At 33.4% G+C, this 72,089-nt stretch overlaps 2 protein-coding genes across 2 annotated transcripts; one reads left to right on the forward strand and one right to left on the reverse strand.

Moving 5' to 3' along the window:
* Positions 1-10,291: 10,291 nt before the first annotated feature.
* On the reverse strand, positions 10,292-15,637 carry LOC131850021 (uncharacterized). The gene is made up of 2 exons (XM_059200171.1): positions 11,861-15,637; positions 10,292-11,452 (listed from the first exon to the last, which is right to left on the reverse strand). The coding sequence occupies exons 1-2, from the start codon at positions 15,635-15,637 to the stop codon at positions 10,292-10,294; spliced, it is 4,938 nt and encodes a 1,645-aa protein (XP_059056154.1).
* Positions 15,638-21,208: 5,571 nt separating this feature from the next.
* Positions 21,209-58,778, forward strand: LOC131849912 (uncharacterized). Its single transcript, XM_059200045.1, is given in 13 exon segments — positions 21,209-21,916; positions 23,039-23,230; positions 37,209-37,355; positions 38,461-38,649; positions 41,447-41,597; positions 44,607-44,738; positions 46,081-46,248; positions 47,048-47,237; positions 50,090-50,241; positions 53,589-53,704; positions 55,336-55,494; positions 56,243-56,737; positions 56,740-58,778. Coding segments are annotated over 13 exon segments (4,416 nt in total). The 5' UTR covers positions 21,209-21,630.
* The last annotated feature ends 13,311 nt before the right edge of the window (positions 58,779-72,089 follow it).

Below are 72,089 nucleotides of genomic sequence, written 5' to 3' on the forward strand. Positions count from 1 at the left end.
TATCAACATAATCATATGTTGAAATGAATATGTTCATTTACAACACCTTATGGTATTTTTTGGCATTTTTATATTATTAAACACTCAAAAAAGCACACATAATTTTAGAAATGTTATAATTTATTTTAGAATAGATGGTGCTATCGCTTAAATAAGGATCACCATAAGCACCAATATTAAAAGAAAAAACAGCGCCTGGTTGGTGAAATTACTTAAGTGTAAATTGGTAATTATAATTATGAACCAACCTAAGTTTAAACGCAATTAACAAAATCCTATAACATTACACTAATTTATCGTTATGGTTGTTTTTAATTTGTTCACCCTACCATGAGAAGAAAAAGTTTTAAATTCTACGAACGAAATTAGAGAAGAGGTACTTTATATACCAGCTTTTTACCAGCTCCCAAAATACAGATCTGACTTAGGCGACTACAGACAATAGAAGTCAAAATTTTATTGTTGTAAATATATGTAAATGAATGTATATATATATAAATGTAAATGTTAATCTATATAAATAAAATAAATGTATATATAATATAAAATCTCCCTCTGGTACTTTATTATTTATGATGCCTTTATGGAGTGTCTATGCACTTATTTAATACTAGCTCTGCATGCGACATCATACGCCTTTTCTTTAATATATAAGTAGTTTAATATAACTTTTTTTTAATTGTTAATTAATTAAAATGCAACAAACACTATATATATAGTATTTACTTTATGCCAATGTGAAATTTTGATAGAGATATTGAGTGGATTACATATATAGTAGTAAATATAATTTACTTCGTTCCGATTGCAGTTGCACGTTACATACAAACTGTTACTTAGCAACAATACTTATTTTAAATGTGATGGATTATACTTTTTCTACTTCAATCAATGTGCCTAATAAATTTAGCCATTTTTGCATTTAGGTTAAGCCATTTCTGAGATACGCAGCCATAGACAGACAAACATTCTCAAAACTAATGTGAATAATAATGATTACAATTATTAAAAAAAAAGTAATATTATATATTTTATTACATTGTATAATTGTATAAACAATATTTACCATATATTGAAACATATACAATACATAAATATATTTTTTTCGTAAATACATACATATTGTACATAGAAAACACCCAGACTGATATAAACGAATATGATCGTTTATATGAATTATGAATGAATACAAATGTTTATACCGTGCGACGAATCGAACCCCCGACCATCGGAAGTAAAGCGGTGTACTAAACCACTAAACTACCGAGGCCGTCACATGTATATACCACTGTCCATCAATACAATAGTTATTAACTACTTCATCCGTTATATTCGTGAACTGGTGCTTCTTGTGGGGATTGATCTGTTCAGGTAACGATCAGTGATTAGACTTTTTTGTTTTTGCAATAGCATATGCTGTTGGTCGTGACCACTATTCTCCCAAATTTGAATTTAAAAAAGAATCTGTATTACTGTAAACATGTACAACATTTATTTCTTCTCATCTTGAAATCATTCCGACGGCAGACATTGACATATCATAAGAGTGTAATATACCTACATGATAAAAGATATTTTGAATTTAAATTAAAAATCTCATGAAAAAAATACCCTCTTTATAAAGTCGGTAATAGACCTACATGAATAAAGATATTTTGAATGAATGAATGATAACTATTATGAAACTTTTAATTTAAAAAACCACCCTCTTTATAAAGTCGGATAGAATATACAAAAGCTGACTAAAACATTTGTAAAGGCGTTAATATAATATGAAAGAAAACGCGAAGGAAAAAGTTAGGAAATACTTTCAGCTGCTCTGTAACCCGAACTGACGCCGCCTTTGTGTACACGCCGTTAACTTGTCTGTTTGTCTGTACTTTTTGCAATCGATATCCCTGGAACACAGCAGCTGTGCGACTCGTGCAGTTGTTCTCAACTCAGTTCCGAAACGCAATTAAAAAAAATCGTGTACCTTAAAATTTAATTAATAACGATATTAATGTATTTGTATAATAGATTATAATAATTATATTGAATTATATTGAATGAGCGAACAGCACCGCACCGACCGGCCCTCACTTCTGATCTCGTCACCAAATACGACACGCGGGCTCATTATTCCATTACAATTATCAGTATTTCTTATTTCAATTATTATACCAAGCTACAGTCCACAAAAGTATTTAATTTAAAAGTCCTCAATGTAGGACCCTACAAAATTCCTATATTCATCTCCCTCCTACCAGTCAAGTTTATAAGTTGCAAGAAAGTGACAAGATGCGAACACGATTTGTTTATCGCATGCGGCCGATAGTTGATCTCCCCTGCACTAACGCGATGCGCGGACAAACTCACTTTTTGCTCGTCGACTTCGTGGATATTTCAGGACTACTCGGCGAATATTGCTTGTCGTGTCTATTTTCTAAGTGCGTTTATATAAATAGGATTGATATGTTTGCGTGTTTCAAATTACAAAAGGGTTGAGAACCTTTCCCTGGGATGGTATCTATTACGGCATTTTAACCAACTTTGGGAAGGAGTGGTCTTGTCCACTTTTTTTAGAGAAAATTATCGATAAAATCGCTTTTATTATTGACCTGAATTCATTCTGATCCTATGTTCCTCCACTGGTTTTGCCAATGATTACCGTTAACGTAAGCAGCGGCAATAACATTATTAATTTGTCAAGTCGAGTTAATTGATGTATTATGACATATGAACTCATATCAGTTAGACCGATACGATATTGAAAGCGTGGGAAGGCCTCCAGCAAGGTGGACCGACGATCTGGTCAAGATCGCAGGAAGGCATTGGATGCGAGCAGCGCAGGACCGATCGTCGTGGAGATCTTTGGGGGAGGCCTATGTCCAGCAGTGGACGTCTTCCGGGCTGCGATGATTATGGTGATGATGATATTGAAACCTTCAAGAAAAGAGCTTATTCCTTTTTAAATGGCCGACAACGTACTTGTTATTCTCCTGGTGTTGCGGGTGCTCATGGGCGTCGGTAATCACTTACCAACAGGTGAGCCGCATGCTCGTTTGTCCCCTGTGTTATAAAAAACAGACTATCACGTAAACCTCCATACAAAGCAATAGCTATTTTCAATACCTTTTAGGACTTATTCCCTATTTTTTTATACCACGATGGTGGCAAAGAAGCATTATACTAATGGTAGACTTAAAAAAAACATCCGCGTGGGTACCTCAATCTCATCTACTTCAGTCGCCAAATAGTTTGCTTTATAAGCTGAGTTTTGGTCATAGACTGCAGATAACAACTTCGTCAAAACATAACAACTTGTTCATGTATCTAGGATACAGTTACCGTTTACCATCAAGTTGGCAATCAGCTTGTTTGCCGTTACATCAAGAAGTAAATAAAAACTCTCCTGGAAATACTAAAATACAGTACCTCTGGCAGACCTTTTTTTTTGTTATATTTATCCTTATAGGAAAGACAAAGAGTCTAAGCTCATACAGCCGTTGTCTTTGGTATCATTTTTGTATTTTAATTTCTCTTTTCCTCCTTTAGACATCTTCTACTGTAGAGATAATCTTAATAATATTAAAAACACGAAAGATTGTAAGTTTGTTTGTTTTGTTGTTTTTTACTCTTTCACGCAAAAACTACTGAATGGATTTTGATGAAACTTTACAGTAATGTAGCTTATGCATCAGAATGACACATAGGCTATATTTTTTATTGAAATTTACCGCGGGGGAAATCTCGGGCACTGCTAGTGTATTCATAAATATTTTATATATATTCTGTACTAAAAATTAAGAAGTATATAACTTCTTAACTTTTAGTACAGAATATACTCATGAATTCTATGAAACCCACTGACAACTCATCAACTGTCAGTGTCAAGGAATGTCAACCTCTTTTCTATGTCGTTAGTTTAATAAGGGGCGTCGTTTTTGGCAACGAGTCAGTGTTCCGCGGTTAGAAAGCGTTTAGATATAAATAAAACTGATATTCAGGTACTTTATATACTCTCAAAGCTGTGGAAAACTTTAGTTATTATTCTATATTTAACTAAACTTCATTTATTTATATATTTGTACGGCATCGGTGGTCCAGCGATCTAGTACACTCCTTTCCTACCGATGATTGCGAGTTCGATTCCTCGCACGGTGCAAATGTTTCAATTCAAGAGTATGATTGTTTGCATCGGTCTGGGCGAAAAATCTAAGTATTTATATCAGTTGTCTAGTACCCATAATACAAGCTCTGCTTACCGTGGGAGTAGATGGCTCTATATTAATTGTTCAGGGATATTTATTTATTTGTTAATAATTTATTTTCTTTGACTTTATTATAATGAAACTGTAAATTCATGACTGAGCGGAGACTTTTTAATTATCTGTTTCTGTGTTAGACGTATAGTAAAACTCCATCGGATAACTCATTACTTGTATTCCCTTTCCATTAGTTCAGTGACGATCTTCTTAGCATTCCATGAAACCATCATATGTGTTCCGGGTTCTTGGGTGGCAGGGAGAGAAACCCCAATTAGTGCCTAATGTTTAAAGGGCCATTTTAAAATGGATTAAGAAGAATAGAATAGAATAGAAAATCATTTATTCAAATAAACTTACATTGAAGCACTTTTGTATAGTCATCACATTTTTTTTAATCTACCGCTCATTCGGAATGCTGTCTCGTCTGAAGAGCACGAGCCTGAGCATGAGGTTTTCAAATAGACCCGTTGCGGTTTAGCATACTGCTTTACTTCTATATGTATTATTTATGTATTTACAAAAGTGTATCTATGGGTTTAAATTTTTTACTACCCATAACATAAATTTGGAATTACCCTTAAATAAATTCAAAAGATCTGTTAAATCATATTTACTGAGCAAGGCCTACTCACTAAACGATTACTTGAATGACGAGCGTGCATGGCAATAGTTTTCATGTTCGGGATTTTCATTTCATGTTAGACATAGACACCTATATAAATACCTATGCATTGTAAATAAACTGGATTTAAAAAAAAAGTTCAATTGAGTTTCTTGCCAGTTCTTCTCAATTGGATCTATATACCGACCTGGACGGTAGGGAAAAAAATTTAATGCAAAAACTTGACGTTCATGAGCGGCTAAAATGTCCTACATGAATAAATGATTTTTGAATTTGAATTTGAATAAGCTCTACTTAGCTTGTGACTAGATGCGAGTGACAAATGGTGAGTGTTAAATAATAAGTAAGTATAAGATTATTTAACACTCACCTTCAATACTGTTGCAGTTTTCCCTGACCCCCTAAAATTGGTATAAATTCGCCAATGCCTCTAATTACAATTATATTTACACACATACAATGTATTACATTAGCTGATATGACAAAGTTTAATCCGTCACATTTAAAACTAGTACTGTTTAATAGCAATAGAGTTACGGCCTCTGATTAGACCATTTCCTTCTGTATTTCTGTAATCATTAATATCATGGAAGATGTCAACAGACGTATGTCCATGGCAAGAAGTGATATGGATAAGTTGAAAAAAATATGGAGGAATCGAAAAATAACAAAGAATGCAAAAACGAGAGTAGTCCGTGTCCCATATTTCTGTACGGTGCGGAGACATGGACCCTGCGAGATATAGAAAGAAAAAAGATAGTTGCTGTAGAAATGTGGCGCTGGAGAATCCTGCTTGGGGGCTTGGGGGCTACCCTAAAGGGGACAAAATAGGGGATGAGAGTTTTTATGAAACTTCGTCAATTTTAAACCGATCGAGCTAAGACTTTGCATGCATAAAGCTACTATGACGTAGGCATCCCCTAAGAAAGGATTTAGATCAATTATACCCCTAAGAGGATAAAATAGGGGATAAAAGTTTGTATAAATCTTCTTAGATTTTCGACTGGTCGAACTGAAAGTAAAGATTGGAGCTGCTATCATAAAGACGTTCGCGTAAATAGGATTTTGATAAATTCAACCCCCATGGGGATAAAATTAGGGATGATGTAGGATGTAAATGTATTAGTTTCAACATATCAGTACCTAATAAAAAAAAAATTAATTTTTAGTTCTTTAGACTACTTTTATTTTAGAAAAATACAACGCGGACGAGGTCGCGGGAACAGCGAGTTTCAAATAAAACTGAACGTTCCCATGTATTTTTGAGCATGACGTTAGATCGATCAAACCTATTGTCTAGACAATGATTCATATATTATTGATATCATGTGTTTAACAATCATACACTGGATTCTATTTTGAGAATCACGCATTCATCTCCAATATAATGGTAAGTACAAACGATGCTGGTTATATTCCGTATCTTGAGGAAATAATAACATTTGAATCAGTAGAATTGAATATAATATTACTATTTCTAGAAAACGAATGGAAATTTTACTATATATAATGTGGTACATTGGGAGTGGTATTTTAAAACATTGTTTCACACATTTGGTCATTTCTGACACGCAATATTACAAACAACAAAATTAAGTAAGTTTTAAATGTAAGTTTTAAATGTTGTTAGATATGTTTTTTTTTGCGGACTACTCTAATGCTGTTGTCCGTAGCTGGCCTTTACAGCTTCACCGGACGTTATGGGGCGAGTGCAGATAGCACTCCAAACCCGCGGAAGGACTTATGGAGCGGCTGAAGGCCAACTCCTGCCTGACGGATACGACTTTAGTCTGAGGGCACCACTAGGGGTTCGAACCTCGGCTCAGGCCGTCGTAATTTCGATCCCCGTTTGAATTGGACGGGGGATCGATCGGAGGGGTTGTTAGATATGTTACTAAGGGCTGTATTTATAGTAAGTAAGTAAGTAAGTCATTTTATATTAGGCATTAATATATCACCCCGTGATGTAATACTGCTAACTATCATCTTCTGCCACTCCAGAGAACAAAGATGTCATGTCTCGTATCCTGTAATTTCACTGCCATATTAATTTATATAAAAGGTAACTGTCGCCTGTATACACAGACAGCATTAATATATCACCCCGTGATATGATACCGCTGACTATCATCTTCTGCCATTCCAGAGAACTAAGATGTCATGTCTCGTACCCTGTAATTTCATTGCCATATTAATTTATATAAAAGGTAACTGTCGCCTATATACACAAACAGCAATATTATATCACGCCGTGATTTGATACTACTAACTATCATCTTCTGCCACTCCAGAGGACTAAGATGTCATGACTCGTACCCTGTAATTTCACTGTCATATTAATTTATATAAGAGGTAACTGTCGCCTATATACACAGACAGCATTAATATGTATATCACCCCATGATGTAATACTGCTAACTATCATCTTCTGCCACTCCAGAGGACTAAGATGTCATGTCTCATACCCTGTAATTTCACTGCCATATTAATTTATATAAAAGGTAACTTCGCTTATATACACAAACAGCATTAATATATCACCTCATGATGTAATACTGCTAACTATCATCTTCTGCCACTCCAGAGGACTAAGATGTCATGTCTCGTACCCTGTAATTTCACTGCCATATTAATTTATTTGTCATAAAAGTGTCATACCTAATACTTCAACTGAAACACACTCCTTAACATTTCTTATCGTATTATTTTTTATTAGCACTGAAATGTCAAATAATATCACTCGAAACTACATATATATATATTCCGTACGTCTATACATATAAATAAAATTGGTATGTCTGTTTGTAATATTGAAAATACCGTTTTTTACTACATGCATATTATATAATTATAAATACGGTAATTGCACCAAATCAACATTTTTTACAATTTTTGTCTGTCTGTCTGTCTGTTTGTTTGTTCCGGCTAATCTCTGAAATGGCTGGACCGATTCTGACGGGACTTTTTATGGCAAGTAACTGATGTAATTAGGAGTAACTTAGAATACTTTTATTTTAGACAAATAAAGTTAAATTCCACGCGGACGAAGTCGCGAGAACAGCTAGTTCATTAATATCTAAAAGCCACGTTTGTTGGTGAAGCTTCTTATCACTACTCACGATCTTCCATCATTCTCTCTAAACGTTGATATGAAACGACTCCACTTTTCACTACGTATGATCATCCACCATTCTCTTTAAACGACTCCAATTTTGGCCTTAATTTTTTTATACTACGATGGTGACAAATAAGCATATGGCCAATCTGATGGTAAACAGTTATTGTAGCGTCTGACATACCAGGGATGTCACGTGCGCGTTGCCGACCCTTAATATACTGTTCGTGAAAAACCCCATGCATAGTCCCTAGAGAAACCTCGGCAGACATTTCATTCCACAATGTTTGATGTACCTAACTGTCTTAGCTTCCTTCACCTCTTTTTATTTTTTTTATTCACACATTCATTATTATATATAAAACTAGCTTTTTCCAACGGCTTCGCTCGCGTTAATTTATCCCCTTAGGGGTGGAATTTATCAAAATCCTTTCTTAGGGTATGCCTACGTCATAGTAGCTTTATGCATGCAAAGTCTCAGCCCGATCGGTTTAAAATTGACAAAGTTTCATACGAACTTTCATCCCCTCCGCGACTTCGTCCGCGTGGAATTTAGCTTTATTTTTCTAAAATAAAAAAAATCTAAAATAAGGATAGCCTAAGTTACTCCTTATTATATCAGCTATCTGCCAAAAAAGTCCCGTCAAAATCGGTCCAGCCATTTCTTAGTTTAGCCGGAACAAATAGACAAACAGACAGGCAGACAAAAATTGTAAAAAAAAATATTTTGGTGTATGTATCGTATTTATATGCATAGTAGCATGTAGTAAAAAACGGTTATTTCAATCTTACAAACAGACACTCAAAATTTATTTATATGTATAAATGGTCGAATTTCGACCACTGGTTGATCACTAGCACAATTTATTATACGAGTAGTACTCGCTCTAACTTCATCCGAATACTCCTAACTTTGTAAATTAATTCTAATTATACTATTCATCTAAAGAAATAGAATAGCAAATCAAATCTACATCGTCGCATGTACACATTTCTTAGAATCTCGTCGCATATGGTCAAAAATGGCAACAGATTTCATAGATTAAATAGTACAGATAGAGAGAACAGACATTCTTATGAGAAACGTAAACTTTAGTACCGACTGCATAGATTGTAGAAAATCTTACACTGAATGTAATAAGCGATGGGCCTTATGTTTTTACAGTTAAATATATATATATATATATATACAGTATAATATACTATATTATATTCGACTGCTGATGCTATGCGCTGCTGTGATGGTGCGACTTCGCACAGGTGGATCAGAAATATTTGAATTTCGATGTTTTTCTGTACTATATAATATTCATGTATTATATATACATATAAATATTGCTCTTGAATTACTCTACATATCTGTAGCAAAATTGCACCGAAAATTGCTTGATATGAAACATCTAAATGTACAGATAGCGGCTGTGACGTCATTTTACACTATATAAAGATTAATATATATATATTCTTTATTGAACTTTTAAATATTTAATTATATACGAAGTGAGCAAAGGTTATCATTAAAAGAGATCTCTACCAGTCAACCCAATAGTGAGGTATAGCTATTAGTGATACGATTATACTCCCATACAAAATGGTGGTGATGTAGGCAGTTAACTTTGATTTAACGGTTGCCCGTCTGTTCTAAATCGTGCTATATTCTTTGTTCTTGAGCTATATTCAAACGTTTAGCGGATTAATTAAACAGTCACAGAAGCCCGCGGAGGGGCTTCTGTGACATATTAAATTAAATTGAATTGCGGAGTCGCATAAAGATTACGTCCAATTATATGTAGGAATCGTAGGTTTTCGATGTACGATTTTTTTTTGTGAAATAACAACCTAATCAAGTAATAGTCTGGATGTGTATGGATAATTCGCACAGCGCCACTTAATCCCAAGCTAAGCTGAGCTTCTGTGATGAGTACTAGGCATCTGATAGATGATCCTAAGATATATTACATAGATACGTATACTTTTTTTTTACTGTCCTTCTACCTTTTTCACATCTTTCTGTTATTTCCCTATAGTTCTCTCTATATATTTTATTTCTTACTTTCAATTTCAGGCTGTACTTATAATTTAATTATCAGATCATTATGTATTTATATACACATATAATATATACAAATAATATTTATATAAATGTTCCGAGGTGGATATGAATAATAATCTGACTCCAATTTTAAATGATTATATTTGAAAAAGGTTACAAATAAATTTTATGCGCACGTCATATGTAGTGGACGTCGAAAAGGGTACAGGCGAGCCAACCTCAACCGGATTGGACCTACAGTGAGCCGATCGCTAGTGTTGTGCGCCGACATCCTCCGGGGCCTTGGAAGCATCGGCTTCCAATGAAGTCTCCTCTGATGGCTCCATCAATGGACAGATATACTTTACAGCACGTCGGAAATTGCCTGCTGCAGTTTTAATTTCAACAACGCGCACCACTCCATCTTGACCTGGAAACAGAGAGCAGATGCGACCCATTCTCCAGCACATGGGAGGGGAGTTATCTTCCTTTAACAGCACCAAATCATTTATTTGAAGCTGTCTATCTGGGATCCGCCATTTCTGCCTTTGCTGCAATTCGGACACATATTCTAACTGCCAGCGTTTCCAAAATTGCTGCCGTAAAAGCTCCAACCGTTGAAAACTGTTTAAACGGTTTATGTTTTTATCCTGCAAACTAGGTGTCGGTAACGACAAAAGTGGTCTTCCAATAAGGAAGTGCCCTGGGGTTAAGGGTTGAAGGTCATCGGGACAGGACGACAAGGGATATAGGGGTCTACTGTTAAGAATTGCCTCAATTTGACTAAACAACGTTGCCAATTCTTCAAATGTGAGATGAGAGTTACCTAAAATCCTCTTTAAATAATATTTTGCTGACTTCACGCCTGCTTCAAATAAACCCCCGAAATGCGGAGCATAAGCTGGTTGAAAATGAAATTTAATACCTTCTTTGGAAGAAAAATCAGAAATGTCATCAGTATTGGCCCTAATAAACTGTCTAATTTCTTTAGAAGCTGCTACAAAATTGCGACCATTATCACAAAATATATCCAAAGGCTTACCTCTGCGAGAGATAAAACGACGCAGTGATAATATGAACGCATCTTTAGAAAGTTCACTCACGGCTTCCAAGTGCAGACACTTGTATCTAAGACACACAAAAACGCATAGATAACATTTTGTTATTCGAGAACCTTTACCCTTTCTGTTGGTTATAAAGAATGGTCCAGCAAAATCGACACCAGTACTAATGAAAGGAAAATCTGGATTTACGCGTTGCTTGGGTAGTGCACCCATTAATGGTGTTGGTGTTCTACCGCTTGTTCTTCTACATACAGTGCACTGTCTAGCTACAGTACGCGCCAAATCTCTTCCAGCTATAGGCCAGACAGATTCTCTAACCGAGGACAGAAGTAGCTGAGGACCAGCATGAAGAAGACGTATATGTTCCCGCTGAAAAAACAACTTGGTAAGTCTATGCTTAGCATGAAGTAACATAGGATGACGTTTATCAAATGTGTAACAAGAATAATTCAAACGTCCGCCTACTCGCAGGATACCATTACTGTCTATAAAAGGACTCAGTGAACATAGATAATTTTTAGAACTAAGAAATTTATTGTTTCGTAATAATGTTTTTTCCTTAGGAAAACTTTGTTCCTGAGCTACTTTAACTAAAAATTCAAACGAGTAATTTAAGTGTTCAGGTTGTAAAATACCAATCTGCTTATTTAAAGGGTATCTACAATTATGTATGAATCGAAACAAATATGCGAAAGTACGTTGTAGACGATTAAAATTTGAAAATCGATCAAAATCTATTATTGATTCTGCACTTTCATTACACATGCTAACATTCACCTTTATTTCAGGCAAATTGTTAACCTGTATCCCTGTTGGTATAGAAGTGGGCCATAAAGAAACATGTTTACGCAAAAATGAAGGACCATGCCACCATAAATCAAAATTAAGAATTTCCTCCGCATTGGCACCACGTGAAGCTAAATCAGCTGGATTTAATGTTGTAGAAATATGACGCCAATCAGCGGTACTAGTTAAATCAAGAATGGCACTGACTCTGTTCGCCACGAAAGTTTTTAGTTTGTCGTATCTCGTACCTAGCCAAGCCAATACTATGGACGAATCAGTCCAAAATATCTTACGCGTAATTACACATCGTAAAGCATAACAAACAGCGCTTGTAAGTTGTGCACCTAACAGACATGCACTTAGTTCGAGACGCGGGACAGTTAACGGTTTTACCGGAGTTACCCTAGCCTTAGCACATAAGAGACGAACAGTTATATCACCTTGCTTATTTATAGACCGAAGATAAATGCAAGAAGCATATGCTGACTCTGACGCGTCACAGAAACAATGGAGTTCAACATCTACAGGGGATTCGCACAAAGCATGCCTTGGAATACGTATGTCTTGTATATATTTTATATTATAAATAAATTCTTGCCATGATTTAGCTATATCCTTTGGAGCGGGATCATCCCAGCCAATGTTATCCAACCATAATCGTTGGATTAAGATTTTTGGTTTAATAGTAATTGGACTCAACAAACCAAGAGGATCAAAAACTTTACATGAATCTGACAATATAGATCTCTTAGTTGGAATGTCCTTTGAATTTTGATAATTAGTTGGAAAATGTATATAATCTTTGTTAGGATTCCACCCTATACCTAATGTGTGAGATGATGAACTGATAATTAAATCCTTTTGGTCGTTCTGTGAATCGACCAAAATAGACGGTAAGTTCGAACGATATTTGCGTAAGCTAAAGCAACCAGAGGAAAGAGCGCTTTCTACCGACTTCTTAATATACACTAGATCATCTATATTATCACTACCAGTTAACAAATCATCAACCAAAAAATCATTTTGTATTATTAATTTTATATTTAGATTATCACATTCCTCGCCTAACTGCCACAAACAACGTGTACTTAAAAAGCTACTACTAGTGTAACCATAAGTTACAGTATTAAGTCTAAGAGATTTCAGTGGTTCATTTTCATTGAAACGCCATAATATCATTTGTAAATTTCGATCACTGTCCTGAATTTCTATTTGCCTGTACATTTTTGCAATATCGCCTGACAGTACATATGTGTATTGACGAAACCTAATTAAAATATTAAATAGAGAATCTTGAATGTAAGGTCCAGTCATTTGTATATCATTAATAGAATAACCAGATGTAGTTTTAGCGCTGCCGTTGAATACAACGCGTAGCTTAGTAGATTCACTAGATGGCTTAAATACTGCATGATGAGGAATAAAAAAGGATTGATTCGGAATAAAAACAGGTGATTCCGTCAAATGTCCTAAGTCTGCATACTCCTTAATAAATTCTGAATAAGATTGCTTGAGTATTGGATTTTTCACGAATCGTTTTTCTAAAGCTAAAAATTGTCTTTTGGCTGATCTGAATGAATCTCCCAAACAGTCTGGTGCAGTAATAAGGGGCAATTTAACACAAAATCTACCGTCCTTATTTCTATATGTATTTTTACAAAAATGTTGTTCACATAATATTTCCTCCTCAGTTCTTTTATTATTAGCTGTCGGAATCTGTTCCAACTCCCAAAACATCTTTACTGTTTCATTTAAACGATCATTACTAATATCTTTATGTTCAATAGCAAGATTACAAAATACTGAATTAGTGTTCCTGGTATACATTGGACCTGCTAATATCCAACCAAGTTTGGATTTTCGAATTATTGGTTTATTTGGACCAAGTTTAATTTGTTGAGACTCAATCAGGTCCCAAAAGATATCAGTGCCCAATAGCATGTCTATGGGTGCAGATCGATTAAAGTTAGGATCTGCAAATTGTATATTAGAAGGCAAGTGAAGTTGAGAAATGTCAAATGTTTTATTAGGTATATTGCTAGTTATTTGTGGAAGTACAAGACATGATAATTGTGTTTTAAAATTTTTATATTTAGATTTTACGTTAACTACACAACGTTCTAACGCATTAGAAGAAAATAAATTACCAACGCCTAATATATCAACCCGGATTGGCAGAGAAGTTAATTGCAATAAGTTTGTCATTCTTTTTGTAATAAGAGAAGACTGACTTCCGCTATCCAACAAGGCTCGAACTGTAATAGACTTATTCGTGGTTGGATTCTGTACTTCTATCAAAGCTGTAGATAGCAAGGCATTGTTACTACAAAAATGATTTGTTAAGCCACATATACTGCTTTCAGGATTATGTCCGACTGCAGATAAGGCAGTTTCAGTATTAGAAGTAACTGCATGTACCTGAGATGAGTTTGCAGGTTGAGAAGACTCCCTATGTAGTAAGGTATTATGACGTCTCTCACAAATAGAACAACGACTTAATCTGCATTGATGTGATGAGTGTCCCTTACGTAAACAATTAAGGCAAATCTTTAACCTTGATGCTTCAGAAATTCTGTCCTCTACTGGCTTGGATAGGAACGATGCACAATCATACAAACGATGGCTACCGCGGCAGAGGACACACGAAGGTGAAGAAGCAGAGGCTTGGGTCTTAGCTGAAACCACAAAAGATTTGGAGTGAGATCTTCTATTTTGATTAAAAGATGAATTATGATCTACCTTTACTTGATCTACACGATCAGGCTTGATGTGATTAAATGATTCTAAAACATCTGCTCGACGCTTAAGAAAATTAAAAAAATCATTTAAAGAAGGCGATTTCTCAAAACTATTTTTATGTTCCTCCCATTTAATACTAGTACTGCCGTCGAGTTTTGCTGAGACTAAATGGATGACAAGAGAATCCCAGGACTGAGTTGGTTCACCTAGATTATTAAGAGCGCGCAAATTCTTTGATACATGGTCAATTAAAAACCTTATTCCCTTGGCAGAGTCGCGAGTGATAGGCCGAATATTACACAAAGAATTTAAATGATTGTGTATTAACTGCTTCTCGTTGTTGTATCTCTCACATAGGAGATGCCAAGCTTCTTTGTAATTGACAGCACTAACTTCTAAATTACTAATGACACGAGAGGCTTCACCCTCTAGGTAAGAATTTAGATAATGAAATTTGTGGATAGGGTCAATATTATCATTGTTATGTATAAGTGAAGTATATGTGTCTCTGAACTCAATCCATTTAAAATAAGTCCCATCAAAGCTCCCAATTTTTAGAGTGGGAAGTTTAAAGTGAAAGCTCTTATTATGACCACATGACTTATTACAATCTGAACTCGATCCAGAGTGAATCGATTTATAATCATCTACAATCTGATTTTTCTCTAAAATTACTTGAGTCTTAGCAATAAGAGTAGAAAAATCAGTTTCGATTTCCTCTCTTGTATCAAGTTCCGATTCCAAACTATTTGAATTCACAAATTCAATTTGTGATTGACAATCATCAAAAATGGACATTAAGTCTTTAAATCTCTCAAATCTCTGTGTTAACATAAGCAAACTAGTCTTATCATATTTATCATATGAATCAATAAATTTAGTTAAAAAATTACTGTATTTTGTTATGCGACCTTTAATTGAACTTCGTTTGGTAATAAGATCCTTTATATTACAAGGATTCATAGTTGGAACATCTAATTTAATGTTCTCTAAAGGTGTTCTCACAGATCGATCTGAGGTGTGTGACATTATAAATATCACTTAAACAATTTACTAAATAAACTTAAAAATGATTGACTTTGATAAACTAAAAATATACGAAAAGAAAAAATAAAATAAATGATACGTAAATGTAACCAAGCCGGCCTATGACGATGACGTAATAGATCACTCGAGGCACGAAAACAATAGGGCCGGGCGATGCGAGCGCAGCAGCCAGGCAAGCGGTAGGTACTTATTGCAACTGCGCTGGCGCACTGGAATGTGTAAATATTGCAAATGTTATAAAAAATGTACCAAACATAAAATGTTAATGTTGCATTTATAATATTTATTATTACTTCATAGCGAATAGTAATAAAATTACAATGAAATAACTAACTACTTGAATGTGATATAATTATCTCACTAAAGTATTTGCGTAGCACTAATAATCAAATATGCAACAATCTATATTCTAACTAAATAATACCCAAATAGACAGATACAATAAAACAAGCTACTAAAATAATTTACTACTACTAAATTAATTTTCTACTTAGGGATTTAGATATCTTTTATATGTTTTACTTAATTATTATACCTATTATTGTTATATTATATACATTAGTATACAATTGTATCTATTCTATTCTATTATTATAGTGAATACTATAATAGTGTTACAATTATCTATTTTAATCGACTTCTACGTTTCTAAGTTGAGATCGTAGGTAGTTATGATAAAATAATATAAAGAATGTACGAACGTTTATACGATCAACTATTGAAATGTTTAGCTTACAATTAATAGATAAGCTTTTATATAATGTGCTAATAACTACAGGTATACTAAATAGTATTAAGTACCCCTAATTTAATAGACTCAAAAAAAAGAATAGAAATTAAATCTACGTAATCAACTTATATGGAAAAAAATCACTAATTAAGAAGTGGCAACTAAAAGCAAATTGAGGCAGAATGATTACAATAATATTAGGTAGGAAAGATAGGATAAGGCACTTCCCTTGCTAAGCTGTGGCTGCGGCACTGCTCGTAGTCTGCTGGTGGACCGGCTGGCTTTAAGCAATTGGTGGATAGCCTTCCGTAATTGTTGATGTATTTTATAGTCGTTGTAACTAGCTTCTCCAGAAACAGATAATACCAGATATATAAATTTCTTCAATATATTCCCATGTAATTCTGAGGTAGATATATATTCTTCTTGCTAAGCGTTAGCTGCGGTGCTTTATTAATACTGTTGACCGGCTGGCTTCAAGCAATATTACTTTATATTAATTGATATCTTGAAAATCACGTCGGGGTCACCATGTTCCGAGGTGGATATGAATAATAATCTGACTCCAATTTTAAATGATTATATTTGAAAAAGGTTACAAATAAATTTTATGCGCACGTCATATGTAGTGGACGTCGAAAAGGGTACAGGCGAGCCAACCTCAACCGGATTGGACCTACAGTGAGCCGATCGCTAGTGTTGTGCGCCGACATAAATGTTTATTATTATTTTTTATTGAAATTTATATTTAAAATATTTTGCTTTATATTTATACATCTTTTTTGACATTTCTCATTTATATTAGTGCACTGCCAACAATCTTTCTCTGCACCACTCATGATTGACTGGTAGACAACGCCGCATGGTGTTAAGTCCGCCATATATACACATTGTTTTTGTGCATTAAAGTGAAATAAATAAAAAAAAAATTATGCTCATGATTATTATTTATTTATATATATTAGTGTACAAACAATTTTTTTTTTAAATATACAATTATTCTAGGAACGCGCACAGAGCAATAGGCAAAAACTAGTATAGCTTCAATGGCATACTGAGAAATGATTTAATAATAATAATAATATCACTATTCAATAGTCATTTTTTTCTACCATTCATTCAAAACGCAGAGTGATCACAAGAAGAATGAGCAAGAACCTTATGTGTTGTTCTTTTGAATTAATGTTGTTTTAAATAAATATACATATATATATAACAAGACGAGAACGAAGCATGCGACAATCAACATATAAATCACTCATTCTGTGTGCAATCCGACAATACGTATTGGGGATGTTTGGGCTATTGCCTGGTCCAATGACCTGTAACACTTCGACCTGTATAGATCTATTGTGCTCGCCCTTTTTCAAAGTTCGCTACCTAGACCCGTAAGGGACAAGAATCGAAGGATCGATGGTTTTTATCTCCTCAGGATATAGTGAATATAATACGTATACATGAAGCTCATGGTAATGTCAGAACTATGAACTTCAAATACTAAGACTCTTGACTTTATCTCGTTGGATATTGTCCATTCGTACAATGTCACAAGTCATACTGAGATGCTGAAATACCCCTTTGTGAGACGGTAAAGAACGACACACGAAATGCCGGAATTTCAACAACGTCTATCAATTTAAACAGTGACTCATCTCTGTGATATGCGATTTCTATTTCGATATAGTACATTATTTACGAAAGTGGAAACTGTAAGGATATTAAATGGAGTTTTATATCCTACTAGCTACACACCCCGGCTTTTCACGGGTGTACATGTATTATACATATAAACAGTCTACTTTAATCACTTTATCATTAAAGACATGGTAGAAAGGAACCCTGAAATATGGTTACAAAATCTAAGAAGATTTATACAAACTTTCATCCCCTATTTTATCCCCTTGGTTTTAATAATAATAATAAAACTATTTATTGTGTACACATAAAATAATAAGAAAATACAGTAAATAGTAAAATAATAACAAAATGCGGTCTTATCGCTAAATGCAATCTCTTACTGACAACCTAGAAGAGAGGACTTATGTACATAGAATAGGGTAGGTGGCACACGTAATAAGACACTATTTATTATACTACTAGATATACGTACTTACATTAGGGATAAATATATAAATCTACATATATACTACATATTGGAAGAATGACAAAAAATTAAAATAAAATAAAAAAATGTACTATGAAGAGAGATAATGTGATCTTAGTCTATTTTTAAATGATGCATGTGTTTGAGCTGATCGAATGGAGAGTGGTAGAGAGTTCCAGAGGCGAATGGCTTGGACAGTGAAGGAGTTGGAATAATATGTGGAGGAGTGAGCAGGGATCGTCAAACATAGGCTTCTGGTACTACGCAAAACAAAACCGGGGGATTTAATATGAAATGGGAACTTGGTTTTTAGATATTCAGGGGTGGAGGGGTGGAAAAGAATAGAGTAAAGGAGGGATAATATATGAAAATTCCTGCGAAGACGAATGGGAAGTCACTTGAGTTGACTGCGAATTGTTTTAGTTAGTTTTTATTTAGTTTTTATCCCCTTACTTTAGAATTAATCAAAAAGCTTTCTTAGCCAATGCCTAAGATCTACCTGCATGCCAAATTTCAGTCCGATCCGTCCAGTGGTTTGGGCTGTGCGTTGATAGATCACTATGTCAGTCCTTTAAGTTATATATATTTAGATGTCCATATATAAAATGTTATACAAATCGTTAGAGCCATATGACATATATACAACATGTATGTATATATATACATATAGGATTTTGAGAAACTTGGCGGTATGAATGAATGGAAACGAAAGAGTATGAGCAATGGGTAGAGTGAATGAATGAGGAAAGGAATGATTGAGATAAGGCAATGGCCGTCGCTATCTTCTTCGTGGACTACCATATTGTAAGGTAGTATCTTCTTGTTGCAAATACTTTTTTTTTATTTAAATAAATTGAGATAAGGCAATGGCCATCGTCATCTCTTCTTCGTGGACTGCCATACTGTAAAGTTATATCTTCTTGTTGCAAATACTTTTTTTTTATTTAAATAAATTGAGATAAGGCAATGGCCATCGTCATCTCTTCTTCGTGGACTACCATATTGTAAGGTAGTATCTTCTTGTTGTAAATACTTTTTTTTTAATAAAAGGAGTTCTCGTGAATAACTTTATCCTATTATTTGATAATCCTCACTCCCATATACCTATATATATATAATGATATTTTCAGGGTTTCTTTATAAAATAAACTAAAAATTGTTTTACTGTAAACAAAGAAATGTTTTATTTAATTTTAAAACACAACAATTATTTAGCACGGAAATACTGAATCACATTTAACTCACCTGTAAACAAAGTAACGACATTTAAAGTTTATTACAATTATTATTCAACTATTACTGTCTTTTTATAATATATTTTATATAACCTTAATTACGCACAATTGTTTTTGCACAATCCATTTTTATTTTCTTCCTGCTGACAGCTCCCTCTAACACCTTGCAATCAAAAGCGCGGAGCGCTAGCTAGCGCCAAAATTTGAATTGTTGAAATCTTTAATTACATTATTATAAAGAATTTCTTTATATACATATATATATACTTATTCTTCCCACACAACTCATAATGCCCCATTCTTCCCATTGTATCCAATAAAATGACCAAGTATAAAAACACTTTGTTATTAGTGTTTAATTTATATCCATTCCTATTAATAGTTTATAGATATTTCCGGATCATTTCCTTTTTATCTCGGCATTGTCCGGATGTTTACCGAGACCACGTGGTGTGTTCGGACAGAAATATCCCGGGTTAGTCCGCGGCTTATAATGATGCGCGTGCGACGAGAAAACCCTCAGTGAGCGTGAGTTAAGAGATATAAACTTTCGATGTGCAATCTGAAGATATTTTTTATCGAATTATAAAATGATTCATTGAGGAAAGACAGTTAAAAGTTCGTAGACACATAAATGTGTATGAAAGTTGCAATTGTGTGTGATCCTGTATGAAATAAGTTTAGTATCTGCTATTTACTAATATTATAAACGTGAAAGTTTGGGAGTATGAATGGATAGATCGGTGGATGAATGTTACTCTTTCAAATAAAAATCACTGAACAGTTTTTAATTAAACTTTACAGTAATACAGCATAAACATCATTTCACATACTTGAAGATTTTTTTATAGCACAGGGGACAAGTAAGCTTGCAATGGTAAGTAATAACCGCCGCTCGTGAGCACGTGCAACTGCGTGAGAAATTGCAAGTGCGTTTGCCAGCTTTTTAAGAAGGAATAAGCTCTTTTCCTGAAAGTTTTAATACCATTGCTTTTCACACAGCGCCATCTACTCTCAAGCTAAGCAAACTATGTGTTATGGGTAATAAATAACTGATTATATAATACTTTTTTTTTTGACAATTTTTTTTTGTAAATACATAGAAAATACCTAAACCAATACGTCCAAAAGCGCTGGGACTGAGACCATTAAATGTATACTTTATCTCGAACTAATGACATTTGTGTAGTAATAAAAAAGTAATTAAATTGTTTAAATTAATGAGATAATTATATTTTATGTTTAGTTAGTTATATATATAAAAAAAACATCTATTCAAAAGTGCAACACACAAGTTTCTTGCTCATTCTTCTTGTGATGAATTTGCATTCCAAATGAGCGGTAAAATCAAAATATGACTATTCAAAAGTGCTTGTAATGAGTTTATTTGAATAAAGATTATTTCTATTTCTATTTCTATTTCTATTTCTATTTAGAAATATATCCCTGCAATGTTATACCGTGTGAGTAGCATTTGCTGTAGTATTTTGGTATTGGAGTCGTGTGGGGACAGTTTGGACTCGATCCAGTCGTTCCCTCAGCTTACGACGAGCGCACTATTGCCGTCGTTTGGCTTACTACTCCGTGAATAACTTTGCAATACCACTACCGTGCTACATTTTTATCAAACATACGTGCGTGAATTATGTGACAATGTGATCCGTGTTGTGCAAGTACCGTGTCTATAGTGAACCAATTAAGGACTAAATTACAAGTGAATGTTTAATGGTTTATGTGTAAAATTAAAAAATGATTTATTGATATTTATAATCGGTATATGAAAGAGATAGTTGATGCGAATGACTCATTATGTATACTGACCATAAAGTAAAGAGCAAACAAACAATAAAACATCGAGTATTTTCAGCTCCGCGGAGCATAAAACGAAGAAGCCGAACTCATAAACATGGCTGCTAACCGGCACGCGAGTTTGCATATAAATCACAATATGTTTATTTGTGTTGTTGTCTCCCTCTTACTACCGATGGTTGGTAGGAGTGCGGCGGGGATAGCCGGCTATTCCCGATTGAACGACGAGGGCAGAAGAACTGTGGAGTACCATTTGAGGCAAGGAGCTTTGAGGGGGCTGATTGTGAAGCCGAGTAGACAGTATGATCTGCAGTATGTGGAGATGTTCCTCGGTATACCGTATGCTGCTCCTCCGATTGGAAATATGAGGTTTATGCCTCCAGGTAGGAAACTATTTTTAGGGAACTAACCTATAAATGTTATAACGATATTGCGCCAAGAGGCAACAAAACAAAGATACTTTTTCTAAGAATTCACTATTTGTTTACGTTAATTTATTATCTGTTCCTATTACAACGCAAATATTAGATTTTATGTACTTAGCAAATATCATTGTAAAACTATTTTGGCAATTCAAAATAATTAAAATATGCTTTTTCTATTTAATTTTATGTTGTAAACTATTTAATAACATGTATTTTAATAAATGTAGTCAAAGTTCTGATAATTTTCTGTATGAGATTATAGGACAGGATACCCTGAACTGTTTACCCAAACATTAATACTTTCATGTTTTTAACACCATTCTCACATCGCTCCTTGGTCAGCATATTCCAAGAGGATAAAGTTATAAGTTTAGATTACCCAGGTTAGTTTATTTAAAGTACCAGAGTACCTCAGTCATACCTATCACAGCATCAAAGCGGCTTCTTTCGCAAGCTGTTTTAGGTAGTAGGGGGGATATGTCAGCAAAATTACAGGGTATGGAGGTTCGGCTGATTATTCTTTAGGAATGGCGGTCACTTTAGGACTTGATATCCTAGTGATGTTCAACTACAGATATGAACGAAGCTTTATTGCAATTCCAAATAATAAATAATGCTATATAATAATGATAATAATCTAGAATAATAAAAATCACATTAGCGCCATCGAGTCCCAAGCTAAGTAGATCTTATGTTAGACTTACTCCACAACTGATTAAATTTTAATTATTTTTATAAATACATACAATATATATATAGAAAACATCTAAACCAATATAATCAATCATACACATGATTCCTTCCAGCAATGGTATTTCCAATACGATATTGAAACCTTCAAAAAAAGAGCTTATTTCTACTTAAAAGACGGGCAACGCAATTGTAATTCCTCTGGTGTTGCGGGTGCTCATGGTTCGTAGTTCACTTTTTTCCAGTTAGCCGCAAGCTCGTTTATCTCCTATGATATAAAAAAGAAATACAAATGTTTGTATCGAGCGAGGAACCCAGTGTACTAAACAGCGCCCATCAAGACGTCGAATGGTATATTTTTTAATAATTGTATAATATGTTCTTTTACAGGTAGTGCTCTCCCATGGTCTGGTGTCAAAATGGCGACCCGCTTTGCACCAGTTTGCCCTCAATCACTACCACCAATAAAAAAGGGAAACCCTCCCTCATTGGGTCGTCAGAACTACATGAATAGATTGAAACCATTCCTCGCGACTGAGTCTGAAGATTGCCTGTATCTGAACATTTATGTTCCACATAGAGGTAAGTTTTATTTTTATACTATATATACACTTAGGTATATATACAATTAGGAAAAGATCACAAGATCTTACCGCGTCTTCAACTGCCATGATCACGGGAAAACTTACTTTACCTTTATCCTTGATCATACGGTTGAAACACTGCCGAAATATCGGGAACTCAATAAAAAATAAGTAACCAGTAGTAAGATTCCGTTATTTTTCCTAATTATACCTATAAATATTGACCACGCCAAATTTTATATTATAGTTACCTTGCAATACTTTTGTGTAATTGCCATTGCAAAATTGGAGACATCTAAACTCATTGCGAAAAACAGAAACATGGTAGAACTTATGCAGACTGATGATAAATCTGATGGCGAAATTCTGTAAGCATTCGACTTTGTTTAGAAGCTTTTCAGCCACATTGAAGAAACAAACGTCGGTATAGTTCAACATGGGGAGGTGAATATTCTGTGCGACCCTAATTTTGGTGTTGAAAGGAAGAATATACTGGGGTTATTTGAGCGAATGAAATGATAAGTACATGCATATACTGAATTCCTTGATATGATATATGATAAATACTGCTTCTTCATTAAGGCACAAAATATATATAATAATAAAATAATAATAGCCTTGGAAAATCCACACAGCGCCAACTAGTCCCAAGTTAAGCAGAGCTTACATTATGGATACCATAATACTGATATAAATATACAAATACTTTTATTTTTTATATACATAGAAAACACCCAGAGCGATATAAGGTCATGAATATAAATGTTTGTGCAGTGCGATGAATCGAACCCGCGACCATCGGAAGTAAAATGGTGTGCTATACCGCTAGACTACCGAGGCCGTCTTCTTATATATCCCTTCCTCCTACTACAAACAATTGCATGTAATTATCTCCCATTGACTCATAAAATCTACGAGAGCTACAAACATGTGCTGGCCTCAATCTTTAAAACTCCTTGGAAAATCACATTTCGGGGACTATTTTAAGAATGGCCAGCTCAGTGGCGTAGTTACGATTGATTGACATATTTGCTTTGGAAATTGGATTGATGGCGCCTGGTTCTAATTTCTGGTTGGTGTCTAATGTTATAATATAATTAGTGATCGACTGCCAAATGGCAATCAGTATACCTATTTACAAAAAATATATATTTGACGATTGAGCACGGGGTCGGAGATCTAACGACCTCTAAAGTTTCGCAGTAGAACATACCGCTTTACTTCCGATAGTCGCGGATTCGAACCCTAAAACCATGTCGTGAAGTGCCTTTCTATGGCTCCAATAAAATAGGGCGAGGCAGGCCACCAACTATCACGTTAACTACATAAAGTCCATAGGAACATGAAGGAGTTGGGACTGTCAAATGACGATGCTTACCAGCGAAATGCATAGCTCCTCAAGATTAGCAAAGCCGACCTCGCATAACAGGAAGAAGCGAGCATGAAGAAGTATTTAAAAAAAAAGTGTCTATGTATTTGTATCAGTTCTCTAGTACTCATAAAGCTCTGTTTAGTTCAGGATTTTATTGCGTTCTATGAATTATATTTTATCGAATCAGGTATTTTGGGGTAGTCCATTTAATGACTTAATTGTTATATAAAACAAAGTCGCTGTCGCTGTCGGTCCGTCCAATGTATGCTTAAATCTTTAAAACTACGCAACGGATTTTGAAGCGCTTTTTTAATAGATAGAGTGATTCAAGAGGAAGGTTTATATATATAATACATGAAGCCGAGGCGAGTAGCTAGTATTTTATATTTTGTTTAATTCCTACCTTCCTACCATTCGCATATATGAGAGCACAAATATTAGTGCGGAAACCTGACCAACGTTACTGGAAGTGTTACGACCTTCTCTATTAGTGATCAAATTCCGACCGTTATTGAATCTACACTCATTTCGCGACACGTGTTTTACCTCTAAATAAGGCATCATCAATCAATGAATAGAGCTCTGATATAGCGTAGAAGTCTGACTGTTCAGTCAACACTAGATCCATTAGTTTGCATCGTATGACAATCAACCCGCGACCAAAGAAAGTAAAGCGGTGTATTCAAATTATCGAGGCCATTAAAATACTCTGTCTTTGATTGTTTATTGTACAATATTTAATAGTATTATCGTTGTATTGGAGCGTGTAGACAGACCTTTATGACAGGTGACGTCAGAATAATTTGCGAGACTTACTCAATTTGCGAAACCGCCGACATCAGAGCTACCTAAGTGGCTGGTGTACATGATTGAAATTTAAACAGCGGTAAAATGTTTGACGAAAGCGGAACAATTAAGAAAGTTGTTTCGTGTCTCCTCATTTCGACAGTTAAATAGGCAATCCAACTTTTTAATGGCCACGCAATCCATTAGGGGAAATTTAAATTTTCTCAAACGACGAAATCTACGTCTTATTTTCAAGGTAGCAAAGTTTTAAATTGCATTGGTGAAGGTTCATGAGCTATCCTATTTTCAATAATATATCTTGTGATATCACATGAGATTGATATTTTGACACTGAGGTAATAAATACCTATTGTTAATTTGTCATAGTTTCATAATGTAATGAATGGATATGGCTATTAATAATATATATTCTAATTCACAATTTTTTTTAATTGAATATACTGGTTGTTATTTAAATTAAATAAAAAAAAAATGAAACATTATAAACAGAGCAATGAAAGAATATATTTACTTTTTACTTATTTATTTGGTACTGGCTGGTAATTCAATTTGAAACTCCTTATAGTAATTTTAAAGATGGAACGTATTAATTGAAATTATTTTAGAGAAGTTCTTTTAAGAAACTTTATTTATTCAATTTATGTTTGGTTAATAATTTCAAAAATGGAACACATTAATTTGAAATATTTCTTTGTTTTGAGCATTTGGCGGTAATTCGTTCGCAGTGACGTAGTACATAGTTTTTTATAATTATAATTTATCTCATATGAAGATTTTGTTTTAAATAGAAATTAATAGTTTTTTTTATTTATATTTGATACTAGCTGTACTCGCGACTTCGTCGAATTTAACTTTATTTTTGTAAAATAAAAGTAGCCTAAGTTACTCCTCATCACAAACCGGGTCCATCCATTTCAGAGATTAGCCGGAACACACAAACAATTGTAAAAAATGTTATTTTGGTGTACGTACCGTTTTTATATTCATATGCATGTATTAAAAAACGGTTATTTCAATATTACAAACAGCCACTTCAATTTTATTTATATGTATAGATGTATAGATATTTTATTTATTACATTAGATTTTATTTTACTAATACATAAAAGATCACCTAGTATGTAAAATACAAGAAGTATAATAAATAACTGGTGTAAAAGAAAAGTAATTAACTTACAGGAAATTTCGAAATTGAAATTTCGACGTCGATACTCGTTCATTAAAGAGCCTACAGGATGTCATTATCACGAGACCTTTTCATTGTATGAACGTTATCTATAGACATTTTTCATACTTATATCGTATTTATCTGATAATGAAGGGCAAAATTCGTTTTACAGTAAGCATGATTGGCAGGGATCAAGTTATAACAGTCTACTCTTAATACATGGATTATCCAATGAAGATTGGTCTTCGAGGTATATTGACTGATAAACGGTAGCTAAAATGAGCCATGTTTTATAACCGACTTCAAAAACAAGGAGTTTTCAATTCAACGACAATTTTTTTATGCCTACATGTATGTACATATATAATAAGATTATATTCTTTAAAGTATAATTAATTTGTCATTTATTAAGGAGTTTGTGTAATCTCATATTATTTTTTATATAGTTTCAAAGTTATAAATTTAAGAAAGACACGTCAAATCAAAATCAGTTCAGCCATTTCAAAGAAGAAAGAGAAGAACAAACAGACTGTCAGACAATTTTTTTATATATATATTTACTATATACATAAATATATGTATATGTCTATAATCATAATTCAACACAAACAATTACAAAAATTATATGTATATGTATATTTCATATAGACTTAATGAAAAGTTGTTAAATTGAAATTACAAACTACAATTTTATTTAAAAATCTCGTTATCATATGACACCCGTAGTACCACGTTTACTTATCCGGTAGATGGTGCTTCGATAAGGTTCCAGAAATATATATATATATATATTCTTAATTTAAATTCTTAATTTTTTTTTTTATATCTCAAACGGAATTCCAACGATTGAGTCTCTAGCGTCCAAACGGAAATCCAACAGTCGAGTCTTTCACATCCTTCTGATCTGTTAATTTTATATTAGGTGGGATTCCAGAAATATTTATTTTTTAATAATATCCCAAACGGAATTCCAACGATTGGGTCTCTAGGGTCCAAACGGCATTACAATTTTCGGGTCTTTCGGTCCTTCCGGTCTGTTAGTTTAAAATTAGACAAGATTCTAGAAATATATATTATTTAATAATACCCCAAAACGGAATTCCAATGATTGGGTCTCTGAAGTCCAAACGGAATTACAACATTTGGGTCTTTCGGTACTTCCGGTCTGTTAGTTTATGTTAGTGTTAATTAGACAGGGTTCTAGAAATATATATTTTTTAATAAAGCCCAAAATGGAATTATAACGTTTGTGTCTCTACGGTCTGCTAGTTTAAAATGTAAATTTTCTCCGAAATCGATGTAGCCGTTTTAATGTGAACTCACATTCAGGGTCACGCAAACGTCCGGTCTATTGTCCGAAATAGCTTTCCATCCGGTAGCTGATTCACCTTCCGCTTCATTTCGGTATTCAATTCCGATTCCGATTCTAATCTATTTGTGTGGAAGTTAATTAATATCACGAGGTTTACGTAGATTATTTGATACTAGCTGGTGACTGTGGCTTTGTTTAAGTTTTCATTTATTTTCTCCCACAGATTAGATACTACACACTAATTGAATAAGATTAAAATAATCCCTGACATAACTTGATTAGTCAAACCTGTATATCTAATATTTGTGTGGAAGTTAATTAATATCACGAGGTTTACGTAGATTATTTGATACTAGCTGGTGACTGTGGCTTTGTTTAAGTTTTCATTTATTTTCTCCCACAGATTAGATACTACACACTAATTGAATAAGATTAAAATAATCCCTGACATAACTTGATTAGTCAAACCTATATATTTAATATTAATAAGTACACAGGACAATTGATACAGCACTATTTAATCCTAAGTTTAACTGAGCTTTTGTTTTAGGTAGGTAGACCAAACTAATATATATAAATAAACTCTTTTTATACATACACAGAAGATACCATACCAATAAAAACAATTATATTCATGAATACAAATGTTTGTATCGTACGAGGTGTAGAAACCGCGACCATCAGAAATAAGGTGGTGGTGTTGGTGGTGGTGGTAATGGTGGTGGTGGTGGTGGTGGTGATGATGGTGGTGGTAAGGTGGTGTGCTAAACTGCTGAACTACTAAGGCTATCAAATCTAAAAAAATATCCTATAGGTGAGAATAATAAATAGTGTTTTTTTAATTAAATATAATCGAACGGTGCACCCGCCTGCAATAACGGTTTACGACTGAGAGGCACCAGTGGGGGATGATACGATGAGTATGAGGTCAGGTCTGTTATCCCCTAATGACAAATACACGCGTTTTCCTCTGGAAACTATCATAATTTGTCATGATTGTTTCCAGAGGAAAACACGTGTAGGTCAATCTGACATATATAGCCAGCAATGGGGTCATTGGTCGATATTACTAACAATCCCCTTCTGCATCGGATAAGTAGTGTTGCCACTCTGTATACATCATTATATCACTACATAATATATAAATAAAATGTATATTAATATTATTATGTATCTTTTCTTTTTTCTTCTTTTATCTTTTACTCGCGCAGGCCTTGGCTAAGTGTGGGAGAGGTTGCGCTATGTGAACATTTTCACTATTGAGGAATTTATTTTTTTTATTATTTATTTTTTTTATTATTGAGGAAGTCAAAAATTTACTAGTTACGCGACATATATTATTATTAATTTCTCTTTTTCACAGCGAAGCTGTTGATTAGTACCGAGGACGGGACATGCCAAGTCTCTCGTTTTTTTTTTGTGTGATGATTTTTTTTTTATGTTCTTGTAGCACTTAGGAAGCGACGGACTATTGTACATGTATATAAGACTAGCTGCTCTCGCGACATCGTTCGCGTGGAATTTAACTTTATTTTTCTAAAATAAAATAAGTTTTCTAAACTAAGATAAGAGTAGCCTAAATTACTCCTTATTATATCAGCTACCTGCCAATAAATGTCCCATCAAAATCAGTTCACCCATTTCAGAGATTAGCCGGAACAAACAGATAGACAGACAAAAATTATAAAAATTGTTATTTTGGTATATGTACCGTATTTATATTCATATGCAAGTAGTAAAAAACGGTTATTTCAATATTACAAACAGACACTCCAATGTAGGCTGTTATCCTAGCCTTTTATAGTGGAATGTAGATTAGTCTATTTAATTTCAGATCTTCTATTGCCTTATGTAGTGTTTTAGGAATAGTTCCTGTAGATCTTATTATTATTATTATTAATGGATACAGTGTGAACGGAAGAACAACTCTATTCTTAGTTTTCTTACTTATATTGTTTATTCTAACAACAGAACAATTAATCCATTCAGCATTATGAAAAAGACCGTAACACAACACATACAAATGAGCAAACGGCGCCAGTATCCAGTTCTAAGGGATCTATTTTAAGAACTTCCGCCCCGTTTCTGTGTCCAAATTCTTAAGATATATAAATAGAGCGCCCATTACTAAATCTAATGTAGCTATTGCGGATTTGTCTACAAGAATTTGGGACGCTACTGAATTGTTAGGTTCACCGCGCTGTACCTAATTTATGTAATTTAAAAAAAAGCTCGTAATGGTGATATATAAAAAAAGTGTATTTCTAAACAAATAAATAGGACAGAGCTAAAGTTTGAGAATATATTATGACACTAGCTGTACCCGCGACTTCGTCCGCGTAAAATAGTGACCTTGACCAAATAATGGAAAAAATATTTAATGACCTAACCCAATAGAAGCCAAATGAAAAGTTTTATCATTTTAGCTTCAAAAGCGACGGTACAGAAATCTACACAGTTCAATCAACAGCATAAAAAATAAGTTTCAGGCATCTAGGTTTGAACATGACGATACTTCAATACAACCTTTCATCCCTCCATTCAACCCTTTACAAACATTTTTCTTTATTTATATTTAATCAACACCCTAAAAATAAGTTTCATTGTTCTAGCTTCAAAAATTACGTATTTAGATAAAAACTCTCATCCCCTAATTTATTTTATACCCTTAAGGGTAAATTTTTTTACAAACTTTGTATGTCATATTTGTTTATATTTAAACAACAGTCTGGCCTATGTCCAGCAGTGGACGCCTTCCGAGCTGCGATGATGATGATGATGAATCAACAGCCTCAAAAATAAGTTTCAAGGTCCTAGCTTTAAAAATGACGATTCTTCCATACAACCTTTCAAGCCCCATTTCAACCTCTTACAACCCTTTTTTCGAAATAAAAAGTAACCTATATCCTTTCTCAAGGTCTAGACTATCTGTGTACCAAATTTAATTTAAATTGGTTCAGTAGTTTTGACGTGAAAGCGAGATAGATTGATAGATAGATAGACAGAGTTACTTTCGCATTTATAATATTAGTAAGGAGTAAGGATAAGGATTAGATATTTTTTTTTATTTCTTACAAAACAGTAGAAGGTAGTGTATCGGCGCTACCGTGGCAGATTGCCGTCCGCAATGACGTGATCACATACATAATTTAGATTTCTTTATATTACTACTAGCTGTGCCCGCGGTTTCTTAAAAAAATATAGCCCATATGTTAATAATAATAATAATAATCTCTAATAATCTCAGGACAATTCACACAGCGCCATCTAGACTCAAGTTAAGCTAGCTAAAGCTTGTGTTATGGGTACCAGATAACTTATACATATACATAGATATATAAAGTTTTTTTGTGTACACCAAAATATGATTAGTTGTCTATAAATAGGAGGTTGTAAACAAGAAATATTTGTCGCGGTACGGTTTATACATAGAAAACAACAATTATACTCATGAATACAAATGTTTGTGCCGTGGGAGGAATCGAACCCGCGACCATCGGTCGTAAAGCGGTGTGCTAGACCGCTAGACCACCGAGGTCGTCATATGTTATTCAGATGTATAAGCTATATTACTGTAAAGTTTCATCAAAATCCGTTCATTAGTTTTTGCGTGAAAGAGTAACAAACATCCATACTTACAAACTTTCACATTTATAACATTAATAATAATAAGATTAAGATTGCATATGCATGTTAGTCTATAAGATGTATATAAAAGAAATCAAATATATTATACTATACTTTTTTTTTTTACGTCTCATAATATTAATCTATAATATAAAAATGAATCGCTAAATGTGAACCGATTTCGATAATTCTTTTTTTAGAATATTCCTTGAGGTACGAGGATGGTTCTTACGGAGAGATAAATTTTAAAAATTGCCTAAAAATGCCTAAAAACAACGCTTTTCTCCCTTTTTGTTTTAATCCCATACAAATGATTCTTAATGATACTTAAAAGTCAATTTGAACATTAATACCATACCATAAAGTTCAAGTGTAAGTAGAGAGGTTCCGGAAATGTGTCAATATTAGTCAAAAACAGGTGGTCAGTGGTAAAATGTCACTTGAAATGTACATGTCTCATTGATGTGCATATATATAATATTACTACAAATCCCGGCGCCCTGAATAGCAGAATAAGTATTAAATAAACTAAAAAATTAAAGAATCGACTGTTAGGCGTTACGAAGTACGCCGCTATATGATGGTCCGCTAGTTTAAATATATGTTTATTTTGAATCTATTGATAAAACCGAATGAATGAAACTACAGACCTCAATTCAAGACATCTTACATTGTTTTTCCACCGCCATCATCAAAACCCTTTCATTTCACAGGAGAATAGCAAATTTTCACGTAATTTTCACATAAACAATAGCTTTGCTTGAACAAAGAAAGCCAAGAACGGTTGGACGCTTTCAAGGGTGCGCTATTGTTTGCTTCTTTTTTTTTATTGTCCACAACATTATCTAATTATCCATGAGACACTGTTTTTATCGAGATTTCCTCTTAAAAACTGAGTAAACACTTACATTCAAGACTTCCTATGCCACGCTGTATTGGGTTGACTGGAAGATATCTCTTTTATAGATAAGTCTTCCTTTGTTAAGGTTAATTCTAATTAATATATTAAAAAAATGTATTAAAGTGCAATAAAGAAAATAAAAGAAATCGAAAGTAGTTTCTACTCCGAGTTAAATTACAAAAAAATGAAAAATATTATCAACTGGGATAGTTGATTTGAAACTGAAGATAACCAAACTAATGAAATTGAATACCATTTAGGTAGATGCTTAGAAACACGATTCTGACAATTCCAAACGACTTAATAAAAAAAAAAATTTAAACATTCTGAGTTATGCTATGACATAAATACGTGACGATGACGACCTCGGTGGTCTAGCGGTAGCACACCGCTTTACGCCCGATGGTCGCTGGTTCGATTCCTCGCACGGCACAAACATTTGTATTCATGAGTATGATTGTTTGTATCGGTCTGGGTATTTTCTATGTATAATATGTATATATTTACGAAACAAAAATTATCAATGTATTTGTATCAGTTGTCTAGTACCCATAACACAAGCTTTAGCTAGCTTAACTTGGGTCTAGATGGTGCTGTGTGAATTGTCCTGAGATTATTATTATTATTATTGTTATTATTTATTTTTTCTCAGCTATTGCTGGTTTTCTCCACACTTACGGGCCGAAACCAAGTAAGTGCAGAGTGTGTGTATGTGTGTGTGCGCGTGTATGTATGTGTGAGTGTGTGTGTACTTATTGTGTGCCTGGTGTGACTGGTGTTATATCATTTTCATCGATTTCGAGAAATTTTCGGACAGTACGACAGGTATTTAAGATGGTAGCTTTTTGAAGGGTGATGTAAAGTGTTTTTTGTATATCTAATTGTTTCAGGCTATGATGTAGGTGTTTGGGTATGATACCTGTAGATGAGAGGACTATGGGTATTATATAAACTTTTTCCTGTTTCCAAATTATTATTATTATTAATTACAGATATAGATATTGTAGTACAAAGGTAACCAAAATAAAAAAAGGAGAAATGTTAGTACCATTATGTTATTAGTATATGCATAAAGTTACTTTTATGTACGTGTGTGATCACCTTCCTTGATGTTTATTACAATAATTCGGTAATCAGTAGTCGCTTTTAATATTTAAATATTATTTTGTGAATTCATAAGTTCGCATTTATTAAATATAACAAAACTTCAGTTTTCAATTTATATTCCTTACTGATTTTCAAGTGATGGAGTTTTTTGCACTCGTCTGAGCTACCGTACATGGTAGCGGGGCACCAGTAAAGGATGATAGGATAACCTAGAAGTCAGACTAGTTAGTCCATCGATTTTTAATCAGTATAAATTAAAAAGAAACAATAATAAAAATGCAAAAACAATCGATACCACACAACAGTGCTCCAGTATGGGGGAAAGGGGATTGTTAGTAATGTGGATTGATGATCTTATTGCTAGCAATGTACCATATCAGGTTGATCTACACGCAGTTCCTCCTGGAAACCATCGCGATAAATTCTTGGTGAATTTGTCACGATGGGCTAACTGACCTGACCTCATTCTCATCTTATCATCTTCCACTGGTGCACCGCCAGCGTATACCGTTAGCGCAGGCGGGTGCACCATTTGTACCATGTCAGGTTGACCTCCACGCGGTTCCCCCTGGAAACCATCGCGATAAATTCTTGGTGAATTTGTCACGATGGGCTAACTGACCTGACCTCATTCTCATCTTATCATCTTCCACTGGTGCCACGCCAGCGTAAACCGTTAGCGCAGGCGTGTGCACCATTTGTACCATGTCAGGTTGACCTCCACGCGGTTCCTCCTGGAAACCATCGCGACAAATCCTTGGTGAATTTGCTCGATGGGCTAACTGACCTGACCTCATTCTCATCTTATCATCTTCCACTGGTGCCCCGCCAGCGTAAACCGTTAGCGCAGGCGGTTTCACCATATCATTAACATTCATAAAAAAAATAGTGCTCCAGTTGTGTTATTCAGCATATGCCGTGACGAGGTACCATGACGGCTTTTGCGGTATTCTAGGATAGTATATATATCTATATATTTAACCAAAATCGTTTCCAAAGAGGACCACGAGGAGGTCATTCGAATACATAGCAATAGGAGCTCTGGTCCTCATTACTATCATATCTCTTTCTCTTCCGGTGATGGTTATGGTTAACAAACTAAGATAGAGAGAGACAGCGGGTAGTTTCCCAGTCACGTTGCCTTCCCAGAAAAAATAAATCAATTCATTTTTGCACCGCCAACAATTATTCTCCGCACCACCTATGGTTGCCTGGTAGAAAATACCGCATGGTGTTAAGTCCGCCAAATGTACTGTACTATATATTGTATTGTGTGCATTAAAGTTAAATAAATAAATGCATTTCCTTTAATATAACGCCTATTTAATTCACGTACATTAATAAATCTCATAATTAATAATCCCAAAAATGCAGAGATATTTTAAATAGTTAAAAGATTTATACGACCAAATTAAAAACGTAAAAAATAATATGAAAAGTCTGGCGTTGAAAATAACATTTCAATTTTATTACTTTTTCATGTGATCCTTAGAGCTTTAATTACCCAGAAGCCAACTTTAAAATGTGTAGTAAAATATTTATGACAGATAACATAATTTTTACTGCATATCATAATTTCTGAATATGCTTTTAGTTAGATGTAGTCTAGTAATATTATGTTATGAAAGAAACTGCGCAACCGAATTTCTTGTCAGTTTTTGTCTATTCAAACATTTCGAAACTGGTAAGAAAATTAAAAGAGGTAATAAATCTACGTAGATGTGACAAAACATTTTTTTTAACATATTTGTAACACTAGCTGTACCCGCGACATCGTCCGCCTTATTTCGCATTAAAAAGTAGCCTATGTCCTTCTTAGACTATCTGCCAAATTTCATTTACATCGGTTTAGTAGTTTTGGCGTGAAAGCGAGACAGACAGACAGAGTTACTTTCGCATTTATAATATTAGTAAAGAATGAATTGAAAAACTTGGCGTTTGGCGAGGGTGACCGCGTGGGGGTGAGATCTTCTCAATTTTTTTGTAACTAAGTTCCCCACGGTTACCGTAGCCTGGCTAGTGTCTGTAGACGCTGCAATACTAGGGGTCCCTCTACCCCTGGTATTTCCTCCTGGGAAGAGGATTGTTACTAATGTGGACTAATAACTCCATTACTAACAACGAAACCAACGTGATAAGCTAATAGTGAATTTAGCACGATGAGTTAACTGACCTGACCTCATGCTCATCTTATCATCCTCCACTGGTGCCCCGGCAGCGAAAACCGTTAGCGCAGGCAGGTGCACCATTCCATTATCATCCATAAAAAATACTAGCGACTTACGTAATTATTTTATAAACATTTGATATATGTAAAATTATTCTTTAACTAAATATGTCAAAAAATACAAATCTTTAATAATTTAATTATAAAATATAGAAAAGAATAGAAAATGATTTATTCAAATAAACTTACATTGAAGCACTTTTGTCACAATAGTCATTACATTTTTTTAATCTACCGCTTATATAAAAGTATAATATATATTTCATAATAATAAAAATAATGCGAATAAGTGTTTATATATAATTTATTCGCTATAAAAGTCGCATAAATATAAAAAAATAAAAAAAATACTGAAAACCTTGTGTGGTTTAATGTATAAATAATATTAGGTTATATTTATAAAAGATCAATAAAATATTTATTGTAGGTATACTTAAATGACATTATATATAGTAATATCTATATATATTAATTTAATACAGCAATAATTATTTCTTTTTTATAGTTACCTTTTTTTATTAGCCGGTTTTTTGTATTACGGTTTCAGTCGCGTGAAAGATTAATAAACATATCCATCCACAACTCGCAAACCTATTTGAACGTATATTATATGAGTAAGGTTCGTCGCTTTGTTACCTAATAATAATCAAATAATAAACTAACAACTTGAAAATATATTGATAATAATAATATTATAATCACCGCCATCTAGCGACTATAAATGAAAGCTTTAAGTACAGTTGCGAAGCTACGTAATCCACCCCTGAAATTTCAGTTTCAGGAACATGAATCTGAACATACACAGTTTACGTTATACGCGATAGATGTCGCTGCTTGTAGAAAATTGTACTGTTTGTATCTTTAATGAGCACCTAATTATAATGATAATAAAATTATTACTGACATTTCATCATTATGTAACATCCAATCTAATACATAAATGAGAGCCCACATTCAATTGTTAATGAGTTAGTATATGAAATTAAAAAAAAAATAACCGACTCCAAACATTCAAAATAAAAATGAGACCAGTTTGAAAGTATACTCTTTGAATTAAAAAAAAAAAAGTTTTTTTCAAATCGGTATAGAAATAAAGGAGTTATGAAGTAACAAACATTAAAAAAACCAGCCGAATTGAGAACCTCCTGTTCTTTTTTGGAGTCGACTAACATTTCTAATTTTATTATTTTTTATAGACTGAATTTTAAACAAATTTTCTTGGTTTGGACTAGCTGTAGAAAACTTTGTATATTTTTGATTAGTTAATTGTGTTTCGTAATTGATCAAAATAATATGTCTAATTGTTAGACATCTAAACCAAAAAAAAAAAAAAAATTACCTATAAATTATCATAAAGAAGAATAAAGAAACAAATAATAACATTATCCGCAATCCTAGTCATTCCCATTCCATTCGCACTAGACTAATTATTAAAAAAATATACATATATTACAGATACAAAGACCAAGAAATTCCCAGTGCTTGTCTTCATTCATGGCGACTCGTTTGAGTGGAGCTCCGGTAACCCGTACGATGGCAGAATACTGGCTGCCTATGGAAACATAATGGTGATTACTTTAAACTTCAGATTGGGAATACTTGGTAAGTTTTTTTACTGAGGTACACTTTATCAAAATGTACGCCTATGTTGGTACCTCTACTTCATCTATTTTTTTCTTTATAATTAATTTCAATAAATTTTACAGTAGTAGTAAAAAGTCACTTATATTGGTACCTCAGTTTCACCAATTTTTTTTAATAAATAATTTCAGAAACTAAAATCCAACTATTGATAATCAGTTTATTTTACTGAGGTAGACATTGTAAATAGTCACCTATGTTGGTACCTCAGTTCCAGCGATTATATTTTTTTTGTAAATAAGTTCAAAAACTAAAATCCGACTATTGATAATCAGTTTTTTTACTGAGGTAGACAATATAAATAGTCGCCTATGTTAGTACCTCAGTTCCAGCTAATACTGTTTTTTATAAATAAGTTTAAAAACTAAAATCCGACTATTGATAATCAGTTTTTTTACTGAGGTAGACAATATAAATAGTCGCCTATGTTAGTACCTCAGTTCCAGCTAATACTGTTTTTTATAAATAAGTTTAAAAACTAAAATCCGACTATTGATAATCAGTTTTTTTACTGAGGTAGACAATGTAAAAAGTCACCTATGTTGGTACCTCAGTTCCAGCGATTATATTTTTCTGTAAATAAGTTCAAAATCTAAAACCTAACTACTAAAAATCACGTACTAAAAGTAAATAACAAAGTGGCGGTACAAATTATTCACTGAAAGAATAAAGAATTTTTAAATAAGGAATAAATGTTACATATAGTAAATTGTTGTACTGTGCGAAGAATCGAGCTCGCGAGTATTGGAAGTAAGTACATATGCTAAACCATATCGGTAATCGGTAATAGTCGCGAGCTCGATTCTTCGCACAGTACAACAATTTATATTCATAAGTATGATTGTTAGCATCGGTCTAGATATTTTCTAATTATGTATTAATTTCGTGTTTCTTCTTCTTCTTTTGTTCTTTTACCAGAATTCACTTATCGATGTTAGTACTGATATCTTAAGAAATCAAATCTTACAAAAGAACGCAATCTACGAAAGTTTATCAATCTACGCCAGACAACGTGTTTCATAAACTAATATAATATATAAATAAATTTTTATAAACTTTTTTCTAGGTTTTATGAAGCCAAGCACAACAGAACATGAATACGGTAATAATGGACTGCTGGATCAGCTTGCAGCACTCACCTGGATCAAGGACAATATACAGGATCTAAACGGAGATCCTACATCTGTGACACTGATGGGTCACGGTACGGGTGCAGCCTGTGTCAACTTTTTGATCCTATCACCTATATCTAATGGTAAGAACTTTGTTTTTAATAGTTCAGAACGAACAAAGATGGATGTATGGTAAGAATATTGATTTTTAATAATTTTAGATCGACTGTGTTAAAACTCATTTGACTAATTCTGACGGTAAGGAACTTGCTTTGCAGATGTTGTATGCATTAGAACTAGAGGCGTTATTTCTTTCACACAACGCCAACTAGTTCTAAGTAAAAAATACGATATTTAAGTTTTTAGTACTCATAATACAAATTTTGTAGTTATATATATAAAAAAAGATAGAACTAAGGTTGTGTAAAATGTTATCTGCTTCTTACCTAATTCAGACGGCAAGCAGCTTTGCAAGTGCTATATGCATTACAACTAGAGGCACTATTTATTTCACACAGCGCCATCTAGTTCTATACAATATTTAGTTCTAATCTAAAAATACGATGTTTAAGTTTTTTAGTATCTATAATACAAATTTTGTAGATAAAAAAATATATAAATAAGGCGGTGTAAAATGTCATTTGCTTCTTATCTAATTCTGACGACCAGGAACCTGCTTTGTAAGCATTGTGTACATTAGAACTAGAGGCACTATTTATTTCACATCGCGCCATCTAGTTCTGAGCAAAAAATACGATATTTAAATTTTTTAGTACTCAGAACACAAATTTTGTAGTTATATAAAAAAATATAGGGTGTGTAAAATGACATCTGCTTCTTCCCCAATTCTGATGACAAACAGCTTGCTTTACAAGCGTTGTATGAATTAGAACTAGAGACGTTATTTCTTTCACACAACGCCATCTAGTTCTAAGCAAAGAATACGATATACGATATAGGGTATTTTTTGGTATTCATAATACAAATTTTGTAGTTATACAAAAAATAGAAATAAGGCTGTGTACAAATCCATAAATAAATATTATTTTTTCGTAATCGTAAATATATATGTATTGTACATAGAAAATACCCAGATTAATACAACAAATCATACTCACGAATACAAATATTTGTACCGTACGAGGAATCGAACCCGCAACCGTTGGAGGTACCACGGTGTGCTAAACTGGTATACTACCAATGCCGATAATGCAGGTATTATATAGAGCCATATTTTCAAAGCGTGCTTCTCAAATTACGTACACTCCATCAATGTTAATGCATCATTAAACTGAACCTTACACGTTGCATAATTAGAATTATGATGCCTATATTAGTTAGGTAATGATTTCAAAACACATTAATAAGTTTTCGTGTAGATTATTCATTACTAGCTACTCGCCCGGGCTTCGCATGGGTGTACATGTATCATATATATAAACCTTTGTTTGTTTTGTTTAAAAATAATAATAGTAATAATTACACACACACTCACACATACACACAAACGTGCTCACACGCACGCACATATGCGCGCGCGTACACACACGCGCACACACACATACACACACTCTGCACTTATTTGGTTTCGGCCCGTAAGTGTGGAGAAAACCAGCATAAGCTGAGAAAAAAAAAAAATTACAATAATCTCAGGACAATTCACACAGCACCATCTAGACCCAAGTTAAGCTAGCTAAAGCTTGTGTTATGGGTACTGGACAACTGATACATATACATAGATTTTTTTTTTGTAAATAAATACATATTATATATAGAAAACACCCAGACCGATACAAACAATCATACTCATGAATACAAATATTTGTGCCGTGCGAGGAATCGAACCCGCGACCATCGGTCGTAAAGCGATGTGCTTGATCGCTAGACCACCGAGGTCGTCATATGTTTTGCTGTCTATTTCCCTCGTTTCTCGATAAAAATTGTAGGCATCGTTTCGCTTGGTACACTATATATGTAATTAGTATTGATATATACTGCTAGTAATTAGATATACAGCGACATCTATAAACACGACGTTCACAAATACACTTCACTTACTTTCTCCGATATTTTCTGTATTCTATTTTGTTCGTAATATGTCTGACTATATTATGTTTGTTTTTGTTATTATACGTTATTTCCTTTGTTAAAATATTTCATTTGTTCTCTTTATTTGGCTGGAAATAATATACTTTCAATTGTAAATGTAAATGATATAAAACAAAGTCTTGTTCATCTGTTGGTAGTACATTTTTGTGTTTTTGGAAGGACGTTAAATCAAATTGAAATTCAAAACATTTATTCATGTGAGAGATTTTAGCCACTTATGAACATCTAATTTTTTATATTATAATATTTTCCCTACCGTCCAGTTCAGTATATAGAAGCCATTGAGAAGAACTGGCAAGAAACACAATTGAATATACTTTTTAAAACCAGTTTATTTACATAGGTGTCTATGTTTAACATTAAATGAAAATCCCGTGCTATTACCATGCACGATCGTACTAATCAGGGAAATGAATCAAAAATTGTTTGCATGATTTGAACTCACGACTTTTTCTGATGTAAGTTGAAGCCACTAGGACTATGCTCTCTTCATTATTACATAGTATAAAACAAAGTCGCTGTCGCTGTCTGTCCCTATGTATGCTTAAATCTTTAAAATTACGCAACGGATTTTGAAGCGGTTTTTTTTAATAGATAGAGTGATTCAAGATGAAGGTTTATATATACTAATACATGTATATCTGTGTGAAGCCGGGGCGAGTAGCTAGTATTGTATAAATGGTATAAGGGGGAGGGAAAGAGAGTCCTAGGTAGGCTGCATTGTTTAGTTATTGTCCCGCCTCGAAAAAATGAGGATACAGGACTGGGTTAATAGATAATAATAATAATCTCAAGACAATTCACGAAGCCATAAATTGTTTTTTTTTTAAGGTTTATTCCATCGAGCCATTTTGATGTCGGGCTCAGCATTATCGGATTGGGCTATGACAAAGAATCCATTGCAATACACACTACAAGTAGCCCAGAGTATAGGCTGTAATCCCAGTTCAAAGAATCTGATGAGTTGTCTACAAAATAAACCGTAAGTGTTTTTATATATATATATATATAAATATATATATATATATATATATATATATATATATATTAAGTATTTATTCCTTCATTTGCATTCCATAATATCACAATAAAGGTCTTATGCAAACATATGTATATGACATCTATATATCTATACATGTAAATAAAATTGGAGTGTCTGTTTGTAACATTGAAATAACGGTTTTTTACTACATGCATATTAATATAAATACGGTACATACACCAAAATAACATTTATTCCAATTTTTGTCTGTCTGTCTGTCTGTTTGTTCCGGCTAATCTCTGAAATGGCTGGACCGATTTTGACGAAACTTTTATTGGCAGGTAGCTGATGCAATAAAGAGTAACTTAGGGTACTTTTTTTTAGAAAAATAAACTTAAATTCCACGTAGACGAAGTCGCGGGTACAACTAGTTCATGAATGTAATTGTAATTGTGTACACCGCAATTTAGTAGTACTTGTTCTTATGGACCCTTCATCGACATATATTTAACTGGTTTGACCTTTGTAGAGCGCGGGTCAGTTTTATAATTTGTGGGAACCCGGGCCTTTTTCAATTTGATCCACTTTTCTTTGAGCCTATATATCAATACCCAAAGCACGTACCTTTTGGTATAATCAGGCTAATGTATTTGTGAGTACAGTCAAAGCGGAAAAGATTTTAAAACTCTGCTCAAAATTTTTAATATTCACTTTTGTTTAATTTAAAAAAAAGTTTAAGCTTTCAATTAGGTACAGCAAACAAATAAATAAGTATTAAAAATAACCTTGGCCTATTAAAACAGCGCCATCTAGTTCCAAACTAAGCAGAGTTTGTGTTATACCCATTACACAAGCTCTGCTTAGTCAGAAAACTAATGTAAATACTTAATTATAAATAAATAGAAAAACCCAGGACGATAAATGCAGTTATACTCATGAATACAAATGTTTGGTCCATGCGAGGATCGAACCCGCGACCCGCGAGTAATGATGTGTGCTAAACCGCTAGACCACCGAGTCCTCTCACGTTCATGTTTTTATTCATTAGTTTGTATCGGTTTAGTATGTTATGTATAGAATTATAAAAAATGTACCTGCATCATAATTTATTTAAGTAAGTGAAATATATAATATAGATACATATAAATATTTGAATTCATGAGTATAATGGTTTTTATCGTTGTGGGTGTTTTCTATAAATATTATCTTATGTATTGAGAAAAAAAATCTATCTATTTATATCAATGATCTAGTACCTACAATACAAGCTCTGCTTAGATTTTTATAACGGACTAGTTTGATGCTGTTGGCCGCAGCTGGCCTTTACAGCTTCACCAGACGATAGGGGCGTGTGCAGATGGCACTCCAAACCCGCGGAAGGACTTATGGAGTGGCTGAAGGCCAACCCGCCTAACGGACTTTACTGTCTGAGGGTAACCCATAGTGGTGTCCTCAGACTCAGACACCGAGGGTTGGAGTCAGGGCTCAGGCCGACGTCATTTCTATCCCCGTATGAACTAAACGAGGGATCGATCAGAAGGACTGGTTAGATGGAAGTTAGATGATACTGTGTGAATTGTCCAAGAGTAGTAATATTATATCATCGTTGGAAAAACACTTCTGCTGTTGATTATACAAATAAATAAATAAAAATTATGAGGCCTACGTTCCAACACAATTGTATTAAATATTAATGCCAATGAAAAATATTAGATTTTTCTTTACGTTATACTTTTTTGTAAATAACTAGCTTTTACACGCGATTTTGTCCGCGTAGTATTAAAATAAATAATAGAATAGAATAGAATAGAATAGAAAATCATTTATTCAAATAAAATTAATTTAAGCACTTTTGAATAGTCATAACAATTTGTTTTTTATCTACCACTCGTTCGGAAAGCTGTCTCATCACAAGAAGAACGAGCAAGAAACTTGTGTGTTGCTCTTTTAAATAATCCTTGTAATATTTGTCATAGGAAAGTATCCAGCGCTAAAGCGCTGTCGTTAAGCACAAAACCTGTGGTTTGATATTTAATGAAGCATCCTAAAAAGTGTGATTGTGTAGTACAATTACATCATTACATTACTCCACTTAAATGGATGCATCGCTTTGTGTGTTCTATCAAATATACAACGGACTGTATTCTGAAGATTTGTTGGACATACCTACGACTAGAGATGTGCTAACTCGTAATAAACATGACTCGAGTCAACTCGAGTTAACTCGAGTTGACTCGAGTTACCTGGAATATTTTTTTTTTATTTTTTCGAACAATTCTAATGTTTTTGGGCGCAGCTAGCCTTGAAAGCTTCACCGAACTTTAGGGGGCGAGTAGAAATGGCACTTTAAAGCCGCGGAAGGACTTATGGGACACATAACTATTTTATTGATAAGATAATCGGACGAATATGCGAAAATAAAATGATAACAACCTCAAATCAATATTGAAATATGGTATTTGTGACGAGTGAAAATTGTACGATATAAAAATTTCATGTCATTGTCAGTTCGATGACAGAATCATGCTCTCGCTCTTTAATTTGATTCATTTATTTACCAGTTGAATTCTTCCAACTCGAGTTGGTAGAATTCAACTCGAGTTAACTCGAATTATGCGCAACACGAGTTAACTCGAGTTAGTAACTCGAGTCGACACATCTCTACCTAGGACTACCTTTGAGCATTGCATCACTCGCCATCGACAGGGAATTCATCCCCACACTCTAGAACCAAAGTGGTTTCAGACTCTGTGGTTTCAGAGGAGCTTCCTCTACACACTTCGATTGTAGAATGAACTACCTGCCAAGGTTTTTGCGAATAACTACAGCATAGGGTTTTTCAAGAACGGTATATTATGGTTGTTTACGGATCGACAATGCGCACATGACACCCCTGGTGCCTCAGGTGTGTATAGGTTACGGTACCCCTTTACCATCAGATCCATACCAACGTATTCTAAATTAACTATTGCCATATCACAGTTTAAAAATTCAATTTTTCTTCTACAGTTTATCAGAGATCAAGAAGGTTCAGATATTGGCGAGAGAATTCGAAACGCCACTAGGTCCCACGGTAGCCGGTAATTTCATAACCAACGAGCCTAAGGAGACGATGGAGTCTTTCCCTAACTTGTTGAGCAGGTGAGAATATATCTTTAAACTTTTGCGTTTAATACACATCATCACTACATAGTATAAAACAAAGTTACTGTCGCTGTCTGTCTCTATGTATGCTTAAATCTTTAAAACTATGCAACGAGTTTTTTTAATAGATACAGTGATTCAAGAGGAAGGTTTATATCTATAATACATATACATCCGTGCAAACACGGGGCGAATATCGAGTATACTATATATACTATTATAATACTGAAGAGTTTGTTTGTTTGAACGTGCTAATCTCAGGAACTACTGGTTCGAATTAAAAAAATATTTTTGTGTCCAATAGTACATTTGTCGAGGAAGGCTTTAAGCTATATAACATTACGCTGCGATCAATAGGAGCGGAGCTGCAATGAAAATATTACAAAAGGTTGGGAAATGAAACACAGACGAAGTTGCACGGGTCAGCTAGTTATTAATATAGTTAAACCACAGATAACATAATATGTTAAACGTTGATGAGCAGTGAGCTCATGACCATTCATTTTAAAACACCACGGCTAGTGCAATCTAGTCGAAACGACGAGATGTAATTATATATACATATAAATACAATTGGAGTGTCTGTTTGTAATATTGAAGTAACTTATTTTACCTAAATGTCGTTTGGCTAAAGTTAGTAATTCGTTTTATGGCAATTGCGTAAGGTTTTACAATAAAATACCAGAGTCTGTTATAAATCTGCCAGAAAAAAGATTTAAATGTCAAATAAAACAGTTCCTTTGCAAAAAAGCCTACTATAAAATTGAAGAATTCGTTAACGATAATAATGTTTTTGTAGAAAAATTTTAAATACATAGCACTGACAATATTATCTGATTACACTAATAATGAGTGCGTAGCGATTTCTATGTTGATTGTCGCATGCCTCTTACTTGTTACACTGTAATTATTTATATAAAAAAAACATCTATCAAAAAGAGCAACACACAAGTTTCTTGCTCATTCTTCTTGTGATGAATCTGCATTCCGAATGAGTGGTAGAATCAAAATATGACTATTCAAAAGTGCTTGTAATGAGTTTATTTGAATAAAGATTATTTCTATTTCTATTTCTATTTCTACTGTTTTTTACTACATGCATATAAATATATATACGGTACATATACCAAAATAACATTTTTTATAATTTTTGTCTGTCTGTCTGTCTATTTATTCCGGCTAATCTCTGAAATGGCGGGTCTTTTTTTGTTAGGTAGCTGATGTAATAAGGAATAACTTAGGCTACTTTTTATTTTAGTAAAATAAAATTAAATTCCACGCGGACGAAGTCACGGGAACAGCTAGTAGAATATCAAATGCTTATTTTTTTCTTATTCAGATATCAACTTCTAAGCGGAGTGACAGAAATGGAGAGCTATCACGATTTCGGGGTCATTGAACTCGACCATGGTATTCTAGAAAATCAAAGGGATGATTTTATTGTCAAATATAATAAAATTATTTTCGAAGGGGCTGGTAGAGAGGCATTGAAGGATATATTGAAACAGTAAGTATGGATTTTATTTATTTTATCTAACTATACTCCATATTACGTATATAAGACGACAAGCTCAGTATTCTAGCGGTGCTACACCGCTTTGCTTCTAATGGTCGCGGGTTCGATTCCTCGAACGATGCAAACATTTCTTTCATAAGTATAATTGTTTGCATCGGTTTGTTTTCTATGTATATTATATATGTATTTACCAAAAAAAATCGAAGTATTTTTATCAATTATAGTACCTGTAACAAAAGATTTAGCTAGATTAACTTGGGTCTAGATAGCGCTGTGTGAATTGTCCTGAGATTATTATTAATATTGTTATATAATAATTAAAAATATGAATGTGGATGGATGTAAAGGGAGGGGACGCCCTAAGAAAAGATGGATGGATTGTGTGAAAGATGATATGAATAAAAGAAGAGTATGTTCAGATATGACGACCGATAGAGAGCAGTGGAAGAGAATGACATACTGCGCCTATCACAAATAATGGGATAAAGGCAAGGCAATGATGATGATATATATTCAAATTTATATCTGTAAATGTCGTATATGAATAAATTATTTTTACTTAGACATTTATTTTTTTAAAGTGTGATTTATTTTACCAATATAGCCAGACAGGAGACTGACATTTAGTTGAGTTGCACTCTACCTATATATTAGACACCACATCTGTTTATAGTCCAAGCGACACATTGCAACTTTTTTTTAAATTAAAAATGTTTATAGTCCAAGTGACTGATTGCAAGTTTTCTTTATAAATAAAAATTAAAAAAAAAACTTCGACAATTTTTTTAAGGTATTCACCATCGAAACTGGACCCTCAGCGTTGGAGCGTAGAAGCTAACAGGGATGTGATATTAAATATATTCAGCGACGCCAGAACTCTTTCTCCAGCCATCAATTTCGCGAACTACCAATCAAAAGCCAATAGACAATCGTATTTCTACGTATTTGGACACAATTCTGTCAGCACAGACTATGCACCGGTGAGTTTTATATGTATACCAGCTGACACGCGACTTCGTCCGCGTGGAATTTAACTTCATTTTTCTAAAATAGAAGTAGCCTAAGTTACTCCTTATTACAACAGCTACCTGACAAAAGAAGTCCCGTCAAAATCGGTCCAGCCTTTTCAGAGATTAGCCGGAACAAACAGACAGACAGACAAAAATTATAAAAAATGTTATTTCGGTGTATGTACCGTATTTATATTCATGTAGTAAAAAACGGTTATTTCAATTTTACAAACAGACACTTCAATTTTATTTACATGTATAGAAGTACACCCATGAGAAGCCGGGGCGAGTAGCTAGTAAAAAATAAATAATTTATAAATGTACTTGTAATTGTGTACACCGCAATTTAGTAGTACTCGTTCTTATGGATGCTTCATCGACATATTATTTAACTGTTTGACGCAGTGTGTAAAAAACGATTATTTCAATATTACAAACAGACGCTCCAATTTTATTTATATGTATAGATTAGCTGAAACAAACACCAATCCATGCTCAAAAAATTACAAGTCCATACCACGATACCACAATTTACCACTCTTGACATTTCGACTAATTTGCACTCACGTCACGCTTTGACTGGAGTAACAGCGACGTCAATGTAGATAGGTACCAGAAGGGTTTTTCTTCAACCGTTACTAGATTTTCCAACGAAAGATCGCGACACAGCAATCATAGTATCTGCATTGACATCGTCGGTACTCAAATCAGTTTCTCAAGCCGTGACCACGGCTAGTGCAACCTAGTCGAAACATCGAGAGAGGTAAATACCTTTATTTGCCATAAAATTATTCGTGTTAAGACCCGGTTAATAATATAAGAAATATAAATACAAACAATCTTTATTCAAATAAACTCAATACAAGCACTTTTGAATAGTCATATTTTTGATTCTACCACTCATTCGGAACGCAGATTCATCACAAGAAGAATGAACAAGAAACTTGTGTGTTGCTCTTTTGAATAGATGTTTTTTTTATGTAAATAATTACACAATAACAAGTAAGAGGCATGCGATAATCAATATAGAAACCGCTACGCACTCATTCTTAGTGCAATCAGATAATATTGTTAGCGCTATGAATAAAATATAATAGTAATCTCAGGACAATTCACACAGCACCATTTAGACCCAAGATAAGCTAGCTAAAGCTTGTGTCATGGGTACTAGATAACTGATACATATACATACATATATATATTTTTTGTAAATAAATACATATTATACATAGAAAACACCCAGGCCGATACAAACAATCATACTCATGAATACAACTGTTTGTGCCGTACGATGAATCGAACCCGCGACCATCGGTCGTAAAACAGTGTGCTAGACCGCTAGACCACCGAGGTCGTAATATATATGTTTAATGTACATTAAATACGAAAGTTTAAAAATAGACACAGTATTACATTGATGAACACCAAAATAATTTTCTCAAAGGAATCTTTATTTAAAATACAATAACAGAAAACCACTGAGTCGACTTAAAATAAACTTTCTATTCGACGCTATCAATATTTTTACTTATTTGGAATACACCGTCTGTTCATTTTCCTTTCGCTGAAGAAAGGCAGGTGTCATTCAAGTGTTAATAATAAATACGTCGAACTATTAAGTGGAGACAACCGATGAAAAAGTTTCACGAACAATACTCACTCAATCACAAAAGCAATGGCAAACGTATTTTTGAGCGCTCAATACCAACAGGTTACAGACATACAGACAACAGAGACTTCGCTTCGCTTTGTGTGTTCTACAGATTATACAACGGACTGTGTTCTGAGGAATTGTTCGACATGATGCCGACGGCCACCTTTTACCATCGCACCGCTCGCGGTTTATTTCAATATTACAAACAGATACTCCAATTTTATTTATATGTATAGATAAAACTTTAATTTTGCATTAAAGAGAATATATATAGTAGAGTAATCTTAATCTTAATCATTACATAGTATAAAACAAAGTCACTGTCGCTGTCTGTCCGTCCCTATGTATGCTTAAATCTTTAAAACTACGCAACGGATTTTGAAGCGGTTTTTATTAATAGATAGAGTGATTCAAGAGGAAGGTTTATATATATAATACATGCACACCTGTGTAGATATATATATATATATATATTATAAACGCTAATGTTTGTGAGTATGAATGTTTGTTACTCTTTCACGCAAAAACTACTAAACGGATTTTGATGAAACTTTACAATAATATAGCTTATGTATCAGTATAACATATAGACTATATTTTATATAAAATTTAACGCAGGTAGAACCGCGGGCACAGCTAGTAATATTAATATAAATATAAAAAAAATACACAACATTGATCAGTTAACAAAATAGAATATTCGACGACCTCGGTGGTCTAGCGGTTTAGTACACCGATTTACTTCCAATGATCGCGGTTTCGATTCCTCGATTAGCACTAACATTTTGTATTCATGACTATGATTGTTTGTGTCGGTCTGAGTGTTTTCTATATATAATAATTATGTATTTCCGAAAATTAAAAATATCTATATATTTGAATTAGTTATCTAGTAACCATAACACGAGCTTTAGCTAGCTTAGCTTGTTGACAAAGTTTCATACAAACTTTCATCCCCTATTTTATCCCCTTCGGGGTAGAATTAATCAAAATTCTTTCTTAGCGGATGCCTACGTCATAACGTCTACGTGCATGCCAAATTTCAGCCCCATCCATGCAGTTGGGCGGTGCGTTGATAGATCACTATGTCAGTCACCTTTGAGTTATATATATTTAGATAGAAATAATAGTAATGATTGATTTCTAATATGAATTCTTTGAATTTCAGTTAAACAAAAGCGTCCACGGCGAGGAATTGCCGTATGTATTGGGAGTACCTCTTGGCGGTGCGAATACGCACTTCCATACAGAATATACGCAGAAGGAGAAGCTGTTGAGTGAAGTAATGATGAGATTGTGGACGAACTTCGTAAAAATAGGGTAAAAAGCTTTTTTATTTTTTATATTACGTGACGTAGATCTGCATGTCCATCTGTCATAAATGGAGATGCAGATTCCTAATGTGGCAACCTAGGATGGCAGACCAATTGTCAGATAGTCTGACATCAACCAGCTATTAATATTTATTGATAAATTGATCAATATATATGATAAAATGGAGATCCCGCGCTCCATCCAGAATCTATTGATGAACCCAGAAACTTACAAACCCATTTCTGAGTACGTCATATCAACATTTCAAGATTTATAAGTTGTGATGACAATTATTAGAAAAAAATAATATAAGAAAGTAATACTGAAGACAATGGCTTTTAGGCTGAGTCCTTTTGCCTTTCCCTGAAAAGGGAAAAACAGAACAAAAAAAATGACAACTGGGCCTACCTAGATAAGTTGTGCCGAAAATTGAACAGAGTGAAAATTATGCAAGAGGCGTACGTCCGAGTGGACTGACAGATACTGAAAGAGAAGAGAAGAGAAGAGACAAATCTATATTATATAATAAATACGCTATACTCTACGATCAATACCAGCAGAGCAAGAATGAAAAATGTTTCAAAAACGGGAAAATCTTACTAATAAGGAATAAATAATGCAACAGGATATTGTAGGCGGCCGTTTGTGCGTCACGTAATAAATTTTCTTTTCTCAGATTTATAAATTAATAACGAATTGCTTTAGGAAATAAGTTAAATAACTCCAAAGAACCACTTATCATTCTTGAGATCACAGCAGGCGCCATGTTTTCGACTGTGTGATTAATGATTAAATGATGAATATTTTCAAGCGTTCAAAAGCGAATTTGTAAACGAAAACACATTTTTTTTTACTCTGTTTATATTTAATTCTTTTACTTTATACGGCTAAGATTTTTAACTCTCTATAGATGTTTAGATAAAATAAATTCATAACGAAATCTATACTAAGTAATGTATATTTGAAATATTCTAATAATCTATATATTCCATTCTAGAATAGAATAGAATAGAAAATCATTTATTCAAATAAACTATATCTTATATATACAATTCTCGTGTCACAGTTTTCGTTCCCATACTCCTCCGAAACGGCTTGACCGATTCTCATGAAATTTTGTGAGCGTATTGAGTAGGTATGCGAATCGGCCAACTTATATTTTTCATCCCCCTAAATGTTAGGGGTAGTCCACCCCTAATTTTTTTTTTATTTTAAGGCAAAACAACTTTTGCCGGGACAGCTAGTCATATATAAATATCTATATGTCACAGTAATCATTCTTTTAATCTACCGCTCATTTGGAAAGTTGTCTCATCACAAGAGCGAGCAAGAAACTTGCGTGTTGCTCTTTTAAATAATCATTGTAATTTTACATTTCCAATTCGAAACGTGCGAATACAAATCACTAACTAGTATTAATTTATTAACTTCAGATATTAAGTACACCATAAGATTAAGTACACAACAGTGATTCGAGCAGACCAGTTCCTATAAGCAGCATTCATTCACGAGTATGACGTATCAGCCAGTTTACCAATTCTCCGAAACGGCTTAGACGATTTTGATGACATTTTATATATATACTCGGTACGTCTAAGAATAGGTTGTTATCCCTGAAATAAGGGTGCCCTCTGAAATTTTCTATTTCTGCAAATAAATAAAATTGGAGTATCTGTCTGTTTGTTCCGGGTAATCTCTGAAATAGCTGGACCGATTTTGACGGGACTTTTTTTGGCAAGTAGCTGATGTAATAAGGAGCAACTTAGGCTACTTTTATTTTAGAAGAAAATATTTTAGTAAAATTCCACGTGGACGAAGTCGCGGGAACAGCTAGTATGTAATATATATACAAATCTCGCGTCACAGCGTTATTTCTCTGAAACGGCTTAACCGATTTTGATGAAGATTTATATATATACTCGGTAGGTCTAAGTAGAAGTTATTTATTTTTATATCGCTAATCGATAAGGGTAACATATTCACAATTTGTTTTACTTTTTTACAATATTTATACCTATGTATTTTTAATGCTACATCATAAAAAATAAATATATTTACCTAAATATCACCCTTCTACAACCAACCTCTTTTTTTAAATAGCAAAATATATCGGTCTGGTTGTTTTCTATGTATAATATTTACGAAAAAAAAATATCTATGTACTTGTATCAGTTATCTAGTATCTGTAACATAAGCTGTACCTAACTTAACTTGGGAACAGATGGCGCGACTAGATGTGAATTGTCCTGAAATTATAAAAAAAAAATACGAGTATACAATAAATTTCGAATAGAATAGAAAATCATTTATTCAAATAAACTTACATTGAAGCACTTTTGAATAGTCATAACATTTTTTTTTTAAACTACCGCTCATTCGGAACGCTGTCTCATCACAAGAAGAACAAGCAAGAAACTTGTGTGTTGCTCTGAATATTAAAGTAAATAAACGTCCAATGAATGTATTTTAATTATTGGCCTACTTTGTCCTTGTTTAAGCTTATTTTTTAATTTAGGAACGTCTTTGTGTAACTAGAATAATTGCGATTAAAATTTCACGAAGTACTTGCTGGAAGCAGCGAATAAACGGCTGTAATATATAAAATGTTTATAACATAGGTTGTAGTGTTTATTACATATATGTTATCACATTTGTTATCATTACATAGTATAAAACAAAGTCGCTCTCGCTATCCGTCCCTATGTATGCTTATATCTTTAAAACTACCTTACTAAAATTAACTAAGATTTTTAAAGATTTAAGCATATATAGGGATGGACAGACAGCGACAGCGACTTTGTTTTATACTATGTAATGAGTATAAACGCAAACTTTGTGGGTATGGATGGATGTTTGTTACTCTTTCACGCGAAAACTGCTGAACGGATTTTGATGAAACTTTACAATAATGTAGCTTATATATCAGAATAATATGGGATATAATTTAAAAATATATTATGTAAATTGGGCGAAATATAATGATAAATGTCAAGTAAATATGATGCAGACGAAGTGTGTCAGCTAGTTATTGATAAAAAAAGTCTGTAATAGACCTACATGAATAAAGATATTTTGTTTTGATTTGATATATCATTAATATAGTACATAATAATTAACCTCTGCATACAAAAATTCATTTATACTACAATAAGTTTTTTGCTAGACCTACAGTCACTGGCAGTTTTTATATTCGTTTATCCATATTTAAAATATGAGAGTTCTTTTTATACAATTGTTTTATTATTACTTCTGTTACTGCGCTTTCTTATAATAAACGTCTCTACAAGTATCTCTTCATTATATTTATATTCATTCATTTTTACTTTTTTTTTAATTTTGTTTTTTAATTTCAGTACGCCCAACACACAAAGCGTGAATAAGTACTTCACGTTAGACCACAAACACTGGGGTCAGTACAATGTGGAATGGCCGGAGTACGATGTCGAGCATCAGTCGTATTTGAAGTTGGGTAAGTCGTCACCTGAAATATATTCTGAAATTGTCTTTTATCTATACACTAGCTGTTGTTCTGTCTATGAATAATAATAATAATAACACCAGTTACACAATAAGTACACACACACTCACACATACACACACACACATACGCGCTTGGTTTTGGCCCGTAAGTGTGGAAAAAACCAGCAAAAGCTGAGAAAATGCAACAATAGCGTAAATAATAATAATAATAATCTTTATTTTAGTGCTCACAAGGAAATATTACAATATGAAAAGAAAAATTAATAAATTTCACCTTACAAGTTATTCCTTTTGAGAGTCTGGAGTCTGAACTAGAAAACCTGTACTACAGATCTCCAGGCTCTCTCCGGGGACTTACTGTGCTATTGTAATACATCTTAAAAATATTACATGTACATATTTGTGAGGTGAAGTTGTAGAATTTGTCGCTAGGTGTGGAGTATGTGATAGTTAGTGGCGTGTATGTGTGTGATTTCCCATTGGTATAATTAATAAAATATTGAGATATTCTTAATTTGTTCCCTTCGTAAGAACATTCTGTTGACAACAACAAACGCAACAAAAAAGAATAGGCGTAATCGGGTCAGTCGATCACTCGCGATGTCCTATGGAAATAGATAATAATTTCTATATATATAAAAAATACAATAAAAATTAACTGATCGCTGTCTGTACGGATGATATACGAGAATGACTATTATTGGATGACTTTATGAATGTAATAGAAATCAAAACAATGATTTTAAATAATGTAAATACTGATATCTGTAAGTAGTGAAGTAGTGGGTTGTCTAACGGTGTTGAATAGGATCCATTTTGGCAAATGTGTTTAAAAACTGCGAAACCTCATTCCTCCAGCACTGTTCCATCACCGTACAACAAGACGTAGAGAGCAGCTCCACACATACGCTGTTGATATCCCAGCTGCTCGAACTAACCGTTTTGCATCATCTTTCCTTATGCGAGCAGCTAAGGAGTGGAACTCTCTACCAGCATTTATTTTTCCTGCCTCTTACAACATTGGGTCTTTCAAGTTAAGAGTGAATAGGCACTGTTTAAGCTTGTGTGTAACAACTTAGACCGCATCATCACTTAACATCAGCTGAGATTGCGGCCAAACGCGCTCAAATTAAAATATAAATAAAGTAGTTGAAATGTCCTACACGAATAAATGCTTTTATAGTTGAGTAGACATTTTTTAATAAAATTTTAATATTCCACTGGTATGAAGATCTGAACCTAAGTTCAAGATGATTTAAGGTTCAAAATTCTAAAACTTAAGAATTCACAAAGGACCTTTCGGTCATTCGTGTACATCATATTTTTATCACTATTCCTATCGTCCGGTCCAGTTCCTCAAACAACTCCAGTTGTAGAAGAACTAGTATAAAACTCATGATACATTATTTTATGTCATTATTCTTTCATTACAGACAGTTACAATCTTCAATAACATTTTTCAAAATACCTTAGTAGGTATTTTGAAAAATGTTATTGAAGATGGATAGTTCCAGTTCGGCTAGCTTTTAACTTCGTTTGCGAAGAACTGGCAAGAGACTCGGCTGGTATATTCTTTTATGTTATTATTATTTTTTTTCAATCAGTTTCAACCTTTTTCAGATATACCACCCTACATCAGCAGTCTGTATCGTTCGAACTACACGAACTTCTGGCTTGAGACGTTACCTAAAAAGATGAGGAGGTTCCTTATTGATCCACTGCTCGAGTACACTCCTAGGCCGACCACACAGAAACCTAAGTCAACACACCGTGTCCCAGGTGAAGTAACTACAAAGCACTCATATTATTAGCAATATTCCTAATGAATTTCCTACCGTGATCATACTTGAACGAATATATTGATAATCGATCACGTACTTATTACGTACTTGTACGTGTTCTACGCACGGATGAAATTTATATAAATTATGTACAAAAATATTATCCTCTGGGAAAATTATGACATCAATATGTAATTCAGACCTATTTTGTATTGTTTATATTATACAAAATAGAGAATAAGTTTATTAAAAAAAATGAACAATTTATTTTATTCGATTACACATAATGAAGTAAATAAAGCAAGTTTTGAGGTTAACCATGAAATAATAGTATAATTTATAAATTTATATTACAATAACACTGTTAGCAATATAGTAGAGTTAGCAATCAAAAAGGAAGAAGTATACAGTTATATGTCTGTAATAGTTGATTGTATATTATAAGAACGGATTATTGATTATACAAAAAGTGAGTATAGAAAGGTACTAATTAAATAAGAAATCAAATAAAATATAGCAAAGCGTAGCCTCTACTTACTATGCTGTATAGTTTTGGATATAATTTAAACATAAATAGTTCATTAAACGGCTTAGATTTTTTTTTTATTACAAATGTTATTTACAGACGATATTAGAGTTATTGTAGTGATATATGAGTGAATGACATGAATACGACCACAGACTACAATATCTCTAATAATCTATGTGTCAAATAATTCAATAATAATTCTATGTATGCTCCACAGATCCAATCCAAAAAATATGGAAGCCTCAAGTGGCGGAGCCTCCTCGATATAGTGCTCCTACATATGGTAGGGTTCGATTGTACTCTCCTCCGGAGACGCGATCAGAGCCAGATATAATATATGGGCAGACACAGTCAATGAAACCCATTCCACGTACAGTACCACCGAATTTAATGGACAAAGCAGTTCAACCTACTGAGAAACCTCTAAATCCTAATTTGCCAGTAAAGATGTCTGGCGCTACTGTAACCCTTATTATATCACTCGGTATATTATTCTTAGCTGTAAATGTAGGTATATGTTCCATATTATACTTTAAGAAACGTAAGTTACGTATTCGAGAGCAAGCTTTTGAAATCCCTCGACAACCTCGTGCAGATGTCGGGGAAGTTGATGTAATAGGACAAAAAGGTTCCAAAGATGACAAAAGTGCTTTACAGACGTTTAAAAATGGTTGCAGCGTTATAAAGTCTATGAGTTTTAATAAATTACGTGATAAAAAAAGCACAAGAAAAAGTCGGAACCATGTAAAACACCTAAGTCTGATGATTCAGGAGGATTTAGAGAAAGATTTCAATTGAGAAGACATCTATCTACTAGCACATTGGATGCGCATACAAAGGTAAGAGACTGGATTGCTAACGAAGTTATGCATAGATGTTCTCCAGGCATTATGAGGAAATCAAACTCCGATTTAAACAACGACAAAAGGTTGACTGTAATTAAACCTTTTACTAGATCCGAAGAATTATTATCCGATGTAAAGCGTTCTAAAAAAGAAGTCAACAATGTTGAAGATGTGAATTCAACAAATAATGCTTACAGAAAATCTGGTAACAAAACAAGAACGTCTGAGAAAACCACTTCAACATCTGCCCTAGACTCACACTCTTCTATAGGAAGCAACAAAAATTCAACATTGAGTATAAAACAGACTAGAAAATCTAGTGATTCTCTCAGAAGCAAGGGAACAGAAAGTATTAAATCAAAGAAAGTATCTGTAGCAATCGACGCTACACCAGCTGCACGTACAAACTCTATACTAAAACAAGAGCCGATAGAAATTTATAAATCATTTGACTGTGGAGAAACAAGGCATTCCAATAATGAAAATATACTAGAAAAATCTAGAACTGAAGACGATATTAATTTGAATATAGTACAAAATAACCCTGTTGATGAAATTAATGAAACAAAAACATATACTAACGTAGTAATGTTGTCAGTTGACCAAGAAAAACCGTTAAGAATATCTCACAAACATTCCTCTTCAGATCCTGTAACTGATGTTAACTATGATAAACTTATGAAAGATAAAAGAGAGTGTGGTAATCAAATTATTAATATCCTTCCTCCTGTTACTTTTAGAAATGATATAAATGTAACATCATATGATGAACGTACCAAAGTTGAACCTTTGACTGCTGAAGAAGCTTTATTAACTATAAAAAGAAGAAACTTTCCGAAAGTACTTCCAGATTTACCTAAAACGCAAAAACGATTATCCTTACAACCTACTAGTTTACAAACATTTCGAAATTATATTGAAAATGCAGATAATCAATGTGATCGCCCTAAAGTCCCACCACAGCCTCCTCCTAGAACAACAACGTTAGATCGTCGCCTTGCTTACAGAAATACAAAACCTTTAAACTCTTTCGATTCCTTTAAATCCAGCAATATATCGGAAACATATAATTCTGATAATAATTATGAAAATATTGATTCTTTAACACCACATTACGACTCCAGTCAAACAAATATCAGACTACCTGATTCTATCACGCAAAAAAGTCCAACTGGTTCAGTAATAACAACACCAATAGAAAGAGACTATCCTAAAGTGATAATAGCATCAAGTAACATTCCATTATTACAAGATCCGAGGATAATTATAAAAGCCCCCTCAAGTCAAATAGAATTACCATCTAATATTCCCAGAATAAGATTACCTGATGATTTTCATTCTCAAGCAGGTTCCATAACATCTTTTTCTTAATTCTGTTCTGATGACCTAGAATAATAAGTTCTGGAAGAAGAAGAAGATTTCTTAGATGATCTCACAGAAGACAAACTTATAAAAGAATTGGTTGGTGGAATAGAATCGCCAACTAATATGAGTGAAACTTTGTTAGATACTAAAGGACCGGATACAATATTTGAAAAAAAATTAGAGATCGTACCAGTAAAAATAAATAAGAGAGAAGTTGCTCCTAAGAGCAATGAAGATTATATTTATATATCTGATTTGCACTTACCTGGTATAAGTGAATTAGATAAAACGGCCCAAATCAAACCAAATTTTAGTTTAAATAAACTTCAACATAGAACAGAAAGTATCCATAGGCCCCCAGAAAAGGCTGTAAAATTAAAACCAAAACGATCAATCAAGCCTGCTTCGATATTGTCTAAAAGTATTAAAGGTAAGAAGGGCAGTAATAAAAGCAAAAGCAGTTCTAGTACATTGGAGTATTCAAATTCCGGATCTTCTAATGACACAGAAACAAGTACTGGCACGGTAAAAAAATTGAAATAAAGAAACATTTAAAACCTTAGAGAATATATATGCGGTATATATACATATGTTCCAGCAAGATTATAAAGTATGTTAATTAAATTTATTTCTATCCACATGAATACCACGCCAAACATAATTGTAATGCATTTAAAATATACTATTATTCATACATTAATCTAATTATTATTTTATTTAAACCATAAAATAAAAGTGCTACACCCAATTCTTCATTCTCGTATGATCAATGCATAATTAGCGAGTTACTTTAATATTCCATTATATTTGTTTGAACGATAAGCTATTTGATACGTCTGCATAAATAAGGCATTCAAACTTTACACAGTTTAATGAAAACAGTTATAATAAAACCCGAGGAATTAAGTGATCTTTCGCAGCATCTCCGATCTTTGCCTTCAAATGCTGTGACTTTGGAAGCCCGCTTGATCCTTGACGTGGCCTAAGTTACAAACGTATTCATTCTGATATATTTGTAATATTTTTTGTTTAATTCAGTAAAATATTGGATTTAACAAACTAATTTTTGCGCGTATAATTAACATGTAAATATCATCAAATAAATTGCGTTAGGACCTAGGAATTACTTGAGCAGTAAAAAATATATAAATTTAAAGAATTGAACGACAATGGTGGTGTAGCGATTTAGCATACCTTGTTACTTTATAAACTTTTGAAAGTATATTATATCAGTCAGAATACTGAGTATATAAATAGTCAAGGGGATTTAAGACAAGCATAATATAATGAGAGCAAAGAAATAGCACTGATGATTGGCAAATATTTTACTCTGACTCACGTCATATATAAATAAATTAATAAATATAAGATAGCATATACAATTAAAAAGATATCTAGACGTCGTGCCGTGCTACTAATTTTGTAGATAATACTGTTGAAAAAAATTGTACAAGGGTAATATAACAAGTTGGAAATTTAAACTATTTATTGCGTCTGTTATTTCTATAGATAAACTCGAGTGAGTCTTAAAGAAAAACAGATATTCTAATAGAGTTGTAATATTACTTAACTATTTTTTTATATATTATAATTTCAAGTTATTTCGCTTGAATCTTACTTCAGGGACCATAGTTAAACAGTTAGCATTAAACTCCTTATCAACAACGGTAAGTTTGTAACTGGAGTCATGATTCCATTGAAGAAGCTTTACGTCACAACTCGCCCTCAATTAGGCCTCTGATCTCTCATGAATACAAAAACTTGGGCAATTAAAATCTTGCCGATTATAAGCCTCTTTATACGTCACATTCAGTATGTTATAGGCAAAAAATATACGTAGATAGGTGAAAAATCAAAGGGCAAAGATGTACTGCAAAGTCTGTCAAAAAATAATCGATCAGAAATGGGAAAGAATAAGACTTGAAGGCTTTACTTATTGTCTTCATACATGTAACCATCCCACCATTTTTTTCAGATGAAGAAATTTTTAATAAAGCTTACTTGTGCCGTCAAGGATTTCAGTCGAACATCGAGATATGGCAGTTTAATTCATAGGCGAGATATGTCAGTTTAAAATATAACATATTAGTTCTCAGCAAAAATCGTGATGCAGAAAAGCATCACGACCTCCTCACGTAGTTGCTTTTTATAACATAGGGGACAAACGAGCTCACCTGATGCTAAGTAATTATCATCGCCCATAATCACCAGCAGCACTACGGCAATTTCAAGTGCGTTGTTAGCCTATGTGGTTGTGCGTGCCAAAAAATTCTAAACAACCGCACATTGGAGGACCGCCAATCCTAATGCGACTATTAACACTTTCTATGAAGGGGGAAGATTGTTAGTAATGTGGCTTTTGCTAGCAATGTACCACATCAGGTTGACTCCACGCTTTTTCCTCTGAAAATTATCATGATAATTCTGGTGAATTGGTAACGATGGGCTAACTGATCTGGCCTCATGTTCATCTTATCAACTGACGTCCCGCTAGTAGAGATCGTTAGCGTATGTGCATACACCATTCCATTAAAAAAGAAATCTGTAATGGAAACATAGTAGAAGTGAAACTTCAACGAAGAATTCTTTTTCTCTAATATATAACAGTGGAAGCTCCGCTCTCCGCGCACGGCGCGACGGTTACTCTTTTCCTTTACCGAAACATTCTAATACCGGCTGTTTTAGGATTTTTCGGTCTATACAGAATTTCACTTTAAAAACATTTTTCATCTGAGCCATCAGATAGTTATTATTCCTTCTAGCTACTCTGTAATTTTACGACATACACATAAAGAATATAAGAGTACTAGCTTTTGCCCGCGGCTTCGCTCGCGTTAATTTGGGGATAGATTAGGGGTGGAATTTATCGAATTCCTTTCTCAGGGGATGCCAACGTCATAGTAGCTTTATGCATGCAAAATCTCAGCCTGGTCGGTTTAAAATTGACAAAGTTTCATACAAACTTTCCTCCCCTATTTTATTTCCTTGGGGGTAGAATTTATCAAAATCCTTTCTTAGCGGATGCCTACGTCATAACATCTACGTGCATGCCAAATTTCAGCTCGATCCGTCCAGTGGTTTGGACTGTGCGTTGATAGATCACTATGTCAGTCACCTTTCAGTTATATATATTTAGATTTCACAACAGTGAACGTAATTAAATAGCAACCCATGTACAAATATGCTATATAGCATTGAGCTGTAGCAACATTGACAATAGAAAGCGACTATTTTCTAGTGTGAGGCAGGCTGGAACAAAACTCATTTGCAACTATAATTGAAACGCTAAGCTTTCTGCGGATTGAAATTCTGACTACACTTTGACTGCTTTTGTTTCTGAATTTATATAATAACAACATGTAACATGATTTTAGAATGATAATATATTCAGCGTTCACGAAATATCACAACAGGGGGCTGATTATGTAGTGTAATAGGTTTCCGTATGATTTCGTGATTGAAATTAATTCGTATTTTACATTGTTCTTCCTTTATTTGCCTAAATTCTATTAATACGTATACGTACGAGACGTACTTGGCATTCCATGAATTTACCTTACGGAAGCCGGCAGATAGAGATACTCCGAGCAGTTCCCAGGACTTAGACCCGGGTGTAGATCCCTCTTGCCGACGTACGAAGACGCTCATCTTCACCGCTCGTGCTTTACTCCCTTCCCAGCCAAACCTCGGTAGGAGCCTATAAGTGCAGGTTTACATATACATTCTAGTATAGATCTTACTATAGTTCTAGATAGGCAAAGATTTTTAAAAGGATTGTAGAGAGATGCTGAGTTTCACCACCGTACCCGTCAGAAACTAAAATACCATCCTGATAATCTGGATGAATGGAGGTCCTCCACAGCGCGGTATTCTAGAAACTTTTTGCCACGCAATGTGGTTGACATTGTGGAATCACCTTCCAGCAATGGTATTTCCGAACCGATACGATATTAAAACCTTCAAGAAAAGAGCTTATTCCTTTTTAAAAGACCGACAACGTACTTGCAATTCCAATGGTGTTGCGGGTGCTCATGGGCGGCGGTATTCACTTACCATCAGGTGAGCTGTATACTCGTTTGTCCCCTGTTTTATAAAAAAAAAAGATTTTGCTAGTATACCATTCACAATTCGACAACAAATGAATTAATTATTATAAAGCTGAAGAGTTTGTATGGTTGAACGACCTAATCTCAGGAACAACTGTTTGGAATTGAAGATATATTTTTGTGTTAGATAGACGATTCATTTAGAGCTGGGATTTATAGAAGCGGAGCATCAAAGAAAAGTTACCCAGACGAAATTACGCGAATCGAGTACCGAAATATATACACTCGGTAAGTTGAGATATTTATAAGGATTTGAAATAAACTGGGCTAGATGGTTGCTTATTTATAAGGACTAATCGTTTTTCCAAAATAGAGTTTTTATTATATTACTACAATTAGCTCGCGACTTCGTCCGAGTGAAACCCAAAAAATGAAAACGCAAAAAGTTTTATAGTTCTAACTTCAAAAATGACGTATTTCCATACAAACTTTGTTCCCCTATTTTATTTTATCCCCTTAAGAGTAATTTTGTTACAGACTTTGAATGTCATATATATTTATATTTAATCAACAACCTTAAAATAAGTTTTTAGTTTCTAGCTTTAATACATACGATACTTCCATACAAATTTACATCTCCCCTTACAACCATTTTCTCGCATTAAAAACAGCCTATATCCTTTCTCAGGCTCTAGACTATCTGTGTACCAAATTTAATTTAAATCGGTTCAGTAGTTTTGGCACGAAAGTGACACCGACATACAGACAGACTTACTTTCGCATTTATAATATTAGTAAGGATAAGGATATTGATAGTCTATTTCCAGAGTAGAATACAAAATTATCAAATCAGATTTTATTTTATTATATTTTATTATATTAAATACCCCATTTAGAATAACATTCGTAATGGTACGAATGTTATTCTAAATGGGGTATTTAGGCATTGTCAATTATCTACATCATGATGAACGCAATACTAGACATTATTTAAATTATTAACCGGGTCTTAACACGAATAATTTTATGGCAAATAAAGGTATTTACCTCTCTCGACGTTTCGACTAGGTTGCACTAGCCGTGGTCACGAGCTGGCTGGAGTAACAGAGAATTTAAATAATGTATATTAAACACGAAAGTTTAAAATTAACTATACCCTCATTTAGGTAGGCATATTGAATATAACGTGGAAGCAAGCGAGTCCACCTCTAGCCATCTGTCGGAATAATTTTATGGATTGCTATTGGCGTATCCTTCATAGTACACTCGGAAAAATATATTGAGACAGACAGGTTTCCTTTTTTCTATCAGACTACTACTCTCAGATTTTATTACAGGTATTGCTAGCTGACTCGGGAAACGTTGTTGCTTTATAAATTAAATAGCTACTCGCCCCGGCTTAGCACGAGTGTACATTATTATATATACGTTACGTTACGTACGTTATTATATACATAAACCTTCTTCTAGAATCACTCTATCTATAAAAAAAATGGCTTCAAAATCCGTTTCGTAGTTTTAAAGATATAAGTATACATAGGGACAGATAGCGGCAGCGACTTTATTTTATACTATATATATAATAATAATAATAATATCGCTATTATTGATAGAATTTGAAGGTAAATTTAGTATATTTTTGAATGGCAAATAATAAAAAAATTAAAATAATTGTTCACAAAATGAAGAAAAGATTGATAATCTACTCTCAGACCTACCGAGTATACATATAAAATTTCATCAAAACCTGCAGTTTTATGAAAACAGTGTTAGTTCTCATACTGACTGACAACTAAGTTACTGACAGTTAAGCAACTAACTGAGAACTAACACTGTATTACGAGAATTATATATATAGACTAAAATTAATTAAAATACACATACAAATCCAGTTATTTATTGTTAATCTGTGTAAAAGTTTATTAACGGTTCGGAAACTTAATTACTGTCCTCCGTTGTATAGTAAAATAGTTTTCTCTCAAATTAATACTAAAACAACTCAGGCTCTGGGGGCTGAAGGCTGGAGGTTGGAGTTTAATGATCTGTAATCCAATTAAGTACAGCTACCTAAAGTCACATTTGCATAGTAATTACAAAGCGTGCCTTTGTTTGTTCAAAAAATCTATATACCTTTTCAACCGCCTTTATAAAAGAAGCCTTTTTAATTGTACTATTTGACTTTTTTTTAAATAAACGTATTTATTGTGAGAATTTTTTTTTAATAAGTATTTATATTTTTATTTAATTATAATATTTTTAAAATAAGCGCAATAAATATTATTGCACTAAAAATAGAAATATTTTCTTATATAAGTTTTGAATTAATATTTTTTTATTCATTCTTGCTTTGAAATTACACTCATAACAAGCAGAACGATGAAGCAACTTGGGTTTTGCTCTTTTATATAATTGTTATATAGCACTTTATATTTAAGATTTTGTATAAATACAAACTTTAAGCTTTATTTATTTATATCTAAATATATATAACTCAAAGGTGACTGACGTAGTCATCTATCAACGCACAGCCCAAACCGCTGGACGGATCGGGCTGAAATTTGGCATGCAGGTAGATGTTATGACGTAGGCTTCCGCTAAGAACGGATTTTGATTAATTCTACCCTCAAGAGGATAAAATAGGGGATGAAAGTTTGTATTAAACTTTGTCAATTTTAAGCCGATCAGGCGATTTGATAGGCAGAAAGGATTTTGATAAATTTCACCCCTAAGAGGATAAGTTAACGCGAGCGAAGCCGCTCGCAAAAGCGAGTATACCATAAAATTATAATATTTAAAAAGGAGAAATACATAACGATTGAAGTTGTTGGTAATCAAGTGGTAGAAACTGCGTAGCACAATATGAGGATAGTGCTAACCTAAACTTAGTGTGACTGGACCGGAACACAACTACAATTTTAATTAAAAATCATAATAACAGTAAAAAATGTGTCTTTTTCCCATAAGGGCTCACAGCGAATAATGAAAGTAACAAGAAGTCAAAAGTGACATAAAATATAGTAAGTTTAAAATATAGATATCAAAAATACGAAGTTTGTAAAGAGAATGGTAGACAAGCTGCCAGCAACACTTGTTAATCCACCTGAGCTAAAGGTATCTGTGCTCTCTTGCAATATGTATTGTAAATTACATTTGTCAGTTGACGTAGATATTTAAGGGTATGTGTGGTGTACCTTAATTAGTAAGGAATAGGGTAGAACATGGATTAATGAATGTGTATGAGAAAGTATGAGTATTGTTTTAAATGATACTAGCTACCCACCCCGGCTTCACACAGATGTATTATACATACCTTCCTCTAGAATCACTCTAGCTATTAAAAAAAACCCCTCCAAAATTAGTTGCGTAGTTTTAAAGATTTAAGCATAAGGACGGACAGACAGCGACAGCGACTTTGTTTTATACTATGTAATGAAGTGCTAGGAATGTGTAATGTAAAGTATGTGTTTATAACAGTGTGGGATATTTCGTGTTAGCCAGTCAAATAATAAACTGTCAAATAACAAGACTGATAAAACTATATACTAGCTATTTGAGTAAAACTAAATGAGTCATGGTTATCAGACTAGACCAGTCCCTATAAGCAGCACTCGTTCGCGAGTATAACGAATGAGCCAGCTATAGTTATGTTCAAGAAAATATATTATCCTGAACTAACAATTTATTACACTAGATCTTTTAATACCTGTTTCACCACTACAATGACGGCCTCGATAGTCTAGCGCTTAACTTTCGATGGTGGCTGGTTCAATTCCTCGCGATGTACAAAAATATGTATTTATGAGTGTGATATTATGTAATTATTTATAAATGTAAATAAATACATAATATCTGTAAATAAATAAATAGTGGATTAATAAAAATTTGTGAATGTGTTTGTGTTTTTGTTGTGTGTTTGTAATGTTGTATTTGTGTTTTTCTGGGTATTTTCTATACATATAGTCTGGAAGACGTCCACTGCTGGACAAAGGCCTCCCCGAAAGATCTCCACGACGATCGGTGCTGTGCTTCTCGTATCCATCGCCTTCCAGCGATCTTGACCAGATAGTCGGTCAACCTTGATATACTATGATAATGTCCGAAGTGCTATTCAAGTCTATTGGTGACGGTAACCACTTACCATCAGGTGGGATGTCTTATTTGCGATTCAGTGACATAAAAAACTAGTGGAGTTCGAAAATTAATATCTCAGGACAATTTACACAACGTCATCTAGACCCAAGCTCATTTTCATCGTTCATTTATTTTTATTTATTTTCATTTGTTTCTATTTCAATTGTATACTGGGGATGGGCGCAAATAACTGTAACACATTTTTCATAAATTAAAATATTTATTTACGTTTAACATATTATTGTTATAACTTTGTTTTTGGTTTAAATAAATTCTTTAATTCTTTAATGGATATTTTTTTTGTAAATAGAATAGAATAGAAAATCATTTATTCAAATAAACTTACATTGAAGCACTATTGAATAGTCATAACATTTTTTTTTTAATCTACCGCTCATTCGGAGTTCTGTCTCATCACAAGAAGAACAAGCAAGAAACTTGTGTGTTGCTCTTTTAAATAATTTATTCTTACTTACAATTTAAGTTTAAATGTGTGAATACAAACCACCGATTAGCACTAATTCAATGAAATAATAAAATAGAAATACATACATAATACACATAGAAAATACCCAGACGGATACAAATAATCATACTCATGTATACAAATATTTGTACCGTGCGAGGTATCGAACCCGCGACCATGGGATAGTAAAGCGGTATGCTACACCACGAGACCACCAAGGCTGTCAAAAAATTGCCTAACATATGGTTAGAGCATATGGCTTGTAAATAATTTGAAACAGGATAAGTCCCCTAGATGCAATGTTCTAATAGTAGTGTGTGTAATAATGATTTATTTACCATGCAATGTAGAATATTGCTTCCAAAACTATATTCATACAAGAGCTATCAACATAGCTAGTTAGTTTGCAAGTCCGAGCGAACAGACAGAGGAAACAGCGAGAACTAACAGTTAAATGTTGAAATTGGATAAGTTGAGGAGAGTTTAGCTAAATTGACAATACATTGCTGTTCCCATAAAAGTGGAGTGCACTAACTACAACTAAAATTTTCTCGTGGATCGGGCCATAAAATTTTACTGTGCAGCACGTGGCCATTAAGATAGCATTCGATAGATATGTTGCAGTCAAACTCAATGCACACGAATATTTATATGATGTATGTTGCAGAATTTAAATTTAGAAGCGTTCTTTAAGATGTATCTAGTTCCGATGTGCTATATTGAATTTTTAGTAGACATTTTGCAACGAACTAAACAACAGCCTTAGGTTTTTTTATGAACTGATAACTGACTGCATTTTTTTTGCATTTACTATAGTATTCATGAACGCTACATAAAATTATTAATATGATTTTGCAACGGTAGAATTGCAATTGCTTTATATATATATAACTGAAAGGTGACAGACATAGTGATCTATCAACGCACAGCCCAAACCACTGGACGAATCAGGCTGAAATTTGGCATGCAATTAGATGTTATGACGTAAGCATCCGCTAAGAAAGGATTTTGATTAATTCTGCCCCCAAGGGGATAAAATAGGGGATGAAAGTTTGTATGAAACTTTCTCAATTTTAAACCGATCGGACTGAGATTTTGCATACATAAATCTATCTATGACGTAGGCATCCCCTAAGAAAGAATTTTGATAAATTCCACCCCTAAGGGGATAAATTAACGCGAGCGAAGCCACAGGCAAAAGCTAGTTGCTACATATACGTATAATTTTATATACAGATGCACTAATATCTCAGTTTACATTGACATTCTTATGTTTCCGTATATAATGTAGTTTATCAGTAACATTATAATGTAAAACTATGATCTCTTATATTATATTCATATTCGATACGTATAGATTGCACTAAACTTACTCCCGGCTCGCGTTGTTTACGTCATTACAATGTAAACTTTGTATTAACTACATTCTAGGTTTATTTTACTAAAGCTGCAATTATACTTAGCAAACACTTTTGTATTTCCATTGGTCATACATAATATTGATATACTATTATGTATGACCAATGACCGATGACCTCGGTGGTCTAGCGGTCAAAGCACACCGCTTTACGACCGATGGTCGCGGGTTCGATTCCTCGCACGGCACAAACATTTGTATTCATGAGTATGATTGTTTGTAACGGTCTGGGTGTTTTCTATGTATAATATGTATGTATTTACAAAAAAAAATATCTATGTATATGTATCAGTTATCTAGTACCCATAACACAAGCTCTAGCTAGCTTAACTTGGGTCTAGATGGCGCTGTGTGAATTGTCCTGAGATTTTTATTATTATTATTACTATTCAAGAAACTGGTACTGCATGAAATTATATTTACTTATTATTTTTAATTTTTTAGAAACCAGTGGCGTTACAAGTTAATTTACATTAATGTATGTTGTAATATTAAAGCTACTATAGGTTTCATTTAATTAACCCAAAGTATATTGTATTGGCTTGCGCTAAAACAAAACAACCAAATAGTAAAATTAATGAATCAACTGAACACACAAAAAAATGAATGAAATAAATGATTGAATGAATGAATGAGTGTGGAAGTTATACATCTCCATCATCATCATTAGCCAGTGTCAGTCCACTGTTGGATATAGGCCTTTCTTATATAGACTTTCACCATGTCCGCTCTTCCGCCATCCACCTCCATATAATTTCCATCTCCATATATATTATATACTGATGCCGGTAACATATCTATATAATGTAGGTAGTGTGTACAATATAGATACTAGACTATCACTATTCAGAACTAATATAACAATTTGCGGTCGTAATATTACCTTATCTGTGGTAATGTGAACAAACTTTTTTATGTAATCGAACAGCGATATCAGAGTAACTGAAAAGTCATCACAGATTTTTTTTTTAAAGAATACAAATGAGTTTAAATAGTAAAAATATGTGGAATACAGTCTAATTTTGTTTGTCTATGCTATATTAATAAAACTTTATATTTTGAACGTTAAAATCTAAATACTAAATATTTAAATTAATATTATTATATTGTACATAAATATATATTTTGATTTATTTATTTTTTTCTCCTATTATTTTTTATTAAGGATGAGTTTAATTAAATTTTGGTAACATTAATATTGTTAAGTGAATATGTCGCAGCACGCGATCGCACCACCGCTGGGCCGCTACTGAAAATCAATGTTTTCCTTGTTGAGCAAATTTTTCACTGAGTAGCTCAACCCTTTCGTATCACTGTGGCATCTAATATGTATTTTAAGTTTGTATTTTATGTCTAAGTTTAAGTATTATGTGTTTTTTTATTAATTTTATTATTCTCATGTGTTATTTTCTTACACTTGTTAATTGAATTTTGTTTGTGTTATCTGGATACAAATAAAGATTTTTATTTATCTATCTATTTAAATACCTATTGTTCCTTTCGGTTATACCATTTGGCACTAGTTTTGTAATTCAACAATTCTCTAATTGTCGAAAGAAAAAGTAACAATATGAAAAAGGTTGTAACGATCGCCCTATTCCCTAATAAAATTTTTGGATAATATTTTAACCTCTTCTTCTAATTAATTGGATAATATAATAATTTATTAAATATATAGATCAGAAACGAGAACACTCAATCATTTGGCCATATAAATAATAATATGTGATCGTCTAGTATCGGAGGACCTGTTGTGTATGTGTAGTAACTATAGATTCTTTGATTGGTATATGATGGAGTAATAACTACGAGATAAATACATATCTTGATAATACAAATTATGATACAAAGTATATGTTATGAATAATAATTATACAGTAAATAATTTAAAGTGAAATCATTATGGTTTTAATAATTAAGAGGGCCCCCTAAGGGGCAGAGGAGACTGGCTCCATCTACACGCCAAGCCTCAAGTGGAAGACTTACCAACTAACTTGTTCCTTCCCCCTTGAATATGGAATATGCAAAGTAGGATTGCGATATACAACATTTGAAGGTGAGATGGGTTGAGTATTCTCAGCACCAAAATAAGTTTAGTTTATATTATTAAATCAACATTACAAGTGGCTTCACCAAGCTTGTGATGCTTCAAGTAGATAAATAAAGATATAGTTGCCAAAGGCAAATCGAACTGAATTCAGGATCACTCACGACACTGAAGCTTACTTATGAATATTGACTCCTTCAGTTCCATGAGGCGATAGAGAGACCGTCAAATAGACTGCCGACCTCGAAACTAAATCCCAGCATCACTCAGTCACGGAGCCCACCTAATGGGGAACACCCCGGCCCCAGTGTGACAGTGGAGATCAGACTGAAGATACGAGTCGTAACAGAAACTAGGAGGTCACTCAAAAGCCAGAACTTACTAATGGATCCCAGTATCCTTTCAGCCCTATAATGTGACATTGGAGATCACCCGTAATTGCAGTACGATAAATATTAGAGTGGTATGATAGCCCGATGCCATCAACACCACAATATTGGTCAATCCAATATATAATGTTGATAATTGCTATATTACAACCATAGCATGTATAATTTATAAATTTCCTTAATACCAAGAATACTCGAGGAAATAAGGGTTGTGTATTCGTTAATCAGAGCTAGACTCTGTTATGATTGTTTATATTTAAATAAGATTACTTACATAGCAAAGTAATCATTATATTAGTGAGATATTATAAGCGAGGACTATAAGTCCCAAATCTAAATAGAGATATCTGAATGATCCACATGATGAACCAACCAGAAGATAATGTGTAGTTTATAGAAGGACTGCACGTCCAAATATATATCAGTAAGATTTGATTAATCACATAGTGAAATAATCAGAATAATATAGATAATAATGTCAAAGGTCTATGTCATGGATTATTGTGATGTATGAACATCCACTAGGTAGACAGTCGATGTGATACAGGACCGGAGTCCTTAGATGTAAAGGCCAAAGCCTAAGATAATTGATGAAATGATTAGCCATAAAATGGATAATCATAAATATATATAGATTGAGGACCGAAGCCCATAGAAGTGATTATATTTATGTATACATAAACATATGTATATATAAATTAAAGGACTAAGAGTCCTAATATGCTTAAGTTGAGCATATACAATAAAGTAATTAGTATTTGTTATTAAGGCCAAGGACCTTGAAATAAACTTTTATTTTATTGAATTGACTGGAACAAAGAAAATAATAATAAATATCTTAATTAATAAAGAACCGAAGTCCAATAAGAATTAATAGATACCGGTTTAATTAGTAATTATACTTTTATATGTATACGTTTATTAAACCCATTAATTATGATGACGATTTAGGCCCTCATACTGGCCACTGACAGTTCAGGGAGAGAACCACAAGTGGTGCCCGAGACTTGTGACACGGGTGTAGGTTTTAAGGTACCTTTTAGAATGCACTAACACTCACCTTCACTACTTCTGGTAAACTCCCAGATCTCATCTAATAAATCCCCCAATGTCTACAATTTTCACAACTATATATATTATAATTAGGCAATTCCTATTTACGGAAAGCATAATACGTCTCTATATCTATATAGGGAGTCATACTGAACAGCATTGCTATTGCTTCAGCTGATTAATATAGATAATATTGATTACCGGATTAATTCATCTATTATATACATATTTGTGCAGTGTAATAATTTGTATTATATAATAAATGTGATATGTGTCCTAAATCTTTACCTACATAACACCATATG

Source organism: Achroia grisella, unplaced genomic scaffold (assembly GCF_030625045.1).
Source record: "Achroia grisella isolate CSIRO2021 unplaced genomic scaffold, CSIRO_AGI_Agris_v1 utg1112, whole genome shotgun sequence".
Classification (NCBI taxonomy): Eukaryota; Metazoa; Arthropoda; class Insecta; order Lepidoptera; family Pyralidae; genus Achroia; species Achroia grisella.

Excerpts from the sequence above, each read along its gene's own strand:
- LOC131850021 (XM_059200171.1), bottom strand. The coding sequence starts at position 15,637 with ATGTCACACACCTCAGATCGATCTGTGAGAACACCTTTAGAGAACATT. Across the intron at positions 11,453-11,860 it reads ACAATTTGCCTGAAATAAAG|CGGGAACATATACGTCTTCT; the intron begins GTGAATGTTAGC and ends TTGTTTTTTCAG.